General features: G+C 33.0%; 1 protein-coding gene across 1 annotated transcript; it reads left to right on the plus strand.

Annotated features, from left to right (window-relative positions):
- The first annotated feature begins 8,287 nt into the window (after positions 1-8,287).
- Positions 8,288-39,967, plus strand: LOC120190305 (ferritin-3, chloroplastic-like). The gene is made up of 8 exons (XM_039193400.1): positions 8,288-8,364; positions 38,323-38,406; positions 38,505-38,565; positions 39,014-39,101; positions 39,192-39,253; positions 39,332-39,402; positions 39,765-39,814; positions 39,915-39,967. The coding sequence occupies exons 1-8, from the start codon at positions 8,288-8,290 to the stop codon at positions 39,965-39,967; spliced, it is 546 nt and encodes a 181-aa protein (XP_039049331.1).
- The last annotated feature ends 32,122 nt before the right edge of the window (positions 39,968-72,089 follow it).

The raw sequence follows: 72,089 nt of genomic DNA on the forward strand, positions 1-72,089 counted from the left end.
TCAGGTTAAAAAATCAATCTTGTGTGGTTATCAACATCAGTAATGGAGTTTCTTCGTGTTGTAGAGTACAATAGTTGTATAATTAGGGGACATGTAGTTTATATTTTATCTGTATATGAGAGTCGATGATTTGTTTTGTTATTTATTATTTACTAAACTTTGTAATTATTCTGACATGGTTTTACTATTTTAAATTGTGTTAGGTAAAAATTTTATTTTTCAGGTATTTTTATTGTGGGTCTCTTCGATGGCTCTAATGTGACACTTCGAATCAGATCGGCTCATTCATATCGGTTTCAGGGTATTACAACGTTGATGATGTTGAGTAGCGTAAGTACACTGAAAATTATGCGACCATTAGATTAGCATTGTTAATAGTTTGAATATTTAATTAATGAAAGTTATTAAAGTAATTCAAATATGTTATAATCAATGCTAATCACATCGACTAAGTATATAATGTTTGCATAAAATTTGGAAGTCATAATATCATATCCTTTGATTTGATAGCTGACCAATTGCTTTCAGGAATGTTGTAGCATGAACGGATACTTCTCGTAATTGATCTCATTACATTCTATCTAGCATCTCAATCTCATTTCCTTGATACATTTTTCTCCTAAAAACTTAATGATAACTATATGCTCTCTGTGGGTTCGACATTCGAAACTCTCGTATTTTCCACTTTATTACTTGATTTGCTTTGCGTACATTTGTGTTGTATGCTATAGCATTTTCGTAGCATCACATAACCTTTTACTCGTATCGAAATAAGAACTTCGTCTTATTTTCTTGTTCTTTTTCGCTGCTCGATTTTTCAAGAACTTCACAAAAAAACTTCTTTTATTTCCTTCATTTTGTAAAACCAAGCAGATTCGTGTGGGCACCTATCAGCCACCTGAAGTGGCTCGTGCTTAGAGCAAAGTAAGCTGAGTCATCCCCTTGTACATCATCTTTAATTCATCCACTTGTTTAATAATAACAGTAGTATATAGTACGATTTTCAAAGCATTTGTACGATCTGCCGAATTATGATATGCTACCTACTTTAATCTTTGATTTCCTTTTCATTCCTCTTAAGTAATATATTTGCTTTACATAAATATTTATGTATATATAAACGTATATTCACAAATCTAGTTTTAATGTTTCCACTACATATATTCTTGTACCCAAGTTAACAAAGAAGAATGAATACATGTCTTTTAAGTGATTCTTAATGGAACTCGTGAATAACCCATTTTGCAAAACCATAGCCCTATGTTCGAACCGACAGCTCCAATGCTAGAACTAAAATCCTCGTTGTCTGATACATTGTTTCGAATCGGAATAATTAAAACGATGATTATTTGTTTCGTTAATTAAAAAATGTTGAGTTGAGAATTTAATCGGATGTTGAATCTATGCAAGATAAATCGAACCAAAATCGAAATTACCGATCCCTCCACCATTACCCGCTAATTTTGATCCGACCCTTATTACTCGTATAGACTGTGTATGTTAGTTGATAATTTTTGTTGCTTTTGGCACCGTCATTTTTTAGAATATTAATTTACCTATTTAATTATTATGTAGGAACTGATTTGGGTCAGATCCACTGCTCGAGCTGATCGTGATAATCGTTACAACTAACGTTAGCTACTTTTGTCGAGATGTGTCTATGCTCGGTGCTATATTTTTATTAAGCGATTGCTTTCCTATATGATTGATTGAGAAATTATTTGGAAGCATGTTTGATTGTGAAAATTTACTCCGTTAAATGTGACTCGAATAAATGTCATGTGATGTATGTTGATTTGTAGGAATTGAAGCATATGTTGTGCATTCAGGATATCTGATTGTGTTGAACTATTGGAATCTAGGGGTGTAAAAAGCTGACCCTGTAACCCCCTAGACCTGGCCTATGCGTTTCAGCTAAGTCTAGCGTATTATATTAAAGATTCTGAAAGACATTTTTCTAAAAACAATATTCGATAATTTAAAATCATGTTACAAATGATCTTTATATAAAACGTATATAATATTTAACGATAAAAACCAAATTTGTAAATATAAAACATGAAAGATACCAGGTAAAATATTACATGAAATAAATCCGGAGCATCGAAAATCAAATATCAGTAACAACAGCAGAAAACGTCATAAAACGATAAATACTTCAGAAATAAGGTACATGTCACCATAATTAAAAATAGTTCGGAAGACAGAATATTACAATAAAATACTCTGAACTAAATGTACCAATCCTCCAAGTGCCTGATACGGAGTGTCTATCGAGAGTATCTGAAAGGGGTAAAACAATTTGAAAAGCGAGCTAAAGGCTCAGTGTGTCCCAACACTGCAGAAATAAAAACATACAGTTATGATTTTTAAAACCAGAACAGATCACATTTATTAAAATATCATAGGAGTTTTTAATTTAAAAACTCTGTATCGTCCTCCAACCAAACGACATATGTAGATCCCCAAAACTGCACAACCTAAGGGAGTAACTCGGGGCCTGCGAGCCTACCCAAGACAATTCCTGGGGCCACTAAGGCTTACCCAAGAAAATTCTCAGGGCCGCTGAGCCTACCCAAGGCTCGACTTAGGTCCATCATAAATTATCAATCGGTGCTGAACCTATCAGAGGAATTACCAACAGTGATTGAACCTGTCAGAGTCTTCATACCATAACCCAAAGTACCTCGAAGAAAACATTTTTCAGATGGTAACCAGTAGTAACAGAAATTAAGAGTTTAGACAGATCATCAGTTCAGTAAACCAGTATCTAGAAATCATAAGTCGGGCAATCACACTTTACATTTTAGTAAATCCAGAATCAAATAAATCATTCAGTAGAAAAATCAGATCAAATATTGTATTTCAAATCAGAGAAAACAATCATGTGCACATGAGATTTCAAACATATATTTAAAACATTTATTCTGCACATAAGGAACACACCTCAATAATAGGGTCAATCCTGAAGATCTATCGAGTACCAGATTCACTAGGCTCTTCGACTGAACGGGAACCTAAGCCATATCAGAACAGGGTTATATTCGGAATAATATTCTAAACAGAATAACTAATAGAGTTTCAGAACTATACGAGTATTCACGACTTCTCGTGGACGAGCAGATCGAGAGGAACCAGGTCGAGCAGTGAAACAGTCAGGAGATCCCCGTGCCTTTAACATTTTATAATAATAATGAGTCATTGATCATTCAGTTCAACTAACTAACTTAAAACACTTAGATAAATATGAGTTTTTAGGTTTACGTGCCAATTCGGAGGCTTTCGGTTTTGAATTTGGCAAAACGGACTTCAAAAAATGAATTCGGGACGTCAATAAAATGTTAGAATATGTATACTCAGAAAAATCAACAGCCGTTTAATGGCCGGTTAACGTCGGTTAAAGTTATGGTCAACGGTGGTCCATCAACAGTTAACTTTTACAAAATAGCACCTTAACAAAATTAATTATGAAACTAACACCCTTTTAAAAATCTTTACGAAACTAACACCTTTTAAGAATATTTACGAAACTAACACCCTTTTAAAAATATTTAAAAAATAGAATCGAACAGAAATTAATTACGTATTAGGCACTCTTTTAAAAATATTTACAAAAATAGCATCGAACATAAATTAATTACGTATTAGGCACTCTTTTAAAACTATTTATCGACAATCTAAACCAACAACAACTATAATATGTTTTCAATCTAAAACCCTAAAATATTATCCAAATTAAATAATATGACTTTACCTACGGCGAACGGACGAAATGTAAATGTCAACGTAACCCACCTACTAAGTTTTGATCGAAAGGCTACGAGTAGTCTGAAACGGGGGCGGTGAAACAAGACAGTCGTTGAAATGGATGGAATCGACAAAAATAAAATGACGATCGGGGTTTTAAGTGTCGATTTCCCTTCTCGATTTGGCCTAACTATGACCAATTTTGGAATTGGGTTAGTCGGGGTTGGACCAATGGTCGCTGCTGACCTGAAGAACACGATGGTGCACCACACCACCGATCGGAGGAGGCAGGCCAAAAGGTGTCAAGGGTGAGTTTATGAAATATTTAGTTTGGTTTCACTGCACAGGGAGAGAGTTTTGCAGGAATAATGGGTTATCGCCCAATATATAAAATAAAACCATTATCTATTGTTTTGAATAAAAATAACAAAATGGCATGGTGGTTAAGCCATTGCCTTCCACTAAAATTTTTTTAATGTTCAAAACCCCATGACCCTCATTATTATAATCTTAGTGCTATGATATATATATTTTTTTATTATGGCAATTTATGGGGTATGACAATTATCCCCCTCTAAAAGAACTTCGTCCTCGAAATTTATCATAATCAGATAATAAACTGAGATTAGGTCTCTGATATATCCTTTATTGGACAAAGCTAATTTGACAATATCAAATTATCTTAATATACTCGGAGCAGAAATAGGGTCTCGGTGCCTTAGTCCAAAGTCTTAGGGTCTTATGTTACGAAACTCGTGTATAGAAAGAGTGTTGTTAGAAATGTATGGCATGAAACATAATTAACAATAAATATACCTACAGAAGTATTAAACTCAAATTGATCACCAGAACTTCGGGTAGCATAAACAAGAGCAGGTTGTCGAGCCTCCGAAGCATCTGGTTCTCTACTCTGCGATCGGGCTCTACTGTCAACCCTAGAAACAGATCCGAAAGTCCTACCCTGACTATGACTTATATCTGGAGTCTGAACAGAGGTCTGAGAACGTATAGGAGTCTGAACAAATGTGTGATCGACAGGACTTGGATATGGACAATTTCTCAAGAAGTTCTTGTTAGATCCACAATGAAACAGGTACCCATCTTCTTACGACACTCTCCTCCGTGTTGATTTCCACAGAACTCACAACTCAATTTCGGAGTGGAATATACAGAATCCTTTTGACTAGCTACAGTATGTGGAGGAGATACAGGCCTCAAATCAGACCGACTCATCTGATGAGGAACAGTAGGAGATATTTTATCAAGGCGTGAAAAAGGTACAGACTGACCAGAAGGCTTCCTTGATCATTCTAGACCTACTCTATCACTGTCAGTTGCAGAAGCCTCGACTTCCTCCGCATCATTTGCTCTCTCAACTACAATATCGAATACCTCGTCCCGATGAGTAACTACTTGGAGACATAACTCGAATCGAAGTCCCTGAGCTAACTTTCGGCATCTATCTCTCTCGGTAGGTACCAGACTGAATCCATACCTCAGTAATTTCAAGAACTCAATCACATATTTAGAAACGGTCATATCTCCCTGAACTAGGTCTTGAAACTACTGTCGTCTCTGATTTAAATAACGCTCTCCCAGGAAATGGCTCCTAAAGCAATCTCTAAAGAAATCCAGGTCAAATGATCGGTATGATCACTACTAACCACCGACTCCCACCAGGTGTGAGCATTACCATCCAACATAGAAATTACTCCTAAATAACGTCGATGTAGATTTAAACCTAACTGATACATGTGTCGCTCAGTATCACTAAGCCAATCCTAGGCCTCATTCGGATTTCCACCAGTTAGGCCACTAAATGTCCTGACTCCATTTGCAATAAGGGTCTGAGAGATAGGAACCTCAGGTACAACGCCATCAGTTTTGACAGCTCCCTAAATCATCTGAAGAAATTATCTACCAAAATTCTCATCTAATACAACTCTGCTAGACTCAGGCTCGGTACCATTCACTCCTCTTATCAGAACGATCATGCCAATACCAAGGCATGAGGCAAATTCGTCGGGGTCGTAGGAGCAGAATCATCTATCGGATGTGGAGGATCTATACGTATCTCATCTACCGGGTCTGCAAATCTAGCCACTCTACCACGACCACGGCTAGTTCGATGACCATGTCTAGTACTCATCTTGGTGGATCTAGAGTTTACTACTGAAGATAAAACCTAGGGTTAGATAAGCACTTGGAGTCTCGAACACAATTAAAATCATAAAAACTTGGTGCCATGTCCATAATGACTTGTTTTGTAAAACATTAAAGATTCTGAAATACATTTTTCTAAAAACATTATTCGATAATTTAAAATCATGTTAAAAATGATCTTTATATAAAAGTATATAATATTTAATGATAAAAACTAAATTCGTAAATATAAAACATGAAAGATACCAGTTAAATGTAACCCCCTAGACCTGGCCTATGTGTTTCGGCTAAGTCTAGCGGATTACATTAAAGATTCTGAAAGACATTTTTCTAAAAACATTATTCGATAATTTAAAATCATGTTAAAAATGATCTTTATATAAAAGTATATAATATTTAACGATAAAAACTAAATTCGTAAAATAAAACATGAAAGATACTAGGTAAATTATTACATGAAATAAATCTGGAGCATTGAAAATCAAATATAAGTAACAACAACAGAAAACGTCATAAAATATAAATACTTCAGAAATAAGGTACATGTCACCATAATTAAAAATAGTTCGAAAGACAGAATATTACAATAAAATACTCTGAACTAAATGTACCAATCCTCCAAGTGCCTGATACGGAGTGTCTATCCCAGAGTATCTGAAAGGGGTAAAACAATTTGAAAAGTGAGCTAAAGGCTTAGTGTGTCCCAACAGTGCAAAATAAAACATACAGTTATGATTTATAAAACCAGGACAGATCATAGTTATTAAAACATCATAGGAGTTTTTAATTTAAAAATTTAGTATCATCCTCAAACCGAACGCCATGTGTAGATCCCTAGAACTGCACAACCTAAGGGAGTAACTTGGAGCCTGCGAGCCTACCCAAGACAATTCATGGGGCCACTAAGGCTTACCCAAGAAAATTCTCATGGTCGTAGAGCCTACCCAAGGCTCGACTTAGGTCAATAAGGAATTACCAATCGGTGCTGAACCTATCAGAAGAATTACCAACATCGACTGAACTTGCCAGAGTCTTCATACCAGAACCCAGAGTACCCCGAAAAAACATTTTTCAGATGTTAACCAGTAGTAACAGAAATTCAGAGTTCAGACAGATCATCAGTTCAGTAAACCAGTATCCAGAAATCATAAGTCGGGCAATCACACTTTACATTTTAGTAAATCCAGAATCATAAGCCGGCAATCACACTTTACGTTTTAGTAAATCCAGAATCAGATAAATCATTAAGTATACAAATCAAATCAAATATTGTATTTCAAATTAGAGAAACAATCATGTGCACATGAGATTTCAAAGATATTTAAAACATTTATTCTGCACATAAGGAACACACCTCGATAATAGGGTCAATCCTGAAGATCTATCGAATACCAGCTTCACTAGGCTCTTCGACTGAATGGGAACCTATGCCATATCAGAATAGGGTTAATTCAGAATAATATTCTAAACATAATAACTAACAGGGTTTTAGAACTATACAAGTATTCACGACTTCTCGTGGACGAACGGATCGAGAGGAACCAGGTCGAGCAATAAAACAGTCAGGAGATCCCCACGTGCCTTTAACATTTTATAATAATAATTAGTCCTTGATCATTCAGTCAACTAACTAACATAAAACACTTAGATAAATATGAGTTTTCAGGTTTACGGGCAACTTCAGAGGCTTTCAGTTTTGAATTTGGCAAAACGGACTTCAAAACGGATTCGGGACGTCGAAAAAAATGTTAAAATAGGTATACCCGGAAAAATCAACAGCCGTTTAATGACCGGTTAACGCCAGTCAAAGTTATGGTCAACGGTGGTCCATCAACAGTCAACTTTTATAAAAGTAGCACCTTAACATAAATTAATTATGAAACTAACACCCTTTTAAAAATATTTGTGAAACTAAACCCTTTTAAAAATATTTTCAAAATATTTACGAACTAACCGAAAAAATTAAAATTAACAGTTATTACGTATTAGGCACTCTTTTAAAAATATTTACAAAAATCGCATCGAACAGAAATTAATTATGTATTAGGCACTATTTTAAAACTATTTATCAATAATCTAAACCAACAACAACTATAATATGTTTTCAATCTAAAACATTGAAATATTATCCAAATTAAACGATCTGACTTTACCTACGGTGAACGGACGAAACGTAAATGTTAACGCAACCCACCTACTGAGTTTTGATCGGAAGGCTACGAGGAGTCTGAAACCGGGGCGGTGAAATAAGACGGTCGTTGAAATGGCCAGAATCGACAAAATTAAAATGACGATCGGGGTTTTAGGTGTCGATTTCCCTTCTAGATTCGGCCTAACTATGACCAGTTTTGGAACTGGGTTAGTCAGGGTTTGACCGATGGTCGCTGCTGAGACTGAAGAACACGTTGGTGCACCACACCACCGATCGGATGAGGCAGCCGAAAGGTGTCAAGGGTGAGTTTATGAAATATTTAGTTTGGTTTCACTGCACGGGGAGGGAGTTTTGCAGGAATAATGGGTTATCATCCAATATATAAAATAAAACCACTATCTATTGTTTTGAATTAAAAAAAACAAAATGGCATGGTGGTTAAGCCATTGCCTTCCACTAGAATTTTTTTAATGTTCAAAACCCCATGACCCTCATTATTATAATCTTAGTGCTATATGATATATATATATATTTTTATATTATTGTGGCAATTTATGGGGTATGACAGACCCAACCTGTAAAACTGACTAAAACCGACTCAAGTCCAAACTATTCTTACCTACGCTGTAGCGATCCGAAACTGACTCAAGTCGAAACTGGTGTTGACCTAAACCCAAGTTAGACTTGGAAATTATGGATCTGAACCCGACCTGCACCCAACCTAAATAACGACCTGAACCCGAATTGAATCGAAAATATGATACCCAAACCCGACCTGCATCTGACTGATATAAACCCAAACCCGAGATTGACCTGGTAAATAACTAGTATTACCCGACCTGTTTTCAACCTAACCTGTAAATGATCCGACTTGTTATTGATCTGATCTGATATTTATCTGACTTAACATTTACCTAACTTATATATCACCATTGATGAAATATAAGATTTTAATAAAATTGTGAGATTTTGAGTTTATAATAAATCATACTAATTAATATGATTAATTTTTAAATGTTACAATAAAATATTAATTATGATAATTAAATTAATAAATATATTTAATATATTAATTATTATAATTAATATACTTTATAATTAATACTTATATTTATATACTTTAATACTTTATATTATATACTTTATTACTTATATACTTTATATTTAATACTTATATTTATATACTTTAATACTTATATTCAAACACTTTATTACTTTATATTATATATTTTATACTTTATATATAAAGTACCAAATTAAACAAACATGAAATTGGAAATAAAAATTGAATAAATTAAACAACACTTTATATACTTTATACTTTATATTAAACAACACTTTATTACTTTATATTTATATACTTTATACTTTATACTAAGATGACACCGATTTGAGTTTTTAAATGATCATTTAGTTATTATTTTTTAATATTTTATGTGAATATATTAATAAGAATTTTGATTTTACAATGAAAATTTTAAATGTGTCTCATCTTATTGTATTCGTTACATTTAAGAATTTTAAGAATTTCTTATTTTGTTGTTTAAAAATTAAATAAATATTTAAATATAATAAATCCTTTAAACTTTTTAAAAAATCAGTTAAAGTCATTTAACACATCAACACCATAGATTATCATGTCATCACAGTTAATTGTTACGTCGATACGTAATAATCAATGACATGTTTCATAGATCAAAGATAACACTAATGGATACGAATGATAAATTGATAAAACTAAAAATAAAAAGTAATATTGTTGATTCTAGTTGACTACAAGAACAAAATGTGTATTAAGCCAAATTTAAAAAATATTAATTAAAAATAATGAAATTATAATAATCCATAAGATATTATTGTTATTTACTGAATCAATTTTGCATAATTGTATACATTATGACAGATTGGTTAATTACACTAAAAATTAGTGACCTAATTTATATAATTATACAAAATTAATTCAATAAATAGTAGCAATAACCTTAGGTATATTTATAATAAAATATATACTTTAAATATATATTTTTATCCTGATTCGTAGATAAATTTATTTTAATTTTTTAAAACTAGGATCAAATTGAAAGAATATATAAATAACATGGACTATTTTTATAATTATACCATCTAGGTAATCATCTAACGGCCCACGTGTGATTTTCTTCATGCATGTCAACGGCTGTTAACGTCGACTAACCAATTTGTAACAAACGATAACATTAGTGGATGATTTGTGACTTTTGATATATCAGTGGTGAAAATGAAAACTTGCCCAAACATTAGTGATCATTTGAGTATTTTACCCTTTAATTATTTATATTTGCAATATTACATTTTTTATACCAATGGGCAATCCATTATTGAATCCGAGCAACTAATATTGGCGCCAAATAATATTGGCGGGTGATTTGAGGAGTTTAGATGCGGGTGATTTGGCGCCAACTACTACCTAGATTCGTTGATCAAAGTTGTAGAAGAATTTTAGAGGCGGGTGATTCGGAGCCAATTAATATTGGCTTTACTTTCAAATTTTGAGGAGGCTTAATGCAAAAAAAATTAAATTATTTATTAATGAATATTTTATTTAAATTAATGTGTCTAATATTTGAATATTTTTTTTTTAAATTTGATCCGTCACGATTATTAAAAAATTGTTCGTTGACATGTACCACATTTATAAAATTATAAAATTTATTTAAATTAAAAAGCTTAAAATTTTAATACATGCATCATATATACATATATACATACATAATATATCATATAACATATGTATCATACACACATCAATATATTTTTATAATATTTTTAAATTAAAATATATATTAAAATATTCAAATTTTAATCTTATTTACACGATAGTTTATGTAATGTATGCATTATACATACATACATACATGCATACATATCATAAAATCAAATTATAACTTCATTATTTACTGATATATTTTTTTGTATGATACACATACATTAATACACACATTATGCATATACATATATGCATGTAATACATATATTAGGGTTTAGGGTTTAGTGTTTAGGATTTAGGATTTAGGATTTAGAGTTTAAAGTTTCTATAAACTATATGAGTAATTTACTTTATATAGTTTATATATATATATATATATATATAGTTTATATATACTATACATGGTTTATACATACATATTATATGAAATTATTTAATAAAATCATTTAAATGTAAATTATATAGAACAAGATTAATTATGTGTTAAATAATTAGTATGTCACATTGCATATTATATGGTTCATAAATAGTAGTACATGCCATATTAATTTCATTTGCATAATTAGTATTTTAGTTGCATGTTAGGTTAATTCACATTAATAGCCCATTTATTTTGTTGTTATGAGTAAGTAATAATGAAACCCAAAAATAAATCCATTTGCAATAGTACTAGTCCATTTACATTAGTTTACATAGGCCCAATACATAAGCCCACTCTTTTATTACAAATATATATGCATTAGTGTTAGTCCATTTATATTAGGGTTTATGGTTTATGGTTTAGTGTTTATGGTTTAAAGTTTAGGATTTAGGGGTTATGAATTAGGGTTTAGGGTTGTTATAAAACTATATACTTTATTACTTTATATAGTTTATGCATAATATTTCTATAAACTATATAAGTAATTTACTTTATATAGTTTATATATATATATATGTTATATATATATACTACATGGTTTATACATAATGTACTATAAGTTACATATATAGTTCAGGGGTAAGGGTTAAGGATTGAAGGTTTAGAGTTCACGATTTAAGGTTTAGGGATTTTATAAACTATATACTTTATTACTTTATATAGTTTATGCATAGTGTTTCTATAATATATATATATATATATATATATATATATATATATATATATCTATAGATTACTTATATTAGTTATACATACATATATATACTATATAAAGTTTATATATAAACTTATATTATACATATATAATCTACAATTAAACCATGACTAAAATGAAAGAAATCAAATAGAAGTGGAAAAATGATGATTGTTAGAGGAACATGAGCCTAATTAACCCAAAATATATTTCCAAATAAAATCTCAATTCAATTTTCTCCAAATTTTTCTATTCCCTCTAAATTTCCCTCTAAATTCTCAATTTCTCTATATTCTCAAAATTTCTCAATTTCCCTCTAAATTCCCAAACAAAATAAAAAAAATCACACAAAAAAAATCTTTATTTTAAAAAGTTTTCTCCAACCTCTCACTTTGAATAATATATACATACTATATTAATATAAATTATAGTTTACATATATAGTTTATATATAGTTCATATAAACATAATTTTTATATATAACTTATAATAATTATATAGTTTATAATATAAATATAGTTTATATATATATAGTTTATACATAAACTTATATTATATATATATATATATATATATATATATTTTTTTCAATTTTTTAAATGAATACAATTTACTATATTTTTCATTATTTCTTCATATTTTGCATTTATTTCGATTTAATCCTTTTTTAATTTATATCAATTTTAAGTCTTTCACTTATATATGTATTCAATTTAGTCTTTAAATGTATATTTACATCTTCATTTGACCCATTGTTAGTTGTTTTATATTTTTATAACTGGCCCATAACTTTTTAAATGTGTTTAATTTAGTCTTTTTTATATTAATTTAAACCTCACATTTTAAATTTATTTCAATTTAGTCCCTTACCTATGTGTGTTGTTTAATTTACATTTTAAAATTTTATTTGTAATTTTACATTTCTTCAATTTTGTCCTTAAATTTATATTTTTTACAAAATTGATCCATGGATATTTATTTTTCTCTTAATTTACTCGAAATCATATACAATTACAACTTGCAATTCAACAATAACGAAAGATGACAAAATAATTAATCTAAAAATAAAAACGACCCGACATGAACTCAATACGTATCCGGTAAACATCCGACCTGTATGTTATCTGTCAATGATGTGACCCCAATCCTAACGAGATCCGACTGAAGTCCACCCGAACCTGAATTAACCTGGTCTTTATCTGGTTCGGACCTGAACTGTTTTAACCTGAACTGACATCGATCCGAACTGAAAATAACCTGACCTAAACCCGATATGGATCTAATGTCAAATCAACTTGAAAATAACCCGAACTAATTTGACCTGACCTGAACCCGATCTAGATCTGGTCTCAAATCAACCTCAGTTGACCTGTACCTGATTTTACCCGACCTACCAAGATTCGACTGAAACCTGTCCAATTATCTGATTTTACAACCTTATTGGAATCAAAATATATACTTCAGAATATTTGGTTATGAAATATTTCCAGTAATACTATTCGGATATGTATGTCATTTGCATGTCATTTTGGGACGAATTTTGATAGTTCAGTGCATTCACTTGACGAGTTGAATGTCACTTTTGGATTTTGTGCCCCTACCTTTGTTGTAGACCCCACTTCATAAAGTGTGATTGTAGATAGAATGGTTTTGAGGAACCCACTCTTCCAATGGTGTGACAGGAGTGTGGGTAACTACATAAGCATTTGCATAACATTTAAATTATGTATATCACAGTTTGACTCATATTATGATTTAATATTGATTGACTTAAGATCATGAATATTTATAATTGAATCATACCGTGTATTTGTTGACATTTTGACTTCTATCTGTATGCACTTTAGAGACACACTAAGCTTATTAGCTTACACCCCTTATTTTCTCTATTTCAAATACTCGGGTTAGGAGAACCAATACTTAGAGTTACGACATTTCACAATTTTCATTATCTTCATAGTATGACATTAGTCCCTTTTTTACTCTTCATTTCATTAGTATTTTATTTGGAAAATATTTATCATGTTAAGTATTTTGGGTATTGGACATAAGCTTATTTTTGGACTTTAAAATTAAATTCTGGATTTGATATTTGTTGTTTTATGTTATAATTATTACTTGATTTATTTTTGGTTGTTTGATGAATATTTAAATCGTTAAATACGAGGGTTAACTAATAATATTATTTTAAAATAACATTTCGGTCGATTCTGGAAATAAGTCAGTGGGCTTCTTGGATCAGACATGTTCCATCTAAGTCTTAGTCATTTTGTTGTCTCATTATTGACCCACAAATTGAACCTCTTCATAAGTATGATGTTATTTATTTTGATGATATTCTTATCTACTTATTTTCTTTTGACAAGGTTCAAGCACTTGAAGTTTGGCAATACATCATGCTTCTGTCAAAGGTTATCATCCATAATAACGATAAATTCTTTAAGTGGTTAAAAGACTGAGGTAAGGAAAATATAGTGGAAGATGCACTATTCCGAATGTACACACTTACCTCTCAAATGCATACTACTATTTCAAGAAATGATCATATCAAAGATGTATATCATAATGACTCAAAAATTTTTGATATATACACGAATTTGATAACTCTATAAAAAGTCTATGTTTTCAATCTTTTTACCTATGCAAGATTTATTTGGCTTAACTGATCCTGCTGAGGAGGACTGTCTTTGTTGGATGTGTTGATGCATAAAATAAATAAGGAAGAATTTATTTGCCACGGCAAAACTATTTCCCAGGGCTAGCAGAACATAAGAAGACGACATCGATGAACATATTTTTCTTGTTGATGCAAGATTTATCTTGCAGATCTGACGTGGCTCAACAACTGCTGACGTAATTTCCCAGTTCATCCTCACGTGCAATCAAAACCTCATCAAGGAAATTAACCACTTCCAATCGCTATGATATATGTAAAATGGGTAAGTCAACGAGGGTATTTAGCGAATTTCCAAGTACGCAAAACCGTAGAAACTCCCACTACAAATACCTCATTATAGCCGCCCAAAAGAGAGAATCAAGGAAAGGATTTACCCTAGGCTTGGAGTAAGTGGTTGCAGCACCTTATTTTCCACCGTTCCCCTACTCAGCCGTTCATGGTACCCTCCATAGTTGGGCTTCGCTGAAGTAGTGGCTAGGCCCTCGAGAGAGGCTGGCCGCTGAAGCAAGCGTGGAGGGGTTAGAATGTCACGGTAGAGTTCTATTTGGGAGTGTTTCTTCCTTTGTTCTTAATTTCCAATTCGCTTAAATGGCTTGCACTGAATGTTTAACTTTTGGATGATATTTTTCGTACCATGAACTGCTTTATGATTGCTTGTTAATGTATATGATAAGGTAAGTAATTATGTGCAAGTATACACAATCAAATCAAGTAATATAGGGTAAGTGAGTTACCGTCTCCTCAGGGATTGGTCTACGATTTTAACCTTCACCACAACTAGAACTAGTTGTCACAAGCTAATTCATACTATCTTGTCAAACTAAAAAGCTAATATTAATAAAACAAGGAAATACTATAATGTATGATTGCAGAAAAGTTTGGCCGAGACAAAATAAATATGCAGACTATTGAAATAAAACAAAACAAAGATAAGTGTTGATTTAAATATAATACAAACAACCTCACATATTCAGACTTACCATAGAGCACTCATGCTAATCTTTTTCATTGACAACAATTACTCTAAGTCTAGAATGAATTATTATGACTTGCTTAAGTTGCCCGACAAGATTACTAAGTATTCTTATACGGTTGCTATGGCAATACTACTCAGCGTTAACTACAACCCTTGGTTTGTCAGACTATTATTGTATCAATACCTCTCAGTGTGAACTATAGCCGTTGTCTATCCTACTCTATCGTCTATCGCTTTTAGTCGATTGAAACCCGCTCCTTATCTCTAAGGTAGACAAGTTAGAATATCACTATCCCGGATCCATTTCATTGTTCACGTAGATCTATCTTAATTCTCTCGAATCTAAGAATCACTATCTAGACAAAAGGCAATCTCTCGATGCTCTTACAATGTCAAGGTAAAATATTCAAACAATGAACAAAACAATCATGAGCAAAATCATAATTCATCATTCATAAAGCAGAAAAATAATTGTCTAGGCAAAACAAAGATTAACACCAAGTAAGACAGTCATGGTGCTATAAAAAGTCATCCACGTATCATCGTTTAATACACACAATTACATACAGAAGTTAAGAATAAAGGAAGAACGACTCCAAAAATTGGGGGCTCTGTTATGACTATTCTGATCAGCACCGCGCCTGCCTTGGTGATCAGCCTCTCTCGAGTGACCACTGCTCTGCTATAGTCTAGCTATGGAGGACACCAATGAGGGTCGGTTGGTAACGGTTGGAAATCACTGCATTTGCTCGCTCACACCTTCAGTATAGCTCTTTTATCTTCCTCATTGTCTTCTTCTTTGGCGGCTACGATTGGATATTTATAGAGAGGAATCTCCTAGGGTTTTTCATGATTGGAGATTCCTTAAATAACTGTTATTATTTATCCAGAATAAAAAAGTAAATGCGGCTAGTGGCTGTCAGAATATTTAGGGCTTACTTGCACGTGAAGGAGGTCATCCAGCTGGCATGTGACATAGGCGGTTTCGTCATATCCACTTCAGATTTTACAGATAAACCTTGCCTTGGCAAGATAAATATACTCCTCATGTTCTTCTCTATTCCATTGGACCTTGCGAATTACGTTGTAGCGACTGAAATGTTCTTTCTCTGTGAGTTTCCTGCACATACACACTCTACACAAACCTTTTCTCCTCAACATCAATTAAACAAATAAATCTTGCTGAAGCAAAACTTATCCACCACAAGAAAATATAACCTAAATGCAACTAAAATGTTATGCATACTTTGTTTAGATGAGCAATAACTTAAGTCAAAAGACTAGAAATTCAGTATTTTTTACGGAGTTATCAAAACCCTAAACTTAAGCTATTATTTGTCCTCAAGTAATGTACAATAGCTAGAAGAAAATTAAAATTGTCATGGCAAAGCAGTGTTATGAAAATCATATGGTTTGAGATTTCAACCCTCAGGAAAAAAAATTTGGCCTCAACATGTTTGATAGTCATATCAGTCAAGCCCTTCCCTAGTTAGGATTCCTTGTTATTGTGTGTGCGTGATTGTAATCAGTCTATGCAGGAAGGTAATTAGAAAACTTAAAGTAAGTGCTTCTGGTTTGTCAAGGCATCAAATTATTTGTCAGGCTTAGTTATACTTCTAGTTATTTATCAACTTTTTTTGGGAGTCAGCTCATCACACCTACCATCCCACACTCTAGGTGAAAGGGAGCATAACTTCCACCCCCAAGCTAGTCGGGTAGAGTCATCTTGTGACTACTTTCATTCACTCATATACCTCAGTAACTCTTAATTTCTTATGGAGTTTTCCTGTTTATGCCCTTGCATAGAGGTGTGTCCCTTTTAATTTTGAAGTTTTAAACACTATGGAGTTCCACCTTAACCTTAACATATTTTTGAAGTCTCGGCAAGAAGAAAGTTCTTTCCTAAAAATTTTAATGGTTACCTTAAGCAGGGACAACCTACAATCATGTTTGAAAATTTTCAAAGAATCAGACCTAGGGTTGGTTCTCTTCTTTAGACAGTCTTAACAATAATTCAGGCATAGGCAATCAAATTATTATTCATCATTGGGCATCCCTAATCCATTCGAAACAATAAACCTAACATGCTTATATCATAACAACCAAAATTTTCAACTAAGTATCATTAATTGCTTTTTAACAAAGTATGGAAAATATGGCACAATACCTCCCCCAAACTTGAGGGATACATTATCCTCAATGCATGAGAACTAAAACAACATGAATCTATATGCAAATGCAAAAATAAAAAAAAAAACTAAAATGCAAACTTACTGTATCAATTTTCTTTTGATGATCATCATTGACCTTTGAAAGTAAATTTTGCAAATCCAAAATTTTCTTTTCAAACTCTTCTAGTTTGATTTGCAAATCTTTGATTTTACTTTCAAGATCGTTATTGGTTTTGGATATGAGTTTATTTTCATTTTTCAATTTTGAAACATCATTTTTATATTTTAAAAACAATTTCTCATAATCCTAAGCCAACCCATTGTATTCCTCTAATAGCTCATCATAGGATAAATCATCAAAATCATATGAGTTAGAGGTTACCTTAGAATCTTCCTCGAATGCCATCAAGTACAAGTTTGCTACTTCTTGTTCCTCTTCATCGGAACCTTCTTCATCGCTCCATGTAGCCACATGAGCCTTGTGCATATTCTTTGATTGACCCTTTCTCTTCAATTATGGGCAATCATATTTGACATGCCCCAGTTTTTTGCATTCATAGCAAATGATCGGGCCTTCTCTTTTGGTTCATTTTTGAGGCCTTCATTTCGTTTGAATTTTCTTCCACGGTAAGGTCTCATCATTTTTCTGAACCGTTTGGCAAACAATTCCATTTCCTCGTCATCATCATCTTCATTCGAATCACTCTCATCTTTTGTGGATTTGAGAGCAACTCCAATGTTTTTCTTCTTCTCCTTCTCCTTTGGTGTCTCATCAATCTTATCGAGGTCCACCTCATCTTCAAGCATCATTTCATGAGTGAGGAGGGAACCGATTAGTTCTTCAAGAGTTAAGGACGTTAGGTCCTTAGACTCGATGATTGTCGTCTTCTTTGATTGCCATGATTTGGAAGGGAGTAAACTAACTTCCTCATAAGCTTTTCATTTGAAATGATCTCTCCATATGATTTGAGACCATTGACAATCGTTGAGAATCTATCCGTCATAGCTTTGATATCTTCATTTGGTTTCATCCTGAATTTTTTATAGCTATGCGTTAGAATACTAATTTTAGATTTTTTTACCTCATCGGTACCTTCATGAGTGACTTGAAGCTTGTCCCATATTTCTTTGGCGGTTGTACGAGATGAAACTCTTCCGTATTCATCTGGTCCAATAGCACAAAATATGATATGAATGGCTTTAGAGTTGAGTTGGAACAATCTTGTCTCTCCTACACTCCACATTCTTGGATGAGTAAGAGGCTTGATATATCCGTCTTCTACAACATTCCATGCTCCCATGTCACTTGCTTGAATGAAGTACATCATCCTGCTTTTTCCAATAGGCATAATTAGCCCCATTGAAGAAAGGAGGCTTGTTGACGGGCATCGAATCGAGACTAGAGTCGAAGTTTAAAGTGGAGGCAATTGATGACTTTGATTATCGATGTAACTCTTCCCGAATCAACTCAAGATGTGATTAAACCTTCAAATGAGTTAGGCTCTGATACCAATTTTTGAGTTAATCAACTGACAGAATCGGCCAAGAGGGGGTGAATTGGTAATTAAAAATTTGGTGGAAGCTTTTGCAGAAAATTGAAAGTAATTGCACAGCGATTTAGAGTGGTTTAACTTTCTCAACCAAAGTCTACGTCCACTACCTTAGCTATCCACACTAAGGATTTTCCATAAATTCACTAATTTGTCTTTCTTTTGAGGACAAAGAGTAACCTTACAAACCCTCAAGAATTATACCCCAAATTCTTGAGAACACTCTCTTCCAAAGAGAACAATACAAATTTGCAAACTTACAAGGAAATCCTCACAAGATAGATTGTTTACACAATTCTAGAACAAAGAAAATAACACTCAAGAATGAATGCAATTGAGTACAAGTAGTGTTCTTTAAAGCAAACTGAATATTGAATGAAAAATAGGCTTGAAATGCTCAAACTTGAGGTTTGATGCTTTCTCTTTGATTCTCTCTTGATTCTAGTTGCTTGTTGTTTCTTGTTGTTGATCATTGACTTCTAAGCTTGTTTAAATACACCTTCAAATGATTCTAAATGTTGGGGATGATTACTGGAGTCAATAGAGTCATTTAAGTGTAAAAATAATTAATGAAAGTAGTTGGAAGCGTCAGTGCATCGATACACACCCTAGGTGCATCAGTGCATCAGTGTAAAATTCCCCTAGGTGCATCGGTGTAAAATTCAAATATTTTGACAGTTGGACTCTCAGTGCATTGGTGCACTAAGAGTGTATCGATGCATCAAGTGCATTCGATGTTTTAAAATAGCCAGAGTGCATTGATGCATGGCTGGTGCATCGATGCATCAAATGCATTCGATGTTTTCATAAAATCCTCAGTGCATCGGTGCATGGTATGTGTATCGATGCATGAAATGCATTCGATGTTCAATTTAATTCATGGTGCATCGATGCATGGATTGGTGCATCGGTGCATCACTCTGAAAAATTGATTTTAGGCTCGATTTTGGTTCAAAATACTTTGTGAAAACTGTTTCAAAAATATATTAAGTATAAAACACAATTTTACACATTTAGTTAGGTTTGAAATTGATCTTAAAAGACTTGGAGTAATAATTTGATATTCGATTAATTGAATCGAATATACTTAGAAAAATCATTTGTAAAATCTTAAAATTCATTTAAACTAATTTGTTATATCGAAACACAAAAATGTTTTCAACACTATGTGAAAACACTCAAATCCAAGAAGGATCTTGATTGGGTCATCGATTCATTTAATTAAATACAAATTTCAAATTAAAAATAACAATTCATTTTATTTCTTCCAATTTTTGGTTTAAAAAGTTATTTCTTCATTCAAGAGTCACCACTGGCTTTCATCGGGAAACATAAAGGAGTGCTAGATCTTACGAAGATTTATTTGAAACCATTTTTATTACTCATTGGTTTTCTCTTTTTGGATAAAGTTTTCTAACAAAATCATGGTCGAGATCGACCGAGACAACAACCATGCAAGCAATAAAAAATTATTAATTTTTACTAACGAACCTCAAGAAATGTAAGGTTTAAAAAAATATATTCGACAATATTTTCTTTGCCCATTGATTTTCTCTCTTTCAATAGAGTTTTTGAAAAAAAAATGTTGAAATTGACCAAAGAAACAAGAATAAAAAGAATTACATTTAAGAAAAAATATATTTTATTTTGTGGATCTTCCAAATTACAATATTTATGATGTCTCTCTCTCTTTATCTCTCACTTTTATTGCATAAGAGCGCCTATCCATGGTCTCCAAAAAATTCTAATAAGAAAATTTCTAATATATTTTATATTAATACTAGATGCACACATTTAAATGAAAATAGATTTTAAAATAATAAATAAGATACCAAATTACCTAAATCAAGTTACTTAACTGAGTAATTAAAGTTGAATTTAATTAAAAATAATTAATTCGTAATAAATTAAAATTTATGTACTAGATTAATATTCATTTTTTGACACGCACTGTATCCACTAAAATAAACATATATTGAGTTCCTGATATCCTATTGAGGTGTTTCAAAATAGTTGGAAAGTTAACAAAAAGTAAACCCTGTTTCAAAATAAACAAGTTGATTGATAACTCGGGCATCAAAATCAGCTTCAATAAAAATGTTCGGGCATTGAAAAACGGTAAGTCAGATGAAATTTTGATATTACACTTAGTTTTCTTTCTTTTCCTTTTTTCATTAGTCTTTTTTCATCTTAATCTTTGTTGGTTGAGGGTAACACTCTAGCCTTAATGCTATCATCAATTACCAAAATTCATTCCTTTTTTCTTTATTTTTGCTTTTTAATTTTTAATAACTTCATTTTTATGGCAGACTTTCATCTACCTTTATGGCATATTTTTGTTTGTCTTTTGACAAAGTTTCAGTTTTCTTTATCGGTCGTTTTGTTGTTAACTATGTTAATTTAATTTTCCCGATGGTTAGATTTGGTGTTTCCTCGACTGATCGATAACTCTTATTTGTTATCATGTTGATTTTTCTAGTGATGGACCCTTGAACTTGATTTGGATACGTAATTTGTGTACAAAGATAGTTTTCTCACGCTGCACAATTCTGATTTGCGATTTTTGATGGTTTTTCAATAGTTTGATCTCATGTTATGGTTCGTTTATTGATATAATTAGATTTATTCTTATTTATATTTTTTCTTTTTTCTTTTTTCTTTTTTTATGAGTTTTTAACATTTTTCTTATATGGTCCATTTATGATAAAAAAAAGCTAGTTTCTATGTCAATAGTTAGGAAATGTCCTAATTATATGTTTGATTTACGTTTACTTTTATTGTAATTTTAGATATGCACTATTTTTTATAAAATCGACGGCTCATAAACTTACTATACATAATGGGTTAGATCAAGTTATGAACAAGTAAACCTTTTTAGAATTGTCAGAACAGTCCTTAAGCTTTTTATGGCTATGGCGATGAGCGATTCAACTTAATCTTGGAAAATTTTGGGTTTTAAAATAAATGTAAAAATAAGTATATTTGGATTCACCATCGACCTTTGGGCTGGATCGATCGAATACCTAAAAATACTTTTTAAAATAATTTTAAGAAAAATAATTTTAAAAAATAAAAAGTGATCCATGTTTAAACAGAAACTCGTTTTAAAAAAAGTTTGGGAGTCGATTGCGCATGGGGAAGGATTAAAACCCCCACAGTGCCCTAAATCGGTACCTAAGAAATTATACGTCATCTGAATGTTGAAATTTGCAAACTAGACTATACATTTAAATTGTGATCCTTTTAGGAAAATTAGAAGTGATATTATTTTTACAAACAATCCTCGAAAATACATTCCTAGTTAGTTAAGGGGGTACTTTTATGAATTCCTCGTGCAAAATAATATTATAATTTTTTAGCTACAACAAATATATAAAATAGATAAATAAACAAATTCATTTAAAAATAAAAGATAGTATTTTATTCGAGCAATTCTTAGAGGCACACTCCTTGTCAGTTAAGGGGTGTTTCCATAAATTCCTCGTATAAAATAATATTTGAAAATATTTCAATTAGTAAGAATTTTACAAAGATGTAAATTAAGGATTAAAATAATAAATATGATAACTTTAGGGATTAAACTATAAAACTAACAAGAGATTAAGGAAACTAATGCAAATTAACTAAATAACAAAGCAGATAATACAAGAATCAAATATTACAAGCACTGACAGTGTAATAAGCCCATACGTTTGGGACCAAAATGAAATAATTGAATATTATATGTTGGAAATTAAAACAATCAAAACTGAATAGCTTATGGTGACCAAAAAATAACAAGCACTGAACATAGGGCAAAATCAGAAACATTCATAATATTTACAATTTCACAGATTCAAAGCCTCATTCAAATAATTTACCCAAACAACATCAACTATACATACAGTGACTAAAACATAAATCTAGGAAAATAAAGAGCTTAAAACATAAAATTGAAAACTCTTGTTTAGTGACTAAATTGAAATTTCTCAAATCCAAAATGACCCTCCATGTGGTTTATCAATGCGTAAAACTGGTAAAACCCTAATCCCCAAAAATACATCATTTTAGGGGCCCATAAATACCTAGTATAGGCTTTTGGCCATTTATCTCATTTTTCTTCTATACGGCCGACCCTCTCCCTATTTTCACTCCACTCTTTCATTTTTTTCATTTAGAAAACCCATTTGTGGTCACAAACCACGGTGCCACCACTGTAAACAGTCCCAACGAGGGGCCAACCTTCCCCGAAAATACCCTAAACACCACCCCAAACTCCTTCTCTTAACCCAAATCTTATAACCCCAAGCTCCTTAAACTATAACCTAAAAGAACACAAAAGTAAATACCTTCGAAGGCCAATTCACTCTGTTTTTACCGCCGGTGATGTGTTCTTGAACTAAAGGTAAAGCATTTCTTTCTTTCCTTTTTTTTCTTTGTTGTTTTTTCTTCTTCAAGTTTTTCTTTTTTTCATACCTGAATATGAATCAAATCCCTCCCTTATCTTTCAGTTTATTTCCATGCTTGATTTATGGTCCTCATTTGCGTGTTTGGTTGATGCTAGGACCGATGGTATTTTAATGGAGTTTAATTGATTTTTTTACTTGTTGATTTGGTTATCATTGTTGGAAAAATGATGACGATGGCGTAGTTTGAACGTCGGTTGGAATCGGTGGGAGCAAATGATCAGAACGGCGGTGGCACGTGACTCTTTCCCTACTGGCAACAGCTGCTAGACACACTAGGCTTTGAAGTTCTAGTTGTTATGTTGGGATAGGGTCTGGGCCATTTGTAATTGGGTTGGTTTGGGTCTGGATCAGTTGTCATTGGGCCGGATGGCTCATTTGGGCTTCGACTTTGGATCGATTAGCCCCTTTGTAAACGTGTCCAATTTTTGTTTGTATTTGAACGTACATAAAATAATATAAATAGTATAAATATAAAATGGTAATAATACTAATACTAAAAACTATCGGGGTAAAAATCACTATCGACAGCTGCACCTCTTTGCTTATTATTGTGTTAACAAGAATAGGGCAAAGACGAAGAGACAATGAGCTTTTGTCCAGTCGACTCCATGCTTTGAAATCTAATAAGAGATTTGTTCCACTGTTTCTCTAGGTAAAATTAGATCGATAAACATTGACTCATTCCACTGTTCTCCAGGGAAAATTGAATCGAGATTGATATTTTTCGTTGCTCTTTAGGAAGACCAAATCTGAAAGAAGAATAATATGCTCCACTACTCTTTAGAAGAGATCATACGCAAGAAATCTTTGATCCTCTTCTATGCTCTTCAAGAAATATTTAATCGAACTTGATTTGCTTCGCTGCTCTTTAGGAATACAAAATCTGAAAGAAGAAGAATATGCTTTGCTACTCTTTAGGGGAGACCAGACTCGAGAAATATTTGATCCACTTCACTGCTCTTCAGGGAAGATTAAAACAAACTTGATTTGCTTCACTGCTCTTCAGGAATACCAAATCTGAAAGAAGAATAATCTGCTCTGCTACTCTTTAGGGAATATCAGACTTGAGAAAAAATTTGATCTAATTCGCTGCTCTTCAAGGAAGATTGAATCGAACTTGATTTGCTTCGCTCTCTTCAAGAAGAAAAATCTGAAGGTTTTAGAAGTTGAGAGAATCTTTGAAAATCAATTTCTCTTGCAACCATCAAATATGGCAATCTGCCTTTGCTCGAAGTGTTATTTGAACATCCCTCTTTTTAGGATTTTGAATTGGTTGATAACTCTACTTGTCATAAATCTGTAGTTTTCTTGAAGAACCTATAAAATATTCATCTTGAAAGTGAAACATATCTGAATAATGAATGTAGTGATGTAATTCATTTATCATTAATATTTTGAGAAAGAGAAAAGGTCTTTAAGAAAGAAAAAATTAGAACTTAAAAAAAATAACCCAAAAATAGATAAGGTTAATTTCAGAGTCTTATGGAATATGAGGTTGAGGTTTCTAGGGAAACGATCTCAAGCAAGACTAAAGTGAACTTTCTAGCATACAAATCCTAAGATAATCAGGATTGAAGACAACATTACATAAAGATTGACTTCTCTATATCAAAAAGTCAAGTTGAGGAATGATGCTACTGAAAAGTTGACTCATCTCCACGAGAATGTCAAAAAAACCCACACCAAAAAATCGACTTCTCTTCGTGAGAAAGTCAAGAAGAACAAAACTAAAATATTGAATCCTCTTTGCGAGAAAGTCAAAAAGGGCAACACTAAAATATTGACTCCTCTTCAAAAGAAAGTCAAGAAAGACCATACCGAAAGATTAACTCCACTTCGCGAGAAAGTCAAGAAGGACAACACTAAAAGATTGACTCCACTTCGCGAGAAAGTCAAGAAGGACAACACTAAAAGATTGATTTCTCTTCGCGATAAAGTCAATATTTTTCTTCTTCATTTTATTTTCAAATTTTGAAAAAAAAATTGAAAAAAATAAAAAAAAATAAAATATTTTCCTCTTCTAAGTTTCATAATTAAATCAAATCATTAACATTAGTTCATAGAATATCAAAAGGAATAAATAATTTTTTTAATGTTTTCAAAGTTATAGCTCTTTAAAAAGTGTCAAAATTGATGGTTGGCTTTCCTATTTTCTAAGGATTTAATCATCGAAGATGTCCTTTCTTTCTCATTCCTTGTGAACATTACAACATGCCCCTCTTTCTTGGCTTGGTATTTTAATTGGATGCGGACAAAATGATGCAACTAGCATATTCAATTACTAGACTTTCTAAAACATTTCTATTTCAATTCTCTGAAATCTTCCATTTGTTCAAGCTTCGCAGACTTCCTTAGCAGAGGTAGTGCAGAGACATCAGTCTAAATATAAAATTATTGAGTGCTTGTGTGAGGTTGATTATAACAGGTGTTCCTCAACTCCCTTAGTCTATTTTACTGAAACTCGTTATTAGATAAATTTGATTTAATTTGCCATTGTTTGGCTAACTGAACTCAGATTTATTGTGTGTGTGTGTGTGTGAATTATAATCGCCTTCATTGAGCTAGTGAAGGGATCATCTCATCACAAAGTCTTTGACTTAACAATTGCAGTGGAGCAAACACTGAAATGACGAGTACCCGAACAATGTCATGGTTTGAATGCAATCTATTCATAAATCCAATGCTTTTGAGTTTCCTCTATAACCAATTGATTTAGTGGAATAGCTCAGTTTATTGTATAATCTATAATAATAACAAATCTATTAACCTTTTGAGTATTCAGATTAAAATTTCTTAATCTCATCAAGAAGAATCTGTTGTAGTTGTTTTATATGGGTTCAATCTTGTCACTTTGTCAAAGATTTATAACTCTAATTATTTAAAGAACCTTTTATTTAGTTGATACTCAAAGAATTTCAAGATTGCAAATTTGATTCAATACGCTAGACCTTTAAAAAGTAGCATAAGATCATTTAAATATCCTTACAAGAAAGTTGAGAAATGACAAAAACATATTCAAACAAGATGCTTTCAATGTAAGGTACAACTGTGGTGGATAACGACCTCCACTTGTTCATCTAGAATGCCCATTACTCTTAGAATATTGGTTATGTAATTGGGCTAGGGTCTTTGTCCTTATTTGCTCTCATATCTTGATCATTTCTCATGTCAGGACTCCCTTGTCGATGAGCTTTTCTAATTCTTCCATCAATGGTATGCACTTATTAGTGGGATTGCCCAATGCCACCAGATGAAAATTGCAAGCACTATTCGGGACATAGCCATAAGAAGATGGGCTAGTCTTAACTCTTAAAGGCCTTGGAGTGAGGTACTGACTCTTGATTAAAGGGAATAGCATGTCAAAAATGGGCACTTGAAAAACCTTGAGGGTCGTATTTTTCCAAGTCATATTTTCTAGCCAGTCTCGAATTACCTCTCCTTTAACTCCTTTCTTATCATTTCCCATATCTTTCTCATTTTTTAGCAATAGAGAGGTATTGAGAGTTGAATCTTTTATCTCTACCTCACATACCTTGATTTTTCTCTTTTTCCTTTTAGCGTCCTCTTTCGTATGCACTTCACTCGTTTTGACCCCATCAACTCTATTCAGGGGGTTGACTCCCAATTCTCTAACCGAAACAGATTGATGTTATCATCCACCTCGATAAATCCATGAGCCAAAAGATCTCGGACTTGTCACTTAAAGTTACTGCAATTCTCAATGGAGTGTCCTCGGGCTCCGATGTGATATTCAAAAAAAACTTTCTCATTATACAAACTCAGATAAGGGGAAAACATAGGCTTAGCCAGACTTGGAACAATCAGCTGGGCTGGAGCAACTTGGTATATAACTTATTGTACGATAATGAAGGAAAATTGGGTAGAAGCTCTTTTGACATCACTTTCTCCTTGCCATTAATATGACCATCTTGAAGACCTTATGACAATCATCGAGATGTTTTCTTTGAAGATTTAACATTTGACCAATGTCTTGGGAGAGACATTTGTTTGCAGATATCCCTTCATCGACAAGTTTTGAGCATCTGGGGAGCTTAGGTTTTCCATCTTCAATCCTTAACAACCCTTCCATTATGAGGTTTTAAACTTTTAATCTCACGATTGCACAACGTTCCATAGAGTGGTTAAATTATCCAGAATGACAGCCACAAGAATTTTTGACACCTTGCCAATCTGGACACAAATAAGTATTAAGCCTTGAAGGAATGGGTGTTAGGAGGCCACTTTCGAAGAGAAAAGGTAACAAGTCTGTATATATGATTGGAATCGGAACGAGAGGTATCCTATTCTTTTTCTTTCTATTTTTTAGCCTTCTTCAATGACACTTGAACCTCTTCCGTGCCTCTCTTCTTTGATTCAGGCTCAACTTTCGTTTTAGAAGTTTCACCTTCAATTTTTATTTTTCCCATCATGATCTCTGTCACATTTTCTGGAATCATACCCGATTTTTGGAGTTGAATTGGATTACCACATTCCCCAAAAGGTTCTTGATTTTTTATTATAGACACTAAATTTTTGGCCCATTTTACTTTTATTTTTATAATTATTATAATTATATTTATTATAATAAATATTATATTTATTATATTATATTTTTTTATTATAAATATTATTATTACAAAATAGGCCCCAAATACATTACAAGCCCAACCCGGATACATCAGGCCCAACAATGACCCAAACATGGTGGCCCAAATCCAGATGGCCCAGCTAAACCCTAAAACCAAATTAAGGTTTCCATATTAATACCCTAGCCGCCTCAGAATCACAGTCGTTGGATCTGAGAGATCCAACGGTCCACAGGCTGTCCAGCATGATGCAGCTAGGGTTTCTAAACCCTAGCTTCTATGCTGCCACGTCCCAACCGCCGCTCCAATAGTTCCAGTGAGTTCCAGCCGCCCCACGCCTACTACCGACACTCCAGTGCTATATGGTGACTCAGCGAAGCTTCTACCCTTGGGATCGGTCTGATGAGAACCTCATCGAGGCTATAAAAACCGTCCATCGTACCTGCGAAAAGGGGAAAGACCAAGACAGCAAAAGAAAGGGGGAGAACAACGAAAAAAAACAGAGGGCAAAGAACTACACCAACGATCCCAGACAAATACAACCGAAAGAAAAGAAGTCGAAATACTTACCAACATCCGAGGTCTTCGAAACGTCGCCGGAAACGTAGTTCCAACCGAGGTAAAAGCTTCGTTTTTTCTTAAATCTAGGGTGATCTAAGAGTTTTTAGACCAAAAGAAGGCCATATTTGGCACTAGGGTTGAAAAAGAAATTTTTTTGGGTAAATATTTAAATTTCGGCCACCTTTGGTGGTGGCCTGCGGCGGGGGTCGGCGCTGGAACAAGGCGGCCGGCCGGTGATCTTTTCCCTCCGGTGAGGGAATTGAAGAGAGAGTTGAGAGAAAGTTTAAACTTCTCTCTCCTAGAGAGAGAAGTGAAATGATAAAAATGAGAGATGATGGCCCTCAGGGTCACCCGTTTGGGTTTAAATATCCTCCCCCAAACGACGTCGTTTAGGGGAGGGACTACTGTGTAATTTCATATATAGTAAAACATTTTCCGCGATCTTTCAGGTTTTGTAGCATTCCATTTTGATCATTGAAATCAATTACTGAAAGCTTTAATTTGGTCATTTATTTTTATTTCTTTATAATTCAGTCATTGCCATGTTTATATAATATTTAGTGTAAATTACACTTTTAATCACTTAGATATTATAATATTACGAATTAAGGCATTTGATTTTAATATTTTATAATTTAATCACTAAATTTAATACTTTTATTTATTTTTAGCTACAAGTTTTATTATTTTTTATATTTTAATACTATAGTTTTAATTTTATTTATTTTAGTCACTATTTATTTATATTTTATATGTTTATACATTTAATTATTATATTTAATTATTCTCTTAGTTATATATATTTGTTTAAATAAATATTTGTTTATTTTTAATATCAAAGAAAAGGGCAGTCTTAAAGCAACTAGATATCCTATTCTGGTATTTTAAAAATAAATAAATATCTGACTTATAAAAACCAGAAAATACATATTTTTTTATTTAAATTATTTTCTTAGAAAAAATTATTATTTTTAATATTTATTTATTTATTTTAATATTAAGGAAATAGCTGTCTTAAAGCAACTAGATGTCCATTTTCTGATATTTTTAAATAAATAAATATCTTATTTAAAAAAATTATATATATTAATCTATTTTTAATTATTTTTAGATAAATGTTTTAATATTTATTTATTTTTAATATTAAGAAAAGAGTCATCTTAAAGCACCTAGAAGCCCTTTTCTGATATTTCTAAATAAATAAATATCTTATATATATATTAATAGATTTTCTTAAAATTATAGTAATAAATTTGAAATAATAGGATTATAAATTAAATATATCTTCGAATTTTTAAATTTCTAATAATATAGACAATTTATAATTAATAAGTACCAATTTTGGGCATTATAGGGGTGCTAATCCTTCCCTAAACGTAATCGACCACAAATCATTTTTACTTTTGGTTATACGCAATCAACTTTATCTTTTAAATTATGTTTCCTTTAAAACTATTTTAAAAGATTGTTTTTAGGTATTTGACATTCCTAGCCCAAAAAGGTCAATGACGACTCCCAAAATATTTTTTAAATCAAAATCATTTATTTATTCATTTTATTTTTCCCGCCAAGTAAAATTTCGTGCCCGGGCAAAAACCGGTTACGACAGCTTGGCGACTCTGCTAGGGACCGGTCAAGCTTTGAAATTAATTATAAATTGTCTCTATCAATTAGAAATTAGAAATTCATATTTATTTAATTTATAATTATTTTCTTTCAAAATATTTTATTACTTATGATTTTCATAATATTTATTAATGTTTTTATTTTATTTTTAGATATTAAATTTCATTCTTTATTTATTTGTCAAAAGGTTTGAATATTTCTCCTCACACACAACACTTGCATTGCATAACATAAGTTTTGTAATCAAGCTTGTCCCTTTTAAGTGGGAGTGAAAGTGATGTCTTCGTGAGAATTTATTCTCCGTGTCAGACCTAGCAAGTAGCTTTCGGGGTTCATATACTCTATGTCATCGTGAGAATTTATTCTCCATGTCAGGCATAGAGAAATGTGTCCCCTCGAATTGAACTTAATCCACTTAAGTCTGTGATGGACTAGGATTGAGGGTTTGGCAGCCTAAGGGGCACCAACAAGGACAGTTCGAGTACCTTTACTCTTAGAACTGAAACCCTGCATAATAAACCCTAGAAATTCTCCTGATCTAAGACAATATTGAACCTCTGTCCGTAGGTTTACACAAAGGAGAAATAAGTTCTAATTTATTTGATTTTTTTCTTTTTCTGAATATATGCCTGCGAACTAGAAATCATGCAGTTAGGTTAATTTTTCCAAACAAAGCATGAAACTAGAAAGCATGAGGTTAGGATTTATACCTTGATAGATAGGAGCTTTTCTTTCCATTAAATGGTACTAACCAATTTATTTTTCCCTTTCTCATTTTTATTTTTATTTTTCATACATTTTGTTTTGCTTTAATTTGTTTATATTGATTTCTTTTGTTTGCATTGCATGATCATGGCATAACCAAAAGGTGGTAACTGGAAAGACTGTTCATCAAATTGGAAAGAAATCGTAAATGGACAAAAAGTTTTATGCTCAAACAAAATATGACGCAGCCAAGGAAAGACATCCTGAGGAAATTCTGAGGATAAAAGCGAGCAATGCACACAGAGATCTTGTTATATTAATACCAAAAGTATTACACAAAAATCCTTCCAGATTGATACCAAAAGCAGTCTACGGTAAGAATGACAGTCGGGGCATTCAGAATAAAGGAGGTTTTTATGAAGCTCAAGCATGCTATTTGAAGGACTTGAAGGACCAAAATAAGAAATTGAGCACAGAAGTGGAAACCATGCATGAAGATTTCCAAAAGATCAGTCAAGCCTTTCAAAAAGCTGGCATAGGAAACATTCCAGAATAATGGATAACATGGGTTACGAAATTGAAAATGAACTGCAACATATATGAATATCTTGTCCAAGAACTTCTTGAACACAAAGGTTCTCTTACAAGGAAAAATGAACAACTCCGAGAATTGACACAGAAGATGAAGGAAAAAGAGAATGTCACGTAAGAAGCTGCAGTCCAGAAAACTAATATAGCCCATAAGTTGATAGACTAACTTGGCTTTAGAGAAGTTAGGAGGGAAGGTTATCCCCTATATATACATTTTTGTTGAAGTTACGACTGAAAGTTGTCCCATACATGTAAAAGTTTTGTTTAATGCACGAAAACCTTTGTGTTCAATGAAATCTGTTCTAAGATGACCACTCTTGAGTAATACCTTTTTATACATGCATTTGCATTTTCATTTTACTTTTATGTTTGCTTTTGTATTGCACAAATTGCATTCTTATTTTAATTCTACATTCACATCTTTATATTTACATTTTCATACTTGCATAATTAAATCTATAGTTTCAAACTTACATCATACATTAAAATATTTATTCATTAAAATAAGGATTTCAACCGAAGTGATCTTGGTTCTTCCTTGTAGCAAGAACGCTTAGTACGACACAAGAAAAATGTCTAAAGAAACTGATAATAGGCTAGCAGAATTTGAGATATAGCAAAAAGAGAGGCAGGAAGAATTGAGGAGCAAGTTGGCACAAATTGAAGCTAATATAGCAAATTCTCATATCCATCTACTGAACAATATGAAATAAATGATTGAGAAGCACCAGACTATTAGAAAAAGTCTTGTTGAAAACCCCATAAATCCTTTGGGTGTTACACCTGTTTACATTCCTGAGCACACTTTTGTACACCAATAAATTCAATCACCAGTTCACTTCGCTATTAAGAATTCACAATATCAAGATGGAGCATCGTTCCCCACTGATTGCCCTACTATTTTTGGATTGAAGCCAGATGAATTTTGTACCGATAATAAGATCTTTGACCCAAATAAATTAGTTGAGAAGAAAAAACTCATCCAACAACTGAAAAATGTAGAAGAAGTGATGAAATCTAGAGAGACGGTTGAGACATTTTATGGGTTTGACGCCAAAGAGCTAAGTTTGGTCCCCGACTTAGTTCTCCCACCAAAGTTTAAAGTTCCAGATTTTGAGAATTATAATGGAACCACATGCCCTTCATATCATATCACTATGTACTGTCGTCGTATGTCTAGCTATATGGAAAATGAAAAGTTATTGATCCATTGTTTCCAAGATAGTTTATTGGGGTCTGTATCCAAATGGTATAATTAGCTAAAACGTACTCAAATACGTTCTTGGAGAGACTTAGCTCAAGATTTTTTGGGTCAATACAAGCACATGACTGATATGTCCCCTAATCGAACAATATTGCAAAACATGAATATGAAGTGAAATGAAAGCTTTCAATAATATTCACAACGATGGAGGGACGTTGCTTCTCAAGTGCATCCACCATTAACTGAAAGGGAGTTCACTACTTTGTTCATCAGTACATTAAAATTTCCGTATATTAATCACATGATAGGGGTTGTCCCTAATAATTTCTCTGACATCATCATAAGTGGAGAAATAATCAAAATGGCTATCAAGAATCTCAAGATAAGAGGCTCTGACAATACTGACGTCGAGAAAAAGCTGAGATTAATACAGTGAGGTCTTGTTCAGTTAAATGTGGTGACAAACCTTATAGAGTGATCAAGAAGAAAAATAATGTTCAGGGTTTTCAATTTCTTCCCTTCTACTGTTCGAATGAAAAATTGCACCCAAAAATGCTCTCAACCATATTAACTACTCCACGACTTGTTCAACCACAGTGGCTTCCAAATGGGAATTGGACCTATAAGGAGGTTCCTTGGATAAACCAAACTGGAATTCCAAATTGTTCAGCTAAGGTTCCTGGTAACCTTGAGGGAAATTTCCAAGATCCTATAGAAAAAGCAATTCAAAAATGCAAGGTAAAAGAAAGGGTTAAGGTAAAATGCTCAGAAATCATTATCTCGGCAGAGACTAATATGACCAAATCCTACAAAGAATATCAGGCGCAAGAAAATGGGAAAAGAAATCAAAAGGCTCACATGGATGTAATTCGAGATTGGCCCATAGGTCTAAGAAAGAATAGGGCAGATATAACTCAGAAAACACCTCAGATACCTATATCAGATTTTTCGAAAACCAGTAAGGCAAGGGGCAACCTAAGGAGTCTGGTTGATACTACCCCAGTTGTAGCTGAAATGAACATCCAGAACCCCCTCGATCACAGGAGAGCATTTAGTCATTTAGAACGATCAAAGAAAATGATAATCTCTCGAGCGAGAAAAACTTTGAAGGTATTTCAAGAATCTATCTCAGGTCTATACTCTCATTTGGTTAAAGGCAAATACATTACACCAAGATCAGTGAAAGTGTCACTAAACCCTTATGCCCATTTCTATGATCAAAATAGTTTCTGTAATTTTCACTTGGGGATATCTGGACATTCAATAGGGAATTGTTAGTCACTGTTAAAAGAAATAGAGACGCTCGTTGACAAGGGAGTATTGACACAAGAAATGATCAAGAAATGGGGGGCAAATAAAGATGAAAATCTTGGGCCAAGTACACACCCAACATTCGAGGAATGATAGATGCAAGCTAAATAAACGTCATTGTTTCATTTATCCTTTCAAATATATGAATATATATATCCCTTGTTGTCCCCTTTTGCGCCTATAATATTTTTTTTGATTCAACCTTAACCAAGGATCACCCTCCACATTGGGGGGCAAGAAGAAGGATATCTTCTCACAGTAATAAAGATTGTCAATTACGAAGGCAAATCTTCATGAAATGAAGAGAGTTTTGAACTACAAGGTAGGTCAAATACAAAGTACTTGAAGATCAATCCAGTCAAGAATAACGAAATAATTTCTAAAATGCAAGAGGAGAAGGAGGTTCTCAAAGCAATTGGAGCCATATACTCATTCATCAGAAAAAAAGAAAAAAAAAGGAAAAATTGAATCAAGATGGGTGACTCATTAAGCCTCAAGTTACAAGGTTGATCAAGTGCAATAAGTTCAAAGATTCATATTCAACAAGAAATACTGGAGATGAAGGAATCTTATGGAAAATCCCCAGCAAAGCAGATCCAAGTCAAGCAAAGCAAGATTGAAGGCATCAAAATGAATTGATCCTTGGTTCAATCACCCTTAAACACTTGTTTGGGCCTTTTTATCCTTTTCTTTCATAACCCTGAGCCTTGGCTTACGTTACGTACCTGAAAAGTCCATTCTAATCATACATGGATTTTTATGTAAAAGAGATTATCTTCAGATTTCATTCCACTTCTCAGGATTGATTTTTATTTGCAAAAATTGTTTTTTTAAATCTTTAATGGATGATATGAAAAATGATAAAAAGAGGGTTCAACATGTAAATTTTTAAATAACATCTTGAAACTAAAGGAGGATTCGAGTTGAAAACCTGAAAAGGCGGCTCGAATATCGAATAGTGCAACAACGACAAAAGAGACAATCTTAAGCTCTTGATGAAGCACCTCACATCCCAAAGATGTTCCTGAGATTCTGGAACCAAGAAGTATCTTTATAAGATGAGCATAACAACATTCCTTCAAGATAATGGAAGCTAAAAATGACATATATGCTGGAACAACCTGAAATACCTTACTTTACCAGAATCAACCTACACCTTAAACCAGTCAATAATTTTGACATTTGCCATATGACTACGATTTTTAAATTTAAAAGAGTAGTTGATTTATTTGATATTCATTAATTTCATGTTTTATGATTTAATTCTATTGTGAACCTGTAAAGTGCAATACTTTACAAATTTCTATCATTCTTCAATAAATAAATGAGAAAAAAACATTTTCAAACAGGACAATCTCAAATGAGGAAGGTCCTTGAAGCAGATTGTTGCCTATTCTACCTCTATTGGAGAAAAAGAATGAGCGAAGCCAGAATGATGAAACTTGTTTGATAACAAGTGGTATAAGAATCCAAAAAGTTTGAAGAATTGAACTTGTGAAGCTCTCCTATGACATTATTACCAATTCATCATGAAATTTATTATTTATCTCATGCTGAGGGCGATAAGCATCACCAGACAAATTATTTTCCCCAGCCATCAATCCATGTTCTCTAAAAGATTACATCACAGAGCTTATAAATCCCATTAAGGGGTATTATGTGAATGAACAAGTCCACCACCTGCACTTTGGTTATACCGTGATGCTGGCTCAAGTCTTGATACATCAATTCTACCTCTTCCATGACGATCATTTTCTTTGTTAGGATTATATCCCTTATGTCCTTCAGAAGATTGTTGAACTTAAATTTGACATCGGAACAAATTCTACACTTGTATGCATTTCATATTGGGTAACATTGGTTACAAGATTCCCAAAGTAAAGATAATCAGTTTTATTATCAACTAAACCTTTCCATGGTTTGGGAAGAGTGTGATATATCTTGAAGCAGCAGAATAGATAGTTACTATAGCAACCATTGCAAGAAAATGCACCAACAAAAATCTTCTAGTTCATCTTGATGATGTTTATTTCTTCCGGTAAGGTTGTTACACTGAATGCCACCAACAACAAAGTCTAATTTATTGCTCCAACCGATCATCATTCAGTTCTTGCACATCTGCTTTCAAAGGTATGCCAAGACATTAGAAGGCAACCTCTGCATCACTGATCCTAGAGAAAAGAGACAAGACATTAATACCACCGGGGAACATGTCTCTAGAAGCTCCTCGTATATGGTTTTTAGGGAAACCTAGAAGCATTTCCATCTCATTAGATTCAAATGGAACAACTTTATTCCTTCCAACCCATACCAGATTTCATTTTAGCACTCATCAAGAACATACTTCTAGACACTCAAAGGAATGTCACTAGTTTTTGTCAATGGAAAAACATCATGTATGGTTCATGGAGGAAGCGAAATAAGAGGAAATCTGTTCTCAATTGCCAGATTATGAATATAGCCCCTTTTCCATGCAACAACACAAAGATACTTCGAATCTACAAATTTTGGCACTACATCGTATAAGTACCGTGACATTTCAGTCCAAACACCAACTGGAGCAAGTGTCACATTCTCATAATAGAAATAAGGAGGCCCAATAGCATCTTTTGGAAGTGTTCTTTGAGTTATCTGATATGATTCAGTAGGAACCCCAAAGCCAATCATTGGATTTAGAAGATGAACTGCATGATTGTCTTCATTAAGAAGCTTCTTTTCAAACTTCCTCTGCTTCTTCCTTTTCCAAAAATCATGGCTCGATTTTTTCCTTTTCGTGTAATTGGGGTCATTGCATAATGGCTTCCTATATTCTACCGAAAGAAGTGTGTCAGCAGCCTTAGCCATTTGAGCAGCACATATAAAATCTGTCAACTCTGCAATTGATGAATCCAGACCACATGTCTCCATAGCTATTGAAGCCTCAGCCTGAGTACCACATTTTCGTCAAGTATAACAATTTATTCTCCTCATCAGAATCAGAATTTAGGATTTTCTCGGTATCAGAAAAACTATCAATATCTGTGAAATCATCTTGAAAGATCGCTTCATAATCAGATGAGTCGTTATCAGAATCAACATGTTGCATGGGTGCGGATTTTTCAAGAGCCTGTACCACTGTATATGTAGTCTTGCTATTGCATCAGATTACTGTTCACATAAATTGGTTTCTGTCCCACAGAAAAGTATATTCCAGATATAGCCTTCACTGAAAACAAGGTTCACTGTGTCAGCTTGGAATGAATTACCAAGCGAATTATACCACTCTGTCCGACTATATCCCTCCAGATCCATGCGAGACATCTTGAAAGCCCATTTCAGACATAAATGATTCATGTGAGGCATTCTGAGGGCCCACACCAATATGAATATTTTGGGCATTTTGAAAGCTCACATCAACAATTAGCAAATGCTGGGGCATGTTGAAAGCCCATTTAAATCAGAAATTGGAATAACATTTTGACCGTTCATATCAGTAAATGTTGGGGCATGCTGAAGGCCCATATCATTATGTGCTAAAGATCATTGCTTTGAGCAAAAATTTCCAATGAGACAGAAAGGTATGAAGAATGAAAATGATGAAGCAGTAACAGTAGAGCTGACTATACATAATTGCTTCGTTCATCAGGCATTTACATTGGGATCATATTGTTGAACAAATATCTACTCAGCAAAAATGGTTTCAAATACTCAATCTTCTTAACATATATCACATGACAGCGTGTTCTTTGTTAAGCTACATCACGGTTGCATGGATAAAGAGGTCCCCATACAGACCATTCGATCCAAGGTTCAGTCTCTTCTTCTTTTTTTTACTTATTTCAATCCTTTGTTTCTCTTATGGTGTTTCCATTGCATGAATGCCCATAGATTGTTTTAAGAATCACTTTGGATCTTATTTTCCTTAGAATTGAATATTGACCATTATGTGTTCTAATTGTTGTTTTATTAACGATATAGAATTTACTGAGATTATGATCATTTTTGGTGAATCAGTGTGGAGTACAATGTGTCCTATGTGTATCATTCCATGTTCGCCTATTTTGACAGAGACAATATTGCTCTCAAGGGCTTTGCCAAGTAACGTCTTGTAGACCCAATCCATAATTTTGTTAGTTAGGTTATTACATTCTTTTTTTAATCTTAATGGTTCACTTGAGTGATGACTGATTTTGCATATTTTTTAAGAATTCACGTGTTGAAGAAAGGCAGCATGCTGAGATGTTTATGGATTACCAGGTGAATAAACATGGCTGCATGCATCGTACTCTTTTAATTTCAAAACTTTTCTCTCGAATTATTATTAGTACTCCTCCGATTATAGGAAGTTGCATTGTTGAGTCTATCTACTATTAAAAGTTATAAGATGATCCTGCTTATAAGCATTGCTTTGTTAAGTCTCTCGACTATTAAAAGTTTAAAAATAATCACCCAATATTTTTCATTAAAAATTTGTTGACATTAACCTATAAAATAAAATATTATAAAATATGATAAAATATATTTTTTTTCATATTTCAATCGTCATGTTAACATCCATCTCAGTAGGCCCTCGGGGACAATTTTGTAAATTTTAATAATCGGTAGACTTAACGATGTAATAAGCTATAATCGGGACCATTTGTATACTTTACCCTTATTATTATTACTACTATTTTACTCCTTCCCTGTATCTTGTGATAATTAGAACAAAAGAGGAGGAAAGGCTGTGCTGCAGTCCATGCTGGTGCCCATAGCAGAATATGGTCATCCTGAGAAGGGCGATGCACTTTATTGTTGGACTTTTTGAACACATAAGACTAAGATAATTTCCAAGGCTCAGAATTCTCAAGTGTTTGTTAATGGTCTTATGATTTTTGTTTCAGCAATGGAACTTGCTTTGTCCCTGGAAAAGCTGAACAATGAGAAGTTTCTTAATTTACACAAAGTAGGCATCTCTCTTTCTCTATTAAAATAAAATTTAATTGATCAAATAATCCATATGTATAAATTACATATTCTACAGATGGCTAATGAAGCACACGACATGCATCAGGCGGACTTTATTGAAACTGAATTTTTGACTGAGCAGGTGAAGTAGGTTTTATTTCACTTCTTTTGCGTAGTGCCGTAAATGAGAGCTAACAGATTGCGAACTATGCAAGTTCTACTTGGTTAAAGTTTGGCCAACACTCTAATTGAATAGATTGACTCAAGTTCTAACCTGACTCGAGTTTTGAATGAGTCGAAATGAAGAATTTGATACCGGACTCAAGTTTGAAATTTTTAGCTGAGCTTCAATTTTTATTTTGAGTTCGAGTAGAGCTGGACAGTTTTAAGCTTCGCGAGCTTTCGAGTTGAGCGCAACCCTACTGCTGCGTTGTTTTTTTTCATTACATTTGCACTTAGTCTCACATTCACCCCATTTCTATCTGCTTCATGTAAGTTGAATCCATTAGAAAGCTCCCAGAATATGTAGCTCAGTTGAGTAGAGTGGGCAACGGACATGGTTATTTTACTTGTATTATTATTTGAGACCTTTCATTTACTGATTTGCATTTTGTTTTGCAGAGAGTTGATTTTTTCATTGAATATTCATGATTTTGCAGGTGCTTGGCACTTTGATATGATGCTTAACAATCAACTGATGGCTGCACGATAAAGAATTAGGGAATAAATCTCTTGGTATTCATCAATTTCGTCCCAACTTTTTTTAATTGTTGGTTGAGGGTAACCGACAACGACGGACTAGATTTATGATTTTACGTTAGGGGATGAATTTATAAAATTTTAAGAATATGAGAATTTATATAATTTTAAGAAAAGTAAAAATGAAATGACCATCCAGCTCAGTTGGTAGAGCACAAGGTTCTTAACCTTGAGGTCGTGGAATTGAGTCCCATGGAGGGTATTTCATAATTTAGACGTCTCCTACGGAAGCTGCTCTCAACCTAGTGTTGGGGGCAGCCTACTATCTTACCCCATTACATATGGGAACAAGAGACAACCATTTTAAGAAAAATATAAAAAATTTAAAATACATAAAATTTTATAATATTTAAAAGACCATTGTTCCACATGCCTCTTGATCCATCTATGGATACAGGGGTTGAGACAAATACATCGTATTGAACTTTTTGATGAAACTACTTGGACACATCCTTGAGTACAAGCCAAATTAATGTAGTATTGTTGAAAGTTTTTTTTTTTATAGTTATAGCTGAAAAACTAAATTAACCATATAGGGTAATATGTCTATTCTTTTTTAAATGAAGTTTTGGCGACTAAAGCACAGTTGATATTAAGAAATAATGGTAAACTACATGTATAGTCACTGATATATAAGGTAAGTTCTATTTTGACTACTAAACAAAATTAGCGTTTGATCAAGTCATTTAAATTTTTAAATGGTATAAATTATGCCACTGATATTGGCGTGGGAGTTAAATAAATGTATAGTTACACATTTGATTCTTACAAATTTTATTAAATTGGTCTTAATTCTAATTTAATAATTATATATTAAGACATTAGCATGTGTCATAATCTCTTAACAAGCACGTGGGTGGAATTTAAAATAAATTATTAGTTAAAGAAATAAATAATTCAACCTAAAAATTATTATTTTTCAAACACATTCTCCAAACAGCTGGTGAGTTGAATTTATAAACAATTAAAAAAATTAAACAATATATATTAAAATACATTTTAATTTGAAAAACATTTTTTAAGATTATGACATGGATTAATATCTTATTAGACGATTTTCAAATTAATTTTAATTTGAATTAAATTCTAATTAATAGAATGAATAAGTAATATTATCAAATATATAATTATATTAATTTATTTAATTGTCACATCAATATCTTTGTTAAAAGTTAGCTATCGGTGGTTTAATTAATATAATTTAAATAGATAAGTGATTTGATTGAAAATATTTTAATTCAACATTCAAAATAAAAGTTATTATATAGTTTAGTGACTATACATGTAATTTGTCCTAAAAATAATAAAAATAAATTTTAAAATATACCTTATAGAAGAATATTTTTTAAATCAACATTAAAAATTTACAAGACTAAAAATCGTAAAAATATAAAATCGGTCAAACATCACTAGTAGAATTAAAATATAACCCTAATGCTCCACTCCATTATTGATGATAGACGAACCAAGAAAGTCCGTCGGTTAGATGCTAAACCGCCAGATTATCATCCCCCCTCCACAGACCAGCCTACTACCCTCGCGTCTCCCACCTTTGTTTCACTTCCTGCTCCCATAGACACTAACATGGATGTTTCGGATAATAATGGCAACCAATTTTATGCCCGTGCCCATATGATACAACCGCTCCCTCATACAACTATACCCTCATCAGAGGTTCTTCTCCCTCAAATGATGCTGAACACCAACTCCTAGTTGAACAGGATTTCGAGTTACTTAAAGAGGATGTCACCAGAATCACTGTCGAAGGAATGATTTGAATTTTATGATAGAATTCAATCTCTAACCATTAAAAGTCTTTAACAGATTGTAATTGTCAAAATATTTGGCCATAAAATTGAATACACAGCCCTACGCAACCGCATCCAAGATCTCTTGAAGCCCACTTATCTCATAAAAATCATAGACATCGAGAACGACCATTTTCTGGTTTCATTCTCTTCTCAATTTGATTATCCCAAGGCCATGCCGATGGCCCTTGAATTATTTTTTGCCACTACTTGACTGTAGAACCCTAGATGATCAATTTCACCCCATCTCAATCTAACCCCTAACAGAGTCACCGCCTGGATCAGATTGTCAGGACTATTGATCACCCAATACAATTGAAGCCTAATCCATGAAATAGGTAACACATCCAAAAAGTTGTGAAAATCGATTACCCAATTGAATACAATCGCCGTGGTGGATTTGCTAGGATGGCAATCGCTGTTGACCATAACGAGCCCTTAACATCTAAAATTTTGATTATGTCAGGGTCCAAATCGTCCAGTACGAGTCCTTCCCGACTATTTGCTTCATATGTGAACAGTACGACCATGTTCAAGACCTTTTCCCCACTCCTTGCAAGTTCTCTTCAAGAAACTTCAGGCCCTCAAGAGCTTTTCCCGCCCTTGCATCGGACTCCTGCATGTTTGATCCCTGGATGCTCGTCAAGCATCATCTGAGGTAACCACCAAAACATGATACTACCATTACTCCCGTACAAAGCCATGTGCCGATCTCCGGCTCCAGGTATAATCCCATATTTAACTATGCCGAGGAAGACGACATAGAATGCCCTCATGCTCTTCCGATTACCCATGCCTCATCTCGTCCTAAACCCATGTCTCAACCACAATTAATTCCCTTGCTGCTACCCATGCACCAAAAAAAAAAAACATTGTTCATGTTCAAAAACCCCTCACTATCAGTAAAAACATCAGGCCGACCCTGAGAGCCAATCCCTCCTTAAGTAAGCCTAGCCTTACTGCTCTCAAGTCCTCCCGAACCGGACCACCCCTTAACAAAACCAAAGACACTGGGATCACCTTGGCCAAGAATACCAACCCTCCATGTCTTAGACCCCACCCCACCCCATCATCACTTCACTCTCTGCCAAGTGATAACAACCCCTTCCATCATCAATCTCCTGACCAACCCTCTGATCTTGTGACTGTCTCGGGTGACATTTCTATGCTCTAAGAATATCATGACCAAGTTGTTCATGCTACCGAATAAGCCCCACATGTTAATGATGAAGAATTATCCCCTATTTAAATGATCGAATAATTTTGATATCTTTTTATCTCTCTTTTTTGTTTTAATAATGATTAAGTTCTTTTGTTGGAACGTATAGGGCTGTGAGGACTCTAAATTTATCAAAACCACTAATCAATACCTTCGAGACCATGAACTTGACATCATTGGTTTGACAGAGAATTAGTGGCGCTCGTGCTGATGTGCCATCTCTGCTCTTGGCTTCCGTTACTCCCACCACGCAGAAGGCTTTAGATTCTCTTGTGGCATTTGGCTCTATTGGTATCATTTGGTACATCTCAAAGTTCTTTTTAACCATTTTCAATTTATCCATTTCTCTATACTTTAGTCTCTGATGGTAGTTCCTCTTTAGCTATGTTAATTTAACTAGCCCTATCCCCTCGAAACAAAAATATCTATGGCCTCATCTACATGATCTTGCTTCCTCTATTCAGGCCCCTGGCTCCTTATGGGTGTGCCATCACCACCAACGCATTTTCCTCCAAACGTAGTCTTGATTTTCAAAATTTATTTTTCAACCATGAACTTAGCGATATGCGTTTCCAAGATCCTGAATTCATGTGGTCTCGTGGCTCAACATTTGTCAGACTTGATAGATTTATCTGTAACTCCCACTAGGATGAGTCCTTTCCTGAAGTTGTGGTCCTCCACCTCATTCACATGCGCTCTGGTCTTAGATTGATCCTCTTGAATGTTGGTAACCTTTATAATCGCTCCTCCACCCGACACTTTAAATATTTATCTAGATAGCTTTCCCATACTAATTTTGAGTGTATAATTAGGGAGAACTGGAAATCTTCCTGTAACACCCCAAATTCACGGTTAGAAGTTTTGGGTTTTTTCCTGAGAGGTAAGTGGGCCTCATGGAATTTATAATTTTAGTCTTCGGGCCATATTGGGCCTAATTTGGTAGGTTTGGGTCCCAAATAGCCATAAAAAAGAGGGTTTTTTAATTGTAGAAAGATGAGGAAGGTTCAAATGAGTAATTTCACCTTTTTATAAAGATGTGGGTTTTTATATCCCATTTTATCCATTTTCTCTTCATTTCATCCTTTCCATTTCCTCCTCTTTCAACTTTTCTTAGTGGTCATAGCTCAAATGTAAGTTCTTGGGTATATTTGAAGCTTCATTTCTGTCCAAAATTCACCACTATAATATCGTTTTAATGGTTTATGTTTTGGGATTCTTTCTAGCTAAAGAAAAGGGGATTTCATCCAAATCATAAAGGGAAGGAGTGTGGCTAAGCAAGGAGTTCCATTTCAGTATTTAAACATCAAGGTAGCATATTTCTAATCTTTTGGAGTGTTAAGATTTTAGTAAATATAATGAATTGTTAATATTTGTGTAGTTTAGTATTTTAGGGTTCAAACTTGATTCATCCATATGTGATCCTTTAGATGTAAATAAAGTTTTTATGATACTTTAAGACCATAAGTAACTTCATACAATTTTAACATATAATTTAAAACCAAACTATGGCCTTTAGAGTGATTTTAAGTGCTTTTTTGAGCCAAAATAAAACATTTATAGGTATGAGTATCGATACGGTACTGATAAACATTATCGATACTAGTTGAATTGGGGAAAAGGTAAGGTTTCCATGAAGGGAGTATCGATACTGCCAGGGAGAATATCAATAATGCGCCTACGCTATCGATGCCCTGGGTGACAGTATCGATACTGTGCTTTCTTTTCAGCAATAGAAGACATTTTTTGGTACCAATACTCTTAGGGATATCGATAATTGACCCTAGGATATCGATATTGCAAGTAGAGTATCGATACTACTCACTTTAGATGGTTAGATTTAACCTGTTTGAGGCTCATAAGATATAAAGATGATCTGTAATGGTAAAACTTAGTCTGTGGGGAACATAAATGACTAAACATACCTATAAACACTCATAGGAGTGTGTTATAGCAGATATAACCATACTAAGAGTAGTACATCAAAATATCTTCAGTTGAGCAGTATTGAATAGTCGAGAACGAGGATCGTTACATAGAATGTACCGACTAATGATGTGATAAGTAATCTAGATTCAATAATAGTAGAAAGTGTGTGCATCGAGAACGTTAGTAAATTGAGAACACACGAGCCATCCTTCCAACTCAAGGGGTATTAGGGAGAAGCACGATAAGAACGACTAGAATGTGGCTACTTAGTAATGAACCCGATTCAAATATTGGGCTAACTAGTGCTACAGAATGTGAACAACAAACTCAGTAATCTTCATAGAATCACAAAACGCATAGAGACTTCTCTTGAAACAGAGTGACTAAAACACCCTTAAGCAACAAATTTCCAGAATATAGCAGCTTAATAAATAACAGTAGTAATATACTTATAAGCCTTCTCATAATGTTCTATATGGGAGATCGAGAGAGATAGAATCTAGTGAAAGGGTGACCTCTCTTTAGTGAGTCTAACTATGCTAGGGTATAGCTAGGTTAGCTTAGTTGCCCTAGTGAGGCATTATCAGTGCGTAAGGCACTTCAGAGGCTAACTAGGGTACGAGGCCTAAACATTCATGAGGAATGAGTTAGTGATGTTAGTGTTGTGTGGCCTTTAGGCCTTAGTCATGCACGGATAGTTACATCAGTACGGTACAACAGATATATTAAATCTTGGGTGAGACCGAGCCAATACTTCAGTTTAGCGTGAATTGTACCTATGCTATGTGACATCGGGTTCCCCTCAATGATATACATGATGGTAATGTGAGGACCAGGAGATCATTCAACAGTTTAGTGGGAATTGTACTGATACTATGTGACATTGGGTTCCTAAGTAACTTGTGCCTTACGGCTAAGTGAGATCAGATACTAGTAAGGTTGTATTCAGATAATACACAATATAGTCAAGTTGAATTTAGATAATGCACAATATAGTCATGATGCATTTAGATAATCCATAGTACAATCAGATTTGCATTAAGATAATTTATATGAGTATCACTGTCACATTTAGATAATGCATAATAGTTAAATGTATTAGGGTTAGAGACCCCTTTAGAGGTGTGCTCATGGCATGCCCTAATCATAGGATTAAGGGAAGTATGAGACTCCTATTTTAGCAGTAGAACAATTAACCCTAAATAGGTAGTACTTGATCTAGGTTATGCGTACCTACTACTCAATACCATTTCTTTAGCACGCTTGTGCTTATGAAACTCTTAATTTTACTCTAGATTACAATTATGTTGATGGGCTTTGTAATCTCAACCTTCAAATGGTTTTTGTGGGCATGTTTCTTATAATACCCCAAATTTTGGTTAGTGACCAAAACATAAATTTGAAAGTTTAATGGCCAAATTATAAAGATGGGAAAAGTTCAAGGACCAAAGTGATAACTTTCTTGTAAAGAAATTTTATTCCATAAATGAATAAATCATCCCTAAGAATTTCATGTTCGTGGGAATCAGAATTTCGATACATGATTTGTATTAAAAGTTATAAGGCAGTAAAGTTCGGTATAGAATTAGATAATCAGATCGAATCAGAATTTCAAGAAAATTTAAAGGATTATAAATAAAGGTTGTAAACAATATTTCAAAATTTTAGAACTGTGAAATTTAATATGGATAAGTGGAATTAAAGTTGATTTTCGATGTTTAGCTGAAATTGGAAAATTTAGTGACTAAATTGTAGTTTAAAAATTTACACGGCAAAGGTGAAAAGTGAATTTTAATTGTTCATCTTGACTTTGAAGATCATATACATAATGTTGAAAACATTTTGATATTTCGATATAACAAATAAAGTGTTAATGAATTTTAAGATTTTATATTCAATTTCAAATATAACATTTAATTTAGTTATTCAAATATTATAAATATTACTCCAAGTCTTCAAATTTCAATTTTACTCCTTACTAAATGAAAATTTGAGATTTATACTTAAAATATTTTTGGAACAAATTTTATAAAGTATTTCGAGCCATAATCGAGTCAAACTTGAGTTTTAAGTAGGGTAGTACCGATACCCCCAAAACATCGAATGCAAAAGAGGTACTGATACCCTACAAGGTATCGATACCCTTATATAGTAGTATCGATACCATGATTATGGGTACCGATACTACTTACGTGATTTTGACTCTAAGACAAACATCGAATGTAAAATGGGTACAAATATCATGGGAGGTATCGATACCGTTAAATTTGCAACGGTTTAAATATTTGAATTTTATACATGTAGTATCGATACCCCTATGAAGTAGTATCGATACCCATATGCTCCCAGCAGACTTTTCGAATGGATTTCACACTATAACGACTCTATTGACTCTATGATCATCCCTAACGTCTAGAATTGATCAGAGGTGTATTTAAACAAGTCTTGAAGCCCTTGGTGATGAAGAGAAGCTAAAGAAACAAGTTTTAAGAAAGAATTCAAAGATAGAAAGCCTTAAACTTATTGTTTGAGCAAATCAAGCCAACATCCATTCAATATTCATTTTACTATCAAGGACACCATTTGTGCTTAATTGTATTTATTCATGAGTGTTCTTTCTTTATTCTAGAATTGTGGAAACAATCTTACCTTGTGAGGTTTTTCTTCTAAGTTTGCGAAATTTGTAATTTTCTCTTTGAGAGAGAGTGCCTCAAGAATTTGGGGTATAATTCTTGAGGGAGTTGTAAGGTTACTCTTTGTCCTCAAAAGAGAGAAAAATTAGTGAATATGTGGAAAATCCTTAGTGTGGATAGCTAAGGTAGTGGACATAGACTTTGGTTGAGAAAGTTGAACCACTTTAAATTGTTGTGCAAATATTTTTATTTTCTCTCAAGCTTCCACACATATTTTATTTTCCAATTCACTCCCTCTTGGCTATTTCATCCGATCGATTAACTCAACAATTAGTATCAGAGCTACACTCATTTGAAGGTTTTACCACCTCTTGAGAAGATCCGGGAAGAGTTCAATCGAATAAGTTGGTATGAGTTAACTAAAGTCCACTCTAGATATCAAGAAACAATAGATGGGCTATACAAGTTTGACTATTCCAAGACTTGTGCCTATTCTAGATATAAAGGACATAAGGATGTAATACATAAAAGAGTTAATCACCAAGATAATATTTCGAATCATATTTTCTAGTAACTTAGGTGACAATGATATATTTCTAGATGCCACTCATTGTATGTAATATTAGAATTGCTCTAATAATCACTACTAATGTTACAAGAACCTACAGGGTCACACCCAATGATTGAAACGAGCAATGATGTACAATTTGTTGTATGTTACTAAAATATATCTAGAGTTAGGGGTGTTTAGATCCAATCCGATCCAAAAAAATAACCGAAAACCGATCCAAAAAATCAATAACCAAAAAAAACTAATATTGATTTAGTGTGTTTGGTTTTTTTTAAAAATCGATCTGTTCGGTTTGATTTCGGTTTGGAAATCCGAAACTGATCCAAACCGAACCGATATTCTTACAATGCTTTGAAATTTTGTCCCCCACCACTGCTTTTATCCTTTTCTATGTTGGGCTCAACCAACATTGTCTACTATTATAATTGCAGTATGCCAAAATATTTGGAATTTCTGCATGAAATGGCCCACCAATGAACTGGAAAGAAGTATTTAGGGGGATTCTTGCTGCTGGCTTGCACCGTTCAATAAACTGTAATTTTTTTAGTTCTACAACTACTAGCAGCCAACACACGTGCAATTAATGTATTTCTGTGATTTTTCTTTCTAATTATGTTTTATTTTTCTTTGGTTGGAGACCATTCAAATAAAGGAAGGAGCCATTTTTTTATAAAAGAATTCAAGAATTATTTTGAAAAATTAGAATCCAAAAACTGCACAAATCCAACTCGAATCAAACCGCACTTAATTGGATCGGATCGGATCAGATTTTTTTAGAAACATCCAAACCGATCCAAATCGCAAACATTTATACTTTCGGATCGAATGAATATTTAGCCAAAAACCGATCCAAACTGACCGCGAACACCCCTATCTATAGTTAATATATGTATGTTTGATATACATACGTTTTAATAATCATGAATATTTAATTTTGATTAATTAAATAAAGATTTAATTAATTTGAAATAATAAAACCCCAAATATGATTAGGTAACTTGGATATAAAATAAGGTGTAAGGTTTAGTAGTCGTTTTTAACAACATAATCTTCAGTTGCTTTTCTCAAAAACAGTTTTGGGAACAACAAATATTGGTCTCAATCAGGTGAATTGAGTAGAGGCCGAGACGTGATTTCATGGAGGCTTACGATTCAAACTAATCAAAACCACCATTAACTACTGTTGTCCTTGCTGTTTTTCAAGGAACCCGCTGTAAGTATTCACATCCTTTCCCCCAGATTTCAGTTTATCGCACTTGGATCACTGGTGAGATCGTCAAATTTTGTTTCTGTTGTGCCATGGGGTGAGCTGACAGTCCCAACTGTTGAGTTAATCGATGATGGAAATGGCCAAGAGGGGGTGAATTGGCAATAAAATTTTGGTGGAAGCTTTCGCAGAAAATTGAAAATATTTGCACAGCGATTTAGAGTGGTTCGACTTTCTCAACCAAAGTCTACGTCCACTACCTTAGCTATCCACACCAAGGATTTTCTAACAAATTCACTATTTTTTTCCTTTTGAGGACAAAAAGTAACCTTACAACTCCCTCAAGAATTATACCCCAAATTCTTGAGCACACTATTTTTCAAAGAGAAATACACAAATTTGCAAACTTTCAAGGAAAACCTCACAAGGTAGATTGTTTGCACAATTCTAGACCAAAGAAATAACACTTAAGGATAAATACAATAGAGCACAAATGGTGTTCTTGACAGCACAAGGAATATTGAATGAAAACTAGGCTTGAAGTGCTCAAACAATGAGTTTGATGCTTTCTCTTTGATTCTCTCTCAATTCTTGATAATTGTTATTTCTTGTTATTGATCAATGGCTCCAAAGGTTGTTTAAATACTCTTTCCATTGATTCTGAACATTGGGGATGATTATTGGAGTCAATAGAGTCGTTTAAGTGTGAAAACAATAAATTAAATCAGTTCGGAGCGTGTGTGCATCGATGCATAGTCAAGGTGCATCGATGCATCAAGTGTAAATTTCAAATATTTCGACCGTTGGAACACTTAGTGCATCGGTGCACTAAGGGTGCACCGATGTATAAAATGCATTCGATGTTTCAAACAAGCTTGAGTGCATCGATGCATGGTCTATGCATCGATGTATAAAATGCATTCGATGTTTTCATAGAAACCTGAGTGCATCGATGCAAGGAAGTGCATTCAAAATGGTGAGTGCAACGATGCATCAATAAGTTCATCGGTGCATCCCTTCACAAATTTTATTTTTTGGCTCGTTTTTTGTTCGAAATACTTTGTGAAAATTGTTTCAAAAATATTTTAAGTATAAGACACAACTTTACGCTTTAGTAAGGATTGAAATTGAACTTTGAAAGACTTGGAGTAATATTTTGATATTCGAATAATTATATCGAATATACTTATAAAATCTTTTGTAAAATCTTAAAATTTATTTATCTTAATTTGTTTTATTGAAACATCAAAATGTTTTCAACAATCTTTCCCTTTTTGATATAACAAAACATTTGAGTAATTTCTAGATGAAGTTTGTTTAATTTGAAAATTTCTTTTTCAAATTTTCAGATTTCGTTTTTGAAAGCTCTAACTCCTTTCTCAACATTTCATTTTGATTTTCTAAATCTATTTTAGCTTTCAAAAGAAGATCATTTTTAGCTATAAATTTAGAAAATAATTTATTGTATTTAGAGTTCATGGTCTCAAACTCCGAAAATAATACATCATAAGCATCTTGTAACTCATTAAAAGATTTTGAATTTAATATATTTGAGTTAGAAGATACCTTTGGCTCTGTGAGAGCTAATAGAGACATCACCTTTATTGGTTCTTCTTCTTCCTATAGCTCTCCTCAAGCTTATCCCACATCTCCTTGGCATTTGAACAAGAAGAAACTCCTTTATATACATTAGGATCAATTGCACAACACATCATGTGCATAGCCTTTGTATTTTGTTGAGCTTTCTTCCGTTCTTGATTACTCCACTTCTTTGCCTTCTTCGTAGGAGAAGAATATCCTTTCTCGATCATCATCCAAGCTTCCATATCAAATGCTTGGATAAATATCATCATGAACTTCTTCCAACGACGATAATTTGTTCCATTGAAGTGTGGAGACACGTCAATTGATCTGGATTCTTCCATGGGGAATGAACCAGAAGTGGACGCCATCTTTGTCGATTTAACTCTTCCCAAATCAACTCAAGAGGTGGTTAAACCTTAAAATGAGTGAGGCTCTAATAGCAATTGTTGAGTTAATCGATCGATGGAAATGGCCAAGAGGGGGTGAATTGGCAATAAAATTTTGGTGGAAGCTTTTTCAGAAAATTGAAAATATTTGTACAGCGATTTAGAGTGGTTTGACTTTCTCAACCAAAGTCTATGTCCACTACCTTAGCTATCCACACCAAGGATTTTCCAACAAATTCACTATTTTGTTCTTTCTTTTGAGGACAAAGAGTAACTTTACAACTCCCTCAAGAATTATACCCCAAATTCTTGAGCACGCTCTTTTTCAAAGAGAAATACACAAATTTGCAAACTTTCATGGAAAACCTCACAATGTAGATTGTTTGCACAATTCTAGAACAAAGAAAGAACACTCAAGGATAAATACAATAGAGCACAAATGGTGTTCTTGAAAGCACAATGAATATTGAATGAAAAATAGGCTTGAAGTGCTCAAACAATGAGTTTGATGCTTTCTCTTTGATTCTCTCTCAATTCTTGTTAATTGTTGTTTCTTGTTATTGATCAATGGCTCCAAAGCTTGTTTAAATACTCCTTCAATTAATTTTTAACGTTGGGGATGATTAATGGAGTCAATAGATCCGTTTAAGTGTGAAAACAATTAATTAAATCAGTTAGGAGCGTGTGTGCATCGATGCATCAAGTGTAAATTTCAAATATTTCAACCGTTGGAAGACTTAGTGCATCGGTGCACTAAGGGTACATCGATGCATAAAATGCATTCGATGTTTCAAACAAGCCTGAGTGCATCGATGCATGGTCTGTGCATCAAAGATTTTTAAAGGCTAATTCACCCCCTCTTGGCAGTTTTCAGTTGATTATTTCAAGCCCAACAGAAATGATCTCAAGCGAGACAAATGATTTTCTCTTTATTCTTTTGGGTGCCAAATCAAAAGCTGAAATTGTTCCTTTACGTTGAGGAGATTTAGTTGTCTTTGTTTGATTTTCCCCTTCATTTTCAGAAGTCAAATTAAGTGTTAAATATTCTTAAAATTAATTTCTCCTTCTGACTAGATATCATGTCCCTTTTTTTAGGCTATTTCTCATCTATTAATTGGGCTTCTTCATCTTTGAATTTTTTCTACTATAAGAAAATATTTCAAGAGAAATTCTAAAGGCATCCTCATGAGAGGGGAATTAATGTTATTTGTTACATTAATGATGAGTGTTTGATGCAAAGATGCAAAGATGAAAATTCATGTATTTCAATGTAGTTTATGTATTTTTTTATTTATCAATGGAGATGCACGTATAATCTTCATTCTCTTCTTGATTTGATCATATTCATAATTTTAATCATAGTGTATTTATGTCAGTTATGGTTCAATTTAATATGCTCTTTTAACCCATAAAATATTTCCCCCTTATGTTTCTTTTTTCTATGCCTCGACATTTCTATCTTTGTGAGACCTTTTTCAATTTTCAAGATATTTTCCATATAGACATCATCTTCTTTAAAAATATTATTCTTTATTTTTCACATTTCAATATATGAAAATTTTGCTAAAGAAACAAAATAATGTTCCTTTCTAGGAACATAATTGAAGTAAATTACAAAACATTAGTTCATTGATTATTAAAATAACCAAATGCTCTTTCAATCTTTTAAAGTTATAGTTCTTTGACAAGTGTAAAAACTAATGGCAAGGATTAATTTTGGAAGTGTTTAGATTGTTTTCTTTTTTTTGAGGGATTCGTTAGTTTGATGATCATGTACATTGGTTCTAAGTATTCATGAATACCTTTAAGATGCCCCTAATTTTCAAAGAGCTAGTGTAGAGTACTAATAATCTCATAAAATGTCCCTACAAGAACATTTAGTACGATAGTGCTAGTGTGACACCCAATTTCCCGTATACGTTTCCGTACATGAGTCACATATGTCACATGACTTTTGAAATATTCTCTATATTTGAAAATCAGTACAATTTTTATTTTTCTTTACATAAAACCATTCAATAATATATTTCATAAAATATTCTTCACTTATATATATGTACTAAACACGTCTACTCCAATTAGTAATACTAGTTCATGTTATCCATAGTTAAAATCAATATAAAACGATCCAATTAATCGATTACATACCAATTTCCAAAATATTTAAATAGGGGTAATAGGACATTCATTAAGTACATGCCATTAAACTAAATCACAAATTACATCATAGTGAATTCCATGGGTTGCACACTAAGTGTCTATACGGTGGTTCATCAATATATGATGAATTATGTGGTTTGTACACATGGTGCCTATACGGTCGTTCATAAACATATGATGAATTTCGTGGGTAGCACACATAGTGCCTATACGATCGTTCATCAACATATGATGAATTCCATGGGTTACTCACTTAGTGCCTATATGGTCGTTCATCAACATATGATGAATTTTGTGGGTTGCACACTTAGTGCCTAAACGGTCGTTCATCAACATATGATGAATTTGTGGGTTGCATACATAGTGCCTATATGGCCGTTCATTAACATATGATGAATTTTGTGGTTTATACAAATAGTGCCTGTAATACACTTAGTATTGATGTAACAATGTAACACATGCATTTAACCATAGGAAATCTATAACTCTTAATGCACATATAAATGCACTCACTTGTTATGCCTCATTAACATGTTTTAAGGATGTCCAAGTATTTGACAACTTTATCTTTTCCCTTTTTCATGCTTGAATCTGGAGCTTGGTTATGATCTAAACAAGCATCCATTAAGTACACATACCATACAAATGTTAGTATACTTCTCTAACATTTATACTTTTAATAATACGTAAAAGTATTATTATATTCAATTTCTATCAAAATTCATCCTATCTTAATTTTCCATGCTCAATAGTATCAGTACCCCTAGCATGGTATTGATACTTCTATACTAGGGTACTGATACTCTCTCTCGGTATCGATACCATTTCTGCTTTCTGTAATCCATGGTATCGATACCTTCTTTTTAGTATCGATACCCACATCAGTAGTGATACTAATTGCATCAGTATCGATATTGTTCATCGTAATTCTTCAAATTTAAACCTATAATATCAGTATTGTTCTTCTAGTACCGATACCCTTTCCCAGATTTTCCAGTTTTCAGCTCGATTTTTACCCAAATCTCGTTTAAATCTCTTACTTTTACCTAAAAAATACCCTTACACTTAACATCACTTAACCCAACTAACTTTCTCCATTTAGCTTCTTATAACATCTAGTTTCTCTGAAGAACATCCCAAACCAATAATCATACTACTTTTCTGACATGTTTTTAATCACATCCAGTGCTTCTAATCTCTTATTTACTTATTTGATAAGTCATATATGCTTGTAAACCTCAATAAAAACTCATATTTCAACATATCATTCAAATACCCTTTTCCATCAATCTATAATAAATAATCCATCTGTTAGTTTTAATCCTCTTTAACATTTCCTTTAGCCTCTATAACACTCAAGGTTTCAATACAAAACCAAAATCGAAAGGAAAAACTAGATAGAGGAAGTCTTATCTTTTGCTATGGGGAGAAAACGGTCACAGAGAAGAAGAAGAAGAGAAAAAATATAGGTAGCCTGTTAATTTTCCCTTTTTCTCTCTGAAATCTGTCGCAACCGTCTTTCGGTTGGGCCCCAGAATTGGGCTTCGACTTAGGAAAATGGATTGGAGTCACCACCGATCATTTATTTAAAAATAAATGGGTTGATCGGATACCTTATTTCTTACCTGATCTGCATCTTTCTAGAAATATGTCGGGCTCGGGAGTCGGTTACGGTCAAGGAAGGATTAGCACCCTTGAACCGCCCTTTCGGTACTACGTAATTTTCAGTTGTCTTAATTAAGAAAATTGTAATTTTAAATTAAAAGGTAAAAATAACGATCCTAAACTTACCTATGTTCGATTGAAAATGTACCCTTAAAGAGTTGAGAAACATGTTAGATATAAAAAAATAAAAATAAAATAAATAAATTCAAACAAAATAAAAATAAATAAAATAAAAATAATAATAAATAAATAAATAAAGCATAGAAAAATGATAGTAAATAATAGTATAAATATAAAATAAAAGAGGTAATATATATAAATAAATAAAATACACATGAAGAAAATGAAGCAATAAATATAATATATATAATAAAGATAAAAGGTAATATACGTAAATAGATGTTAGAATGAAACACTAAAATACATATATGTAGTTATATGTACATAATATATATACGAATAAAAAAGAAGAGGAGGAAACAAATAATAATATATAAAATATATATAGATATAATTGTTAGTGAAAGTAATAACAAATAAAATATAGTATAATAGGTAAAAAATGAGAAATCAAGAAAATGAATTAAAACATGAAGGGATTAAATTGGAACAAAAAAAATCAGGGGTCAAATTTCGAAGTAATCGGGGGAATATTAAATACTAAAAAAATGAATATGCCTCGGGAGTAGATCTAGGTTCGAAACTTCGAAACCCCACCCCTTTTTGGTCATCGGCACAACCCACGTTTTAGGTTATTCGAACCAAATCTCAAGAAAAATAACGTGCACATGCAAAAAAAAAAGATGCTACCTTTTATATCCTTTTCGAATCGTTTACAATAGCTTTGCCTTTGTATTTTCCGTGCTTTCCTCTGTGTTTTGTGTGTAAATCCTCCCTTACAATGGTGAGTTACAATGGCTATTTATAGTGCTTGTGGATCCTATCTTTAGGAATTTAAATCTTAGTAGAACTCTATCATATTTTTAGGAGTTTGAATCCTAGCAAAATGTTATCCTATTTTTAGGAGTTTGAATCCTAAAATTCTATCCTATTTTTAGGAGTTTGAATCCTAGTAGGACGAAAACATTCAAATCACGATATTAAAGGGTGACCTTGGATCAGAATCGAACTCAGAAATCTTCATTGACAGATAGCTTTTTCTTGACTTAAGCTATGCTGTTTGAAAATGGTTGTTTGTCACTAAGGCACGGCTAACCCAGGTCCTCTTCTCGACTTGAAAACCTTGACTACAACCGGAAAGTAGTGCGATTGATGTGTCATCGAGCTGAATGGAGTCGAACTCGACAATTTTGATGGCAGATAATCCTTCTTTGAGTTGGATATCCTTCGTCATGAAGTTGAAATCCAAGTAAGTAGCATTGTTCCAAGTCCAATATCCTCCGTCGTGAAGTTGAAATTGGCTCTGGAACCGGGAAATTGTTTGTTGACAACCAGCCGTCCCTTCGTTGTGAAGTTGAACTTGTGTTGTCTCGAGTCCAATATCCTTCGTTGTGAAGTTGAAATTGGCTCTGAGATTGGGAAGTTGTTGTTGACAAGCAGCGGTCCCTTCGTCGTGAAGTTGAACTTGCATTGTCTGGAGTCCAATATCCTTCGTTGTGAAGTTGAAATTGGCTCTGAAATTGGGAAGTTGTTGTTGACAAACAGTGGTCCCTTCATCGTGAAGTTGAACTTGCGTTGTCTGAAGTCCAATATCCTTCGTTGTGAAGTTGAAATTGGCTCTGAAATTGAGAAGTTGTTTGTTGAGAACCAGCCGTCCCTTCGTTGTGAAGTTGAACTTGTGTTGTCTCGAGTGCCACGATATCCTCCGTTGTGGAGTTGAAATCCAAGTATTGTATGTTGCGGGTGGACACAATTCCCTTCGCCGTGAAGTTGAAACCATGGAGACCCCTTTATTGTGAAGTTTGGCTTCGAGCTAGATATCCTTCGTCGTGAAGTTGAAATCCACTCTCGAGCAAATTGTGTCGCTTTGAGTTCAATATCCTTCGCCGCGAAGTTGAAATTGACTCTAGCTAAAACCTGAAAAAGTTATGCATATATGTGATGCTATGAATGCAATGCTCTTAGGTGTGCCTAAAATGCATATGCAACATATGTTATCTTGGGGCTCTGGAGAGACATCTCGATCTCCAGTTGCCTGTTTGGAATCTTGAATCTTCAAATTTTGATCCCTGATCTTGAATTCTTCAAATGTTCAAATTTGATGTGCACATTCTATTTTTGATTTGAGAAATGCTTCTCGACCATCTCAAGTATGTGCCTGAGCTGAGTGTAACGGTTCAGATGATGCTTCAAAAGAAGTTGTCTTGAAAGAGATATAATCCGTTTCAAGGGAAACGATCTCAAAGATATCTATTGTTTCATGAGAAACGGTCTCAAAGGAAACAAAATTATGTTTTAAGGGAAATAAATTTGAAGATTTTGTGTTTCAAGAGTAACTGTCTCAAGGGAGACAAAATTTGTTTTAGGGGAAATAAATTCAAAGATTTTGTTTCAAGGGAAACTGTCTCAAGATAGACGAAATTTGTTTTAAGAGAAACTGTCTCAAGAGAGACAAAACTTAGTTCCAAAAGCAACTGTCTCAAGGGAGACGAAATTTGTTTCAAAGAAAACATATTCAAATATTTTGTTTCAAGGGAAACTATCTCAAGAGAGACAAAATTTATTTCAAGGGAAACTGTCTCAAGAGAGACAAAATTTTGTTTCAAGGGAAACTATCTCAAGAGAGACGAAATTTATTTCAAGGGAAATGTTTTCAATGTTTATGTTTCAAGAGAAATTGTCTCAAGGGAGACAAAATTTGTTTTAAAAAAGCAATCTCAAGTGAGATAATCATCTGCATTAAATGAGACTGTCTCAAGCGAGACAGAATTTATATTGGAAATGTCGAATCTGAAAATGAATGTCGATCTTTCTATCTGTTGAGTTGGTTGAAGTGTAGCTTCTTGCTGTTGAGCTAAGCAACCGACATCAATCTGTAAAGGTGCTTTTGAATCGAGTATCCTTCGTCTTGAAGTCGAACTTGACTCTAAAGCTGTAAAAATTATGTACGTGGAAAGAAAATGATAGATATGATGCTCTAAAATGTATGCATAAGATGCATGTAACATGAATTGGTTATATTTTATCTCCTGAAAAAGGTCTTATAATTCGCATTAGGATGTTGAATCCCCAAAGATGCCTCAATATCCAAAAATGCCCCAATATTTGATGTTGAATCTTCAAAGATACCCCAAATGTTCCTCATTTCTTGCTTCATCATTGATTCTAAGCATGAACTTTTTGTTTGAGAGTCACATGTCATTTACCAAGATCCACTCTAGAGAGACTGTCTTGTTTGAAAAAAAATGTTTTTCTTTCTCTTTTATGAAAATATCAATTAAAAGAGTTTCAAAAAATGTTTAATCTCAAGTTTTAAAAATATTGCCCCTATCACGATTTTACAATTGAGACGAATCATAAAACTAGAGTTCATCGGATATCAAAGAATTAATTACAATGTTAATCCTTCAATAAATTATAGCTATTCGACAACTGCCAAGATCCAAGCTATCTTTGGGAGATAGTCAAGTAAGGAAAGGATAAAAAGTCTCAGGTTATTGTGTTTGGTCAAAGGTTTGGCATTTGATGCTCAAATGTTTGATGGGATAGCCTGCATGCTCCTCTACTGGAAGTGTTCTTCGACTCCCAGTATTCGTGGTCATACTCGGATTGTGCGATGTCTTATCAAGGAATTTGTGTGATCGCCTCAGTTGTCAATTTTTATATTCGAGCTGCCTTTTCAGGTTTTTAACTCGAACCCTCTTTTGGTTTCAAGACGCTATTAAGGATGTACGTCTTGAACCCACCCTTTGTTATTTTCCTTTACCATGCATTAATTACATTGTTTTTTGCAAACAAAGATTAATCCTGATGGGCGGGATGAAATATGAAGATAGTCTCTTCTGTTTAAAAATCCATGTATGATTAGAAGGGACTTTTAAGGCACGTAATGTAGGCTAGGGTTCATGGTTATGAAATAAAAGGATAAATAGGCCTAAACAAGTGTTTCAGGGTGTTGAACCAAGGATCAATTCATTCTGATGCCTTCAATCCTGTCTTGCTCAATTTGAATCTGCTCATATGTGTTTCTCTGGATTTTCTCTGGATGTTCCATGATCTTCGAGTAAAGTGATTCAGAGATTCGAGAATGATTGTGCTTGATCAATCTCATAGTTTGAAGATTGATGTGCCATTTGTCTTTAGGGAATATTTGCATGTGCTTTTTGTTCCTCTTTCTTTTTGATTCTTGTTTTTTCCTTTTGTTCTTGTTTCTCTTTTTTCTTTGTTTTTTTTTTTGCTTCTTTTCTTTTTTCTTCTTGATTGGATCTTTGCACTTGTCATTTGGTCCACCTCGTGGTATCTCCTTTGGATTGATGCCTTCACTCATGTGAGCAGATTTCTTCTATATTGCCCCCCAGTGTGGAGGGTGATCTTTGGTTAGGGTTGAATCAGAAGAAAAATACTATAGGCTCAAAAGGGGATACAATGGATATATTTTTTCTCCTGTTGTGAAGGGATAAAGAAAGAAAGTCGTTCATCATTTCATACATGGAAGTCCTCACAAAAGAGGTATCCCCAGGGGGATAGATTTGCAGGATTAATTCTATTCACATGAAAACAGTGTAATTAATGCATGATAGGATTATTTCGAATGAATTGTTTTTTGTTGCTCCTTGCTCCCAACATGTCTCAATGTTCAGGCTCCCCGCGAGATGCCCCAAGTTGTGTCTTTAGAAGAATGCTCATATTCAAATGAACAACTCAATGCCTTGGGTTTTAATGGTAAGAAAAGGTTAATTTTGAGTCTAAAAAGACAATGGTGCGATCTTATTGACTCAAAGAAAGGTACAGGTGTATCAAAAAGATAAAGGCAATGTTCAAGAATTTCAAAGGGAGGTAATGTCAAAATTTGGTTTTTTGCTAATGGTCATGAGTTATTTTGGGTAAAAAAATCGAGGTATTTTATTTTGGGGTTTGAGATAGGATAAGAAAGGTCTAATCTTGTCATATGTCAAAAATCTATAATTCTTGAAGAATTAAAAGAATCCTTAATTCATTTAATATTCGAAGAACTAAAGATTAAAATTTGTTCAATTGCTCCACCTTAGAAAGTAGCATAAATTCAATCGTTTAACAAATTAAGCGAAAGATCAAAGACGTGTTCAAACAAAACAATCCTCTAAGTGCAAATGGTATATGCCATGCCCCCTTCTTTGGCAAGAACCTTACAGGTTTCAGAGGAATGTTTGGGGCTTCTTACATGGTAACAGCTAGCAGCTTCAACATCGTGGCCCTTAGGATATGGGGATTCTTTTCTTAGATCATTCTGGCAAGCTTTGTCCTACAATCAGCTGATCAGGCTCCTACTGTTACAATCTTGCTTCCATGTGGTTAAATTCGCTTCATTGAGCCCTTCACGACTTAATTTCATGTTTGTGAAAATGCTTAAAATGTAGATGAAAATGCAAAAAGGCAAAAATGCAAAATGCAAGAATGCATGAAATGTTCGAGGCATTGATCCTGAAAAGTGTCCATTATTATAAATAATCCTTATTCAGACAAAATGTTTTATCTTGTAAGAGACATAAAAACAATAAAAGGTATGTTCGGACTAAATCTTCTAGACATCCATCCGAGATACTTTCTTCCATGACTCGACTGCTTCTTTGATCATCTTCTTATAACTGTCACCGTGATACATAAACTCTGATATAGATAATCCATATGTTGCTGGGACAAACTGATGTGCCCCATACTGTCTAAGTGCCAACAACGGAGCATACCCAACTGCACCTCAAAGTCCAAATAGGGTCATAGTGTCAGAATTCCCACACTTGAAAAGAACATCACTGAGGAACAACCAGGGGGCTCTCCAAGTAATATCCCGGTCCTGAAGATGAGTGAAGACTTTCATCCATTTCTCTTTTGAAGCGCCTTCATGTCCTGTCATGGTGATGAACTCTCTCAAAGGTGAATACGTAGTGCTAAATCTACAGTAGGCAACCCCATTAGTCTTCCAGAAGTGGATGTGAATCCAGACTTGAAGGAACTGAACACATCCAATGAATCTACCTCCGCCAGCTCTTCGGCAATGGTTGAGAGACCAAAAGGTCTCGGCTGAGATGGTCGATGCTGGGTTGACTCATTTCGGAAGTTGCTCAAACAGTTCCACCACGGCTACATCAATGCATCCCAAAACCTTCAGAAAGATGATCAAGCCATACAGACCTAGTGCAAAAAGGTCTATAGTCTTTTATTCATCAGGGTGGTCCTTCATTAGTTCCCTTATGTGGATCCACTCAATTCCTTGCCCGTTACCTTTGTTTCGGAGTCGGTCAGTCACCCATTTTTCATCAACTCCTGCAATCTTAGCCAGCCCGTTCTTGAAAGGCTGACTGTTGATGTGTTTGATGTAGGCTCGCTCCAGTTTAATGCTTTCACAGTGCAATAGTGTAGTATACTCCTCGATGGTAGGTACCATGTCCTCCTGGTTAAAAGTGAAGCAACTGTATCCCAGGTTCCAAAATTGAACCAAGACTCTGATTAAGGGCTCATCGGTCTTAACATGAAGCAAAAGTGCAATGTCACCATACCGCTGACTGAACTTCTGTTTCTGATCATTCTTCCAACTATCTCAGATGTCTCGAAGTTCTTGCACATTATTCTGTTTTAGGCTGATAGAGGCGTAGCTAACTAGCTCTGACACATAGCTTCCTTGAAGACTGTCTCCATTTTCCTTCTGAGTCTTCTCGGACCATAGTCGTACCTCGGGGTTTTTAATCTCTTGTATTACAACACCTTTGTCCATGGATTTAGATTATTCGAGTTTTAACAAACACGTTTTAGTGGATCAATGACCTCTTTTATGATGCAAGTGATGAAAATAAAATAAAATAAAATAAAAGAAAAGATGAAAAGAGTTAGTGAGGTGAAAAAAATAATCAAAAACGATCATAAAAATGAAAGTCCTACCCCACATGATATCTACCCCACATACTTATTATTCCTACCCGGACATGATCTCTATCCCGCATGCTAATCTCAAACAAATACTAACCGCATATTTGTCTAGTTCGCATGCTTTGAACAGAAAGTAAGGCATGAAATAAAATCAAAGCAGCCTAAGGTTTGGAATGAGGTTTTGGGGTGGGCTCTAATTCTCCATCGTCTCCCGGTTTAGGTTCTAAAAAAACGGTACCCGAGTTCTCCTTGCTGGTGCCCCCTTGAGCTTGCCAGACCCTTAGTCCTAAACCCATCACAGGTTTGTGTGGACTAAGTTAAACTCGAGAGGAAACATTCCCTTATGCCCACACGGAGAATAAATTCACACGAAGGCATAAGGTATATGTATCCCGAAGGCTACTTGCTAGGCCCACACGGTGAATAAATTCACACGAAGGCGTCGTTTTCACCCCCACTTAAAAGGAATTGGAGCTCGGGTATAGAGCCTTAGATGAAAAAAAAAACTTTGAAGGCTGAAATCATGAGAAAACGATTAGTCCAACTATTTACTCGAAAATATAATCAAAAGTAAGTAAAAAGGATCGGAATATTACCTTAAAATTTAAACTTACCCTTTTCGTTAAAAAGACAACTGGAAATTATCTTAGCCTGACTCACTTACCTGGTCCCCAGCGGAGTCGCCAAGCTGTCGCAACCGTCTTTCGGTTGGGCCCCAGAATTGGGCTTCGACTTAGGAAAATGGATTGGAGTCGCCACCGATCATTTATTTAAAAATAAATGGGTTGATCGGATACCTTATTTCTTACCTGATCTGCATCTTTCTAGAAATATGTCGGGCTCGGGAGTCGGTTACGGTCAAGGAAGGATTAGCACCCTTGAACCGCCCTTTCGGTACTACGTAATTTTCAGTTGTCTTAATTAAGAAAATTGTAATTTTAAATTAAAAGGTAAAAATAACGATCCAAAACTTACCTATGTTCGATTGAAAATGTACCCTTAAAGAGTTGATAAACAAGTTAGATATAAAAAAATAAAATAAAATAAATAAATAAATTCAACCAAAATAAAAAGAAATAAAATAATAAAAAAATAAAAAAAATAAAAAAATAAAAAAAACATAGAAAAATGATAGTAAATAATAGTATAAATATAAAATAAAAGAGGTAATATATATAAATAAATAAAATACACATAAAGAAAATGAAGCAATAAATATAATATATAATAAAGATAAAAGGTAATATACGTAAATAGATGTTAGAATGAAACACTAAATACATATATGTAGTTATATGTACATAATATATACGAATAAAAAAGAAGAGGAGGAAACAAATAATAATATATAAATATATAGATATAATTGTTAGTGAAAGTAATAACAAATAAAATATAGTATAATAGGTAAAAAATGCGAAATCAAGAAAATGAATTAAAACATGAAGGGATTAAATTGGAACAAAAAAAAAATCAGGGGTCAAATTTTGAAGTAATCGGGGGAATATTAAATACTAAAAAAAATGAATATGCCTCGGGAGTAGATCTAGGTTCGAAACTTCAAAACCCCACCCCTTTTTGGTCATCGGCGCAACCCACGTTTTAGGTTATTCGAACCAAATCTCAAGAAAAATAACGTGCACATGCAAAAAAAAAAAGATGCTACCTTTTATTTCCTTTTCGAATCGTTTACAATAGCTTTGCCTTTGTATTTTCCGTGCTTTCCTCTGTGTTTTGTGTGTAAATCCTCCCTTACAATGGTGAGTTACAATGGCTATTTATAGTGCTTGTGGATCCTATCTTTAGGAATTTAAATCTTAGTAGAACTCTATCCTATTTTTAGGAGTTTGAATCCTAGCAAAATGTTATCCTATTTTTAGGAGTTTGAATCCTAAAATTCTATCCTATTTTTAGGAGTTTGAATCCTAGTAGGACGAAAAATGTGTGTTGACAAAATCCCTAATAAAATAAATTTTAAATTCATTTCACTCTAAAGGAACAAAATACACTTTCATTCTTTCATTCTTACTAATTGGTCTTAATCAAATCATTTCTTATACTATATCATTTATTCAATTAAACCTACCAAATTTCAAATTATTTCACTATGGTCACTGCCTCGATGTTTGGAATATTACAGATAGACTCTTTTGAGAGTGTTGATGTTTTAATTCTCTAAAATATTTCATTTGTTTAGGTTTCTTATACTCCCTTAGAGAAGGTAGTGCAAAATATATTACCATAAAGATGAAATTCTAAACTATTCATATGTGGTGAACTATAATAGGTGTTTCTCAACTTTGTTAGTATGTCTTCTATGGAACTCATTCTTTGATTCAAACCTTAGGCTTTATCATCTTTCTAAATAAACTTTATTTGCTTTGGTGTTCTAACTTTTGTTTTGATTTTGTTGGGATATTCATCTAGTCATAGAGTCTTTAACTCAACAATTTTAGGATGACCCTTTAATATCGTGATTTGAATGTTTTCATATTCATGAAGTTAGGGCTCTCGTTATTAACTCTTTGGTCAAATTCTTTAGCATGATACCTTTAACTAGAGGATTCAAGTTGTTAAGTACTCTTCAACATCACAAACTGAATAGAACTCGCTTCATAAATTTTGGAATTATCTCACTAGTTGCTTTGGAATTGTAACTGATGTCAATGTTGTCAATGACCATTCCGAACCAAAATTTATAGGTTAAAAATGTTTGGTCCTTTGATAAAAAATTTAAAGTCAGTTTTTCTAAATAATTATTTAGTCAAAATAGATCTAATCCAAACCATTCAACTTTTGATTAACCTATAAATAATTTTTATATAACACAAAATATATAATTATTAATTTTCATAAAAAATCCCAAAGTATTTATTTCATTCAAAGTTTGTGTAAAACTCTTAAGTAACTTTTCTAAGTAAAAATTATATAAAAAGTATCTTTTAGACAGTTTATAACATTTTCAAATTTAAAACTCTTTCACATTATAAAAAATCAATTTTTTTAAGCTTGGGTCAAGGTTTTTTCAAACTCAAACACAAGTTTTGAAACTCAATCAAAAGTTTCAAAACTTCTAGAAACAATTTGTTGAGAGGTTTTGAAACTCTATGAGAAGTTTGAAAACTTGGATTTTGAGGTGTGTAAATTTTTTATACTTCCATTTTAAGAGTCTTAAAACCTCTTCCATAGTTTTGAAACTTCATGTGCATATACTCTTTAGTGCGCTAATTTAATACTTTCAATGACTCCAAACTCTCTCCAACCACCTCAAACGATTATAAAACATTTAGAGCAAATTAAAGATGCATTGAAAAATCCAAGGAAAATATAAGAATTTACTCGAAACATTTAATAGCAAAAATCTCAATTTGTACTAAAATTTTTCTTTCATAGACACTAACTTATTTGTAGTTGTAATTTTATTGTGGTGTTCTTGGATGAGTGAGCTTACATAGTGAAAACATATTACCTTTGCGGGTTTATTCTTAGTTTTTATATTTGTATATATTTTTTTTGAAAATAAATGTATTCTTAATACTTTAGGGTATAAATTGTAGATGATTGTATGGTTACACATTGTCCTCAAATGCTGATAAAATTAATGAATTTACGAAACTATAAGTGTGGTCTGCTATGATAGTTGATTAAAACTTCATTGAAGAAGTTTAATCATTCTAAATTATTTTTATTATTTTTTCTTTAATCGTTGCAAAAGCTTCCATCATATCTTATAGCTAACTTTTCCTCTCTTAGCCAGATTCTTGAAAATATCCCAGGAGAGTTCAATCATCATCAAAATATTTCATGAACTTTACTTCAACTTATGATATTTTTTTGACTTTTAACCTATCAGCAAGCCTTCGTACTTCGATGAAGCTAGTTATTCCTATTACAATAATAGGACAAGTTCTTTATTAAAGCCAATGATTTGAGAGTTTGAGACATAATGAATAAGGATCATTCTAATATAACTAGAAATATGGAGAAGTTGAGTGAATAAGAAAAGAAAAAGTTCCAACTAAATGTCAAGGTCATGCACATTTTAGTTTGTGCATTTGGTCTCGATGAATATTAAAGGGTCTCTATTACTAAATAAATTGAGGAAAAATTGGAAGTCGCTAATGAAGGAACAAATGAGGTAAATAAACTAAAACTAGTTTTTCTAATCTTAATTATGATAACTTCAATATAAAATTTAGACCAAGATATCAAAACAATGTTGGATAGATTATTTGTAGTTGTAAATGTTAACTATGGGTATGAAGAAATCATCCCAAATGATAAGCTTGTATGTAAGATGATCTATAGTCTTCATAAGTCATTGGAACGAAAGAAGATGACAATATTGAAGCAATGAAACTCAAGACTCTTATTCTAGATTAGCACATTGGGTCTTTGCTCACTCATGATATAATGATGAATGAAGAAGAATAATATGAAAAATCTAGTAGAGAAGAAGAAAGTTGGAGTCATTCTCAAATCCACCAAATACGAAAGTGACTCACGTAAAGACGAATATGAAGAAATGGTGATGTTTTCCAAAAGATTTAAAATATTCTTAAGCTTTAACAAAAGAAAATGATTCGAAAGGGAAAATGACTTCAAGAATAAATCTAAGGGACAAGAACTAAGTATAAGTTGAATGTAATACACCAAAATTTTGGTTACTTACCAGAATGGAATAAATTGAAAGTTCGGTGGCCAAAGTATAAACTTAGAAAAAGTTTATGGACTAAAATGTAATTTTTAAAATTTATGTATTTTAGTCCCGTAAATGAATATTTTACTTCCAAGAATGGAATTTTCATGTAACCCATATTTTTTGTAAGGAATTTGTATTAAAGGCTATAAAGCGTTAAAGTTCGAGAAAAAATTGTATAATCAGATCGAATCAAATAGTCAGGGTATTTTGTTAGATGATAAGGAAAGGTTAATAATTTCCATTCCTTAAAATTATAATATTTAATATGGACCATTGGATTTAATTTGATTTCCATGTTAAATATAAACCATTAGATGAAAATGACAAGATTGTAATTTTTTAAATTTTCAAGGGTAAAGTTGGTATCTACAAACTCCTTTGATTAATTATAACTTGGATGAAGATTTTGAAACATTTGGAAAGATGATGAGCATTGGATTTCAAGGCTAAAGTACATTTTCTAATAAAATGAATTTTTAATTCATTTTTACATAAATGATGACAAATGGCCATAATTAAAGGAAAAGAATTTTCAAGAATTTTGTTCATCTTTCCCCCATATTGTTGTGAGTCTCCATAACGTAAGAAGAAACTTTTTCTTTTGATCTTTCAAGCCTTTTTGTTTTAAATTTTGATGAAAGCATGAAATACAAACTCGATCTGCATGAAATTCTCTATCTTTTGGTACCATTAGTTCATATTTTTTATGCTTAAAAGTTCTTGATTAGGTTTGATGTTAGCTTGATTATGATGTGGTAGATGTTGTTGAATCATTTATATGCTTGAAATATGATAAAAACCATTAGAAATGGTACATGAAGAATTTGGATAATTAGGGTTTTCTTGAAATTGGAAGTTTTAATTGGATTTTGTTATTGGAATGATTTAAAATGCTTAGATATGATGTTTGGAAGAAGAATTCATGCTTGAATCAAGTTGGAGATCATGTCTAAACTGCTTCATTATATTTACCAATTATGAAAAATTAGGAAAAATTAGAAAAATATTATTTTAGGGTTGGACATGATGATTTGATGACTATACAGGCTTTAAAATGTTGCATGTAACAATTTGGAAGTATGGAAAGGTTAAGGGACTAATTCGACATGTGTAGGAATAATGGGTTTGATGAGTACATTAAATAGAAATTGATGTAGAATGCTTAAATGAGTTGATGGAAGCTTGAATCTAAGGTTAAATGGCAAGAGACCATTTTGGAATATGATTTTTTAGAGAATTCTTTTTTGTTATGCGCCTATGCATGTAAGGTACTAACATGTACTCTTAATTGTATGTGTTTTATAAATGATGTCATCTAGATCCTGATTAAAACCGAGATCAAATTAAACTTAAAGTTAAGGAGAAAGTTAAGGAGTAAAGGTTGTCACCAAGTAAGATTTGCTAGTAAAGTATATCAGGTGAGTGTATTCTTATCTTATACTATTATATACGATATAAGGAAGGCTTGCGACGAGCCAACCATGAATATTTGAAAATGAAATTGATTTAAATTATATTTTGATATTTTCATAATATTTTATTAAATGGAATATGAATGATTTCTGGTATGACATGTCTACCGCACTATTGTATGATTATATATATACAATACCTTATTTTTGTCTGGCATAGTTTTCTTTTCCAAAGCCTAAACATTTTATTGAAGTTGATTTTGAAACCCAAGAAATCAACCCAGTTGCAACAATTTTTCAAGCAAGATCCAAATGATTTCAGGACATGATATAGAACTGGCTTTCAGTTACCTTTTCAACGCATTTTGAAATGCCTAAATTGAACATCAGAAACTCAATATATGTTCATTTTAGCGAGAAGATAGTGTACAGAAAATTAGATACGGGTCCAATGCAGGAATTTTAATTTATTCTGAAATTTCTAATATTTCGATAAATGCTTCTAAATTATTGGAGGAGAGAAAATTGAGGAATAAGGAAAAAGGCTTCTAAATTAATCTTCATAGATTTGCTTTCTTTGAGTTTTCCTAGTAAAAATCGACATTTCATTTTTATTTTTTATATTTAGTTTAATTTTTTTAGTTAATCACGACCTTGATTTTACTTAAAAACTCCGTGAGATGAGAGAACACCAATGAACGAGGAATAAAGACTTTTAAATAATATTCATAGATTTACCCTTTCCTTGAGGTTTTTTCAATGAAAATCAATGGTGATCTTGAATGAATTTCTTTTCCCTTTATTGTATTTTGATCCAATTTTGATTTTTCTTATATCCGATTAAATGAACCATTGACCTGATTAGAATCTATATGAGATCCACTATTTTTACAAAGTAGAAGATAGTTCATTTTGATCTCCTTATTATAAATCTCGTTTTAATTGAGTTTAATTTAATTTTCCTTTAACTCATTTTAATTATTTTCTCCGTCTTTTTAATTTAATTATTTCGAATTCTTCATTCAAATCTTTTTATTTAATTTTATTTTCACACATATATAATATATCCATAATTTCTTTTCTTTTTTATGTTTACTTTGATTGAAGTATATTTATACATTCTTTCTTTTCCTTAAAAGTTGTTTTGATTTTTTTTTTCTTTTGACCGATAAAAGTTGTTTACTCTTTTTAATGTATTTTAATTTTTTTTTACTTTTGCATCTTTGCCTTTTTTATCCTAAATTAATTTTTTATGTATTTATTTTTTTAATTATTATATTTATTTTTTCTATATTTATTATGTGTACTTTTTACTCGGTACACGTAACCTTCTTATTTTTTTTAGATTAGATCTAACTTTCCTTTTTCACACCCTTCATTCATATCATTTTATAATGATAAATACTCAAAGATAACGAAATTTGGATCAAACTTAAACTTTTAAATTTATCATTTTTGCAATTAAGACAACCGAGTAATCATGTGGTATGAAAGGGTAATTCGGGATGTGGTCATCCTTCCCCGATTGTAATCGACTATCGAATCAAACGATTCATTTGTAAGACACATACACAATAAATGGTAAGTAGGTGTGATCTGCCTAATTTGAAAATGATCGGTGGTAACTCCATCATGATTCGAAGTCGAGCCGCGAACCTGGGACAACCCGAAGGACCGTTGCGACGGCTTTGCTACTCCGCTAGGGACTTTGAGAGTGAGGCCAAAATTGATTACCTGATTGTCTTCTTTATTAAAAATTACAAGTTTAATTTAAATTAATTTTTAGTATGTTCTATTTATCTTTTATTATTTTTCAAATAAATAGTTGTACTGATTTGTTCTCTAAGTTTTTTCAGTTTTTTTAAAAGTCATCTCAAGCTCTATACCCGAGCTATAACCCTTTTAAGTGGGGGTAAAAGTGACACCTTCATAGGACTTTATTTCTCGCTTGGGTCGAGTAATTAGCCTTCAGGATTCATATACTCTATGTCTTCGTATGAATTTATTCTTCGCATGGACATAAAGGAATGTATCTTATCGAGTTTAGCTAGATCTTCATAAACATGTGATGGGTTTAGGGTCGAGGGACTGGTAAGCCTAAGGGGGCACTAGAATGGAGAACTCAAGTCTCTTTTTAGAACCTAAACCATGTCGCTGGGAGAATTAGAGCATACCCCTAAGCCTCATACAAACCCTATGATGACGTTGTTATATTTCTACCTTATTATTTTATTGTTCGAAGCTTGCAGACTAGAGATATAAGCAGTTAGGTTTTTAATTTGAATAAAAAGCATGCGGGATAGAAACCATGTTCAGGTAGAAACAAAGGCGTGTTGGGTAGATGTCATGCGGTGTACCCCCTAGACCCAACTTATACGTTTCGACTAGATGTAATAGATTACAATAAAAATTTTCAAAATAATTTTCACACTTTAAAAACAATATATTTATAATAGTAAAATTGAAATTTAATAGTATAAAACATTAAATACTACGAGTGAAATAAAACATGAATAACTAGTAACATAATAATCCATAAACCAATATATAAAAATATGCACACATCACCAGAATAAATGTAGTTAGGAAGATTGAAACATTACAACAAAAATTATTGTACGAAATGTTTCGATCCTCCAAGTGACTGATTTGGAAGCCTATCCAAAATATCTGAAAGGGGAAATGAAGGAGGAATAAGCTAGGGAGCTTAGTGTGTTCCAATAAGTGCTTAAATAAACATGTTGATACATTTCAAAATTGATTTAGAATCATAGAGTAAAAATAACCATATAGTTTTAATTTAAACCCCTAGCTACCCTCCACTCGTACACCATATGAAATACCCCAAAACAACATCCATAAGGACTTACCCTAGACCACTAAGATCTAGAAGTCCATTATCAAAGATACAGACATCCATAAGGAGATACCCTAGACCACTAAGATCTAGGAGTCCAATATGGAAGATACAAGTGTCATAAGGACTTACCTTAGATCACTAAGATCTAGGAGTCCAATATGGAAGATCATAACAGGAAGGAATTACCAGCTAGCTAAACCTCAAAGTCTTGAGACACCTACTATGATAGTACCCCAAAAAACAATTTAAAATAGCACCGGTAAAATCAATAGATCATAAATTAGACATTTTACAGTAACAGTAATCCAAAGAATATGTACGAGGAAATCAAAAATTTGAGATCAGAAAAATCAGTACTTAGGAAAAAATAATATACAAAATCATGATTTTAAAATTTGTTAAAGTAGATAAATATAGCACACAAAGAGCACATCTCGTGAAACATGTCGATCAAGGTGGCCTAATGAACATCGGTCTCGCTATGATCAAAACTTAAACACGATCCTAAATTAGATTGGAACACAGTTACTATCAGAATAATGAATTGAACAGAATATTTAACAGAGTTTTACAACTATACGAGAAATCATGACTCACATGGTTGGAAAAACGAGAGGAGCTGGGTCGAGCAATCATACGACAAGAATCATGGGTACCTACCATGACCAAATTCATAAAATGTCTTTGCAATTTTCCTATTTTCCTTAACAAATTTAATTAAAATAACTATTAGATTTAGGATTCAAGCGTTAATTAAGAGGCTATTGGGGTTAGAATTTGGTTAAACAAACTATGAATTCGGACTCAGGATGTCAAAAAATATAAAATAGGACTATTTCATAAAAATTGACTTTTTAGTCAAAGTCAACACGGTCAAAGTCAAAGTCAAAGATAACGGCCGGGTCAATGAGTTGACTAGTTT

The sequence above is a fragment of the Hibiscus syriacus genome, unplaced genomic scaffold (assembly GCF_006381635.1).
Source record: "Hibiscus syriacus cultivar Baekdansim isolate YM2019G1 unplaced genomic scaffold, ASM638163v2 tig00004075_pilon, whole genome shotgun sequence".
NCBI lineage: Eukaryota > Viridiplantae > Streptophyta > Magnoliopsida > Malvales > Malvaceae > Hibiscus > Hibiscus syriacus.

Bases quoted from the DNA above. Each gene is read 5' to 3' on its own strand.
- LOC120190305 (XM_039193400.1), top strand. From the start codon at position 8,288: ATGGTCGCTGCTGAGACTGAAGAACACGTTGGTGCACCACACCACCGA. The intron at 39,403-39,764 runs GTAGGTTTTATT...TGAATCCATTAG, and splicing joins TTTTTGACTGAGCAGGTGAA to AAAGCTCCCAGAATATGTAG. The intron at 39,815-39,914 runs GTTATTTTACTT...ATGATTTTGCAG, and splicing joins TAGAGTGGGCAACGGACATG to GTGCTTGGCACTTTGATATG.